This window comes from Schistocerca nitens, chromosome 3, assembly GCF_023898315.1.
Source record: "Schistocerca nitens isolate TAMUIC-IGC-003100 chromosome 3, iqSchNite1.1, whole genome shotgun sequence".
In the NCBI taxonomy this organism is placed as follows: Eukaryota; Metazoa; Arthropoda; class Insecta; order Orthoptera; family Acrididae; genus Schistocerca; species Schistocerca nitens.
The window spans coordinates 534355174-534427262 of NC_064616.1; positions in this window are offsets into that span (position 1 = coordinate 534355174).

Genomic DNA, 72089 nt, shown 5'->3' on the forward strand with positions numbered 1-72089 from the left:
ATGTCGTCGCCACCATCCAGCAGGCCTTTTGATGGCCTAAGCAGTGGGTCCAGGGAGTAGACCATCATCAGTCATCACAGGAGCTTGCAGCTGCCACTGCCCGTCTTCTGTTCCTGTGAACAGACTTTTATACTGCCGGCAGTTCTTATGTCAGCTGAGAGCAGTGTGAGTCCACATGACCACACACACTTCATTCAGATCTACTGGTGCCTCTGCTGCATGGCGTCTACGGTACAATCAGGTGTGTCCTGGTCATCCAGTTTCTGGAGTTGGTAGCAGTGATATCTGGAGAGAGCGACGTCGCGTGCACAGTGTGGCCACTGGCCTCCTGACTTCACTGAGCATTGATGCCGCAGTTCTGCCACTGGTGTGAGACGAGACTGCATACCTCGAGCTAGAGTTGGTGCGTTCTTGGCGCATGTTACCCCTCCCCCTCTGCTGCAGGCAGCCTGAGAAACAAGCCAACTTTATATCTTTCAGCAATAAATGTTTACTGTGTTAATTATCGTTCACTGAAGCCTCTAGGCATCTGACAGACCATCACAAATCGAGTAACTACAGACCTGTGTCCAGGGTTGGCGAAACAGCTAGATCCTCACCTCAACAACCTATTGTCACCATCTGTCATAGCGTCAGGCTTCTCCGATGTCAGAAGTCATCTGGCGCCAACAGTTGTTCAGTGCCAGGTGTTCGGCATGGTCCAGTAGCACAACTTCAGTAACAGCTTGCAACTCAGCAGTGCCAGGTGGTAAGTAGTTCTTTTTTGTTTTGGTCTTTCCTGTTTCCTACGTTTACAGCCATTTTAGAGCGTCGTGAGTGTGATCGAAACCTCAAAGTATCATCTGCTAAGCCAGAGGAGCCTGCAGATCTTTAGCAGTTTGGAAATAATTGTAGAAATGTTTACTTGTGACCAGTGAGGTGCGTATATAGTAACTTGGCTGGACTCAAATTGCCATGTACGCAGCCATGTGTATAGCAGAATTCTCAACTGGGCTACAGAAGGCACAGAGGAAATTCACTGTGGAATTACAACACATCGTGGTATTGATGGAGAAGAGTCTGTCACTATTTTACCATAAGTCATCAGTTGACATCAGTTCGGAACTTTTACTGATTTCAGAACGACTGTGTCAGACGGAGAGAGCATGTCTGAAGTGGTTTAGAGTGGCGAACGGGCATGCGAGGTAAAACTGGAACTTAAGCGGTTGGAATCAGATGGAAGTGCTGTAACTGCACTCCTGTTTTCATAGTGTGGGCATGCACTTTGTTTAATTGGTTTTTGCTCTGGAACTGATAATAGTAATCTGTTATGAGTATTGACAGCCAAAGGGTATGACAATGATGCAGTTGCGGGATAGTGAGATACCATTTAATAATAAAACGTGTGACATGGTGGCACAACATACTGTCCCCTGGCTACTCTTACTGGTACAACTATCACTAAATTGACACAGCTGATGTTTTATGGATTAGAGAAGCCATTGGACTTGTTGCTCACCTGAATGGTACCTTGAATCAATTGGCAGTGTCACGAAACCGACGCATCTCCTTAGAGCAATTGCATGTACAACAGTATCACGACAAGTTAGTCACAAAATTATGACTATACGTGTCGCAGCTTCAAATGGTGTAATGGTTCTTAAAGTGATTTGCATCTATATTAGACGAGAATAAGTACAACATTAATTATCAGAACATTAGATAACCATTAAATAATTACTAATACTGAATAAGGAGTAATGCGGATTATATCAGCATCTACTAGACATGATGCCATCACTGTCCAGATGGTAAAACTTATCATTGATCAACTACTGCCCTCTATAACAGACATTTTCAAACATTCATTAATCACAAGTGTTTTCCCTGAGGCCTGGAAACTGGGACAAATTAAGCCACTGCCTGAAAAGGACATCGCCACAGCACCCTCTGACTACCGCCCCATCTGCCTTCTTCCTGCACTATCAAAGGCCTTAGAATATATAGTCCATGACCAGCTTACCAACTACCTAACTACTGTCAACCTACTAAACGAATACCAATCAGGTTTCAGTAAACATCGAAGCTCAACATCCACACTGATAATGATGACAGATGACCTGAAACTTGCCATGGATAGACAAGAAGCGACTATCATTTGCTTCTTAGATTTCAGAAAAGCATTTGATACTTTCGACTTCGACATCTTACTAGCCAAACTTAGCTGTCTCAATTTCTCACCAAGTGCAGTGCAATGGTCTCCCTCACACATGACGTCTCGTTAGCAACGCGTCCTGTCCGGGAATATAAAATCACAATGGCAGCAGGTAGTGTCAGGCGTTCCTCAAGGCTCAGTATTAGGTCCTATACTCTTCTCTCTGTATGTCAAGGGCGTGTCATCAGTTCTGACCTATTGCAAATATCATATGTATAATGAAGACCTTCAGTTGTATCTAAGATCGAAACCAATTGAAAATTTCAATACTGACCTCGATGCACTATCAAAATGGGCACCGGACATAGGACTAAAACTAAACCCATCTAAAACTCAAGCGGTACTCGTTGGTCACTCTAAGCTCATTAGCCCAAAACATCGGGAATCCATACCATCTCTACACTGAACAGAGCACGTAACTGCAGTGTGCAAAAAAGCATCAGCATCCCCTCATGTACTACAAAAATATAAAAAACTCTTCCCTTTCGATCTGAAAAAGAAATTAGTACAAACGCTTATACTCCCAATCATTGACTACAGCGATATTATCCTACAAGGCCTCTCTCAGGAAAATTCACGACGTCTGGAACTGGTCATGAATGCCTGCATCCGATATATCTGTGACGTTCGACTTGTTGATCACATTTCACCAGCATATGCAAAATTGTCCTGGCTGCGTGCAGACAAACACAGAGATTTCCATACACTCTGTCTCATCTACTGCCTTATAAATGTACACTGTCCCTCATATCTCTCCTCGTCCTTAACGCTTATGTCGGAACAACATGACAGAAACACACGTTCTCATCATAATAAAATCTTCTCTGCTCCACTGCATCGCTCAGTCACCTTCTCCAAGTCCTTTACAGTAGCGGGAACCCGACTCTGGAATAACCTCCCTCGTTATGTTAGAGAACTTAGAAACATGACCGGCTTCAAGAAACCGTTAATGACGTATCTACTTGAGCAACAATAATGCTTTCCTCTGTACTTGAATGCACTTCACCTCATTACTTCCCTCTTTCCCTCTCCTTAAATCTCCCTTCCCCAAAACTCGCTATACTAGTAAACATCTACTTTACACACCAAGATGTTAATGTACATCTGCACAATTCTTCATTACTATTGCCAATTTTTCTCATGTTTATCATTATGATTTGATTTGTTTTTTTACTGTTATTATTATTGCTTTTATCATAATTTGTATGTATAGCACCTGTTGTAAAAATACTGCCAGCATTTTCTTTATTTGGTCTTAGTCATTACTCTTTATTCATATTGTCATTAGAGTAATCTAATTTTCTTATTTAAACTATTGTCATGATGTAACTCTGGTGCTTGAAATGCTGCATGTGTGGAACACTGGTCCGATGTAAGAGAGGGCCTGATGGCCCTAATCTGATCAGGTTAAATAAATAAAAAAATAAGTGAGAGTGGCAGAAATTGACTAATAAATGAGGAGAGATTGCAATTGTAAACTAGAGAGCGTGTGGGCTGTGTTATAAGTAAAAGCACTCCGCCTTCAGGCCACAAGTGGCCCATCGGGACTATCCGACCGCCGTGTCATCCTCAGTTGAGGATGCGGTGAGGAGGGGCATGTGGTTAGCACACTGCTCTCCTGGCCGTTATGACGGTTGTCTTTGACCGGAGCCGCTACTATTCGGTCGAGTAGCTTCTCATTTGGCATTACGAGGCTGAGGGCACCCCGAAAAATGGCAACAGCGCATGACGGCTGGATGGTCGCCCATGCAAGTGCCGGCCACGCCCGACAGCGCTTAACTTCGGTGATCTCACGGGAACCGGTGTATCCACTGCGGCAAGGCCGTTGCAATGTTATAAGTAAAGGATTGTGATAATTTATATGTAACAACTTAGAAGAAACATGTACTTACGGGATATATTGCTGAGTGATCTATACCCTGTGGGACGATATGAAATAGAGACTGAGTCAAGGATTCGTGAGGTTTGAGATCAAAAAGGAAACCGCAGTGTACGATGTTAACTTTTGATTTGTAAATGTCTGTCAAGTTTTTTTCCAGGGATATCCTGAGTGAAATCTAAGGACTATTCGTTAAAGGGAACATCAGTGAAATACCATGGAATAATAACCTTGCCATAGTTGAGTAAAAGTTTATAGTCGTCCCCTAGTACAGTGAGTGGCAACCACAGGAGATGAGTATTCAACAATTAAGCAGAATGTCAATAAGGCTGTGTCTACAAGACAGAGTTAATTGCTAAATACCGTAAGCACTGGGTGCTCAAGGTGGAACTGCAGCAGAATGACTCACAGGGACAGAGGGATGCCATTATTGCGAAGACTATGCAGAGTGGAGTAAGAAGATGTATATTGGACACAAGAATAAATATTCAGTACACTGACTGCAGGAAATACATCCACCACTGTTCCTGAAAGATGAAGCTGAGATACATTACAGCTGAAAAACTGACTGGATAAGAAACGCAGGCCAAGTGCTGTATTTGCACCTCACAGTAGCAAAGCAAAGGGGTCACACGTATATTAATACTACCAGTACTGTGGTGGGCGATCTACACAGGCTTTATGCCTGGAGATCACACCTACGAATGTCTGTCTCCAGCTTGTCTAGCTTCTACAATCTCTGATGGAGCGACGACTACCACCTCGGGGACATAGCTCCCATGAGCCTGCCATCCGAGTCAAAACTGATGGGGAGCTGTCAGTACTATAATCCAGTGGGCTTCTTGGTGGCCTAACCAGTGGGTCCATAGAGTAGACCATCATCTTTCACGATGCCGGTGTGCACTACCACTGTCCATTTCCATTCCTGTTAGCAGACTTCAATGAAGTCAGGCATTCTCGTGTTGGCTGGGTGTAGCGTGACACCACACGACTGCATACGCACTTTGCAGAGCTGGTGGTGCCTCTCATTACAACTGTCTACACTACAATCAGGTGTGCTCTGGTCATCCAGTTTCTAGAGCTGCTAACAGCCGTGGCTGTAGCGAGTGACTCCACCCACAAAGTGTGACCACTGGCCCCGTGACATCTTTGGGTACAGACGTCGCAGTTCCTCCAATTCTGTGAGTCAAGATTGCGTGCCGCGAGCTGCTTTTGGCGCATTCCTTGTTCCGTGCATGCCATTGCTGCCCCACAACTGAAAGTGGTCTGAGACTGAAGACAACTGTTTATCTTTCTGAGCAGCTTGTGGTCTTGTTGTTAGCCTTGCAGAGTCTCAAGCACAAAGCCCCAGGATCCATTCCTGGCCTATTCGGTTATTGTGTTGTGTGTGTTATTGTCTTCATGATTTTATCATCATCAATATGCAAGGTGTCGAAGTCACGCCAAGAAAAACGATTAGTATCAGGCTGTCGAACTCTCTGGAAGGGCTCCCAGCCAAAAATGCCATACAGCCAAATATTCCGTACGCACATTTCAGTTCTTTGTGTATCTTTGGTCAGCAAACCTGACCTCAACAATGTAGCATCATCTCCTAAAATAGCGTTTCCTTAAAACTAAATTTAATCTAAAGGTGTTGTTATGTACTGAACTGCTAAATTAAGATATACCAAGCTACAAAAACAATGGGCAGATGAAGGTGTTAGGGACATGAGAAATATAATGAAAAGTGTGTATTGGAACATCAAGTAACACAGTCATTCATTCTGACATTCGATTCACCAACTGACCCCAGTCGCAGTGACGCTGGTGTCTTACACTTAAAAGTCGGTCTGCGTGTGCCAAATCTGTTACGATGCCTCAAATTCCAAACATCTGGCCACACTACAGTGGCATGTATTGGTCGTGTCGCTTCACCAAGGAGATCTTAAGTCAGAAGCAGAATTACATCGCTACCAGTGCTCGTTAACGGCTCCAATAAACATTCAGTTTGGAGCATTGTGCATCCAGTCTAGACAGAAGAAAAAAAAATACAAGAAAGTAAGGTAACACAACGTGTGCCGTACAAATAAGCATAGATATTACTTAAGGGCGCATATCCTCTGTCATATGTAAGATCATTCGTATCAGTAGTAAAACGGCCCTCAGCTTAAGATAGTGCGTCAAAGATACAAGCAGTATATGCGACTGCCAACACTTGCTCGTTTTGCTGCACGTGCAAAGCAGCACAGTCCACGTAGCCTACACTGTCCAAAGAAACAGTTAGGAAAACGTCAAAGGCTGACAATGCGACGGCAGTGCCCCCAAGACGTAGATTTCAACTGTAACGGTTAGTTAGTTTTATCTTGACCCATTCCTCATTTCTTCTCAACGAGGAAAGATTGTAGCAAAGGAGAAATCAAAGGGCAATAAATCAAATATTAAAGTGCCAGAGGTGAAATCTGCAGTCACCTTTGATGCTGGTTATTTGGAAATAGAAGTGGCAACATTGGAAGGGTTACGACGTTTTTATAAGTCGCCTTGCATTCCATACCAAGGGGCAGTGAGAGAGAGAAAGAAAACATCACAAAAACAAAAGTCATGATACAGTGGACCTAAGTGGCTTAAGAAATTACGTAGAAGAACTTAAGTTTCTAGAACAGACTAGACCTGCGCTCCTATTGTACTTCAACAAGAGACAGATTTCAAGTTCTTATAGTCCTATCACCTATACTGAAAGGATGACTGATGGGGCGAAGAGGTCAAGAGCGGAGCCACGCATTACTCTTTACCTGGCACAGCTAGCAGTTGCTGTCACAGTACACGTTGAGTAATCCCAAATAAATTATGTTCCATTTACGTCCCACCACAGGAACTACTAGATAGTGATGAGCTCCTAGAGCTAATCAAACATCTATCATACACCGTCCTTTTACTGGGAAACTTCAGTTCACATAGTGCCTTATGAGACTGTAATTTCACCTGTTCCGGTGGTATAGAGGTTAAAGGCCCTAAGGGTCGGGAACATACCCCTTCTAACTGCAGGGAAAATACTGCCTGTTAACAAAGCAATAGGATCATTTTCCACCAATGATCTCACAGTTTCTTCTCCTGCTTTCTACCTTCTGCTCAGTGGGAAGCGGTAGACTGTCTCCAGTTCAACGAATACATTGTAGTTTCTGTCCTACTTACAAAGAGCAGAGCCTGAAAGAAAACTACACAAATGGATGCTCAGGGAGACAAACTGGACCACTATATCAGTCGTACTTGAACACCCAAGATAGCGTCTGGGTTGGGTTGATCATACAACAAGTGTGATTCCATAAACCACTGATGGATCCATATCAATATTTTGAGGACGCTATAAAAGGTAGCCAGACTCTAGGTAGAACGACCAGTGATTTTGCAATAAAGAACAGCTCAGCGGCTCTGCGAAGATTCAAGCGCAGCCTATCTGCAGATAAACTTCATCCTTCCGCCCACGAGGGCAACAAACTGACCGACAATTAAGGGAGCCAAAAGGTATCACGTCGCGAGTATTATGGTAACCTGTATGGAAGATCACTGGAATCGCGATGTCATGTCCAGTACTTGGCATATGAGACGCCAGTAGTTATATTCCTAACTAGGGCGTGATACTTTCAGGAATTAAGACTTTCCAGGAATCAGGTTACATGTTTCCAGAAAAATAGGGAAGCTAATGAGAGGGGAGTAGTTAATTTAAGGTTCACCTATGAGGAGACCTATAATCTATCATTTTCAATACAGTAACTCGACACAGTTCATCATATTGCTCCGGGTTCCCGGGTTCGATTCCCGGCGGGGTCAGGGATATTCTCTGCCTCGTGATGACTGGGTGTTGTGTGACGTCCTTAGGTTAGTTAGGTTTAAGTAGTTCTAAGCTCTAGGGGACTGATGACCATAGATGTTATGTCCCATAGTGCTCAGAGCCATTTGAACCATCATATTGCTCCTGAGCGAGACTTAATAAATATGACTTGCTGTGATACCTTTAAGGGTAACGAGGATTAAAAATGGTTCAAATGGCTCTAAGCACTATGGGACTTAACATCTGAGGTCATAAGTCCCCTAGAACTTAGAGCTACTTAGACCCAACTAACCTAAGGACATCACACACATCCATGCCCAAGGCAGGATTCGAACCTGCGACCGTAGCGGTCGTGCGATTGCAGACTGAAGCGCCTAGACCCGCTCGGCCACACCAGCCGGCAGAGGATTAAAGGTTAACTTCCTGTCTCCAGCGATGTCATTAGAGACGGAGCAGAAGCTCGTATTGGGGAAGGAAATCTGCCAGGCCATTTCGAAGGAACTATATAAGGATGGCCGGACGTGGATTTGAGGCGCCATCCTTCCGAATGAGAGTCCAGTACGCTAACCTCTGCGCCATTTCCCTCGGTGCAATGCTTTTGACAATAAACCAAAAAAGAACCTTATTGAATTTTTTATTAAAACCTGAAGACCAATATCCAGACCCTTGGCGCTAATCTGTAGGGATTCCACTTCTTAAACTAGGCCCGAGCACTCCGGAGCAGCTACGGTAGACGCCAGAGCGATTGATCAGCTCCAGTCTCATGACCCTAGATCCTGTAAACCTGGTAAGTCACTTCCAGTGTGCAGTCGTAAGACATCACTCTAGTCTTAATAATCTAACCCCACTAGAGGCGTCCGTACAGGAAGAACCTCTACGTAAGCAGAATTTAATAACAATATTTTTCGATAGTGAAAATTCATGCGACATTACGTGGCTCTACAACATTTAAGTTATTGTCTCTTAAGTGAATGAATACTCCATAGTCGGCTCGCCATTTTAGTGCATTCCTTCCTTGCCACACTATCATCCTAGATATAGAGTTAGATATACTATCTTCAGTAAATTTCTTGACCTTGGCAGTATCGTGCAGTGGAGGTTTTTTTAGCGTGATTTGATTTGCAGTTGCCATAAATAGTACATAGATCGAAGTGAGGAATCCAGACAACTGCTCCTTACTTGCGAATGACTTCTCCCTTTCCTGCTTAACATCTTGTCCCACATATTTCTTTATTCAGCTGCAGCTGACGTCTAAGGTACTAGAAGAATAGTTTACAATAACATATATTTATTTTCCCTCTGTGAAAACTGTGTTGACTTTAATGGTGATTGTCTTTTTAATTCACTTGAGCGAAGACCCAGGTATACTGCTCTAAAGATAAGAGCCGCTAAAGTGCTGATATCACGAAGAGTCTGAATTAATAGAGCTAAGTGGCAGACAGAGTCTGTTGGCTGCTATTTTATAAAAGTGCAGTGTATTCTCGTTAGATTATGGCTGCACGATCTATGGAACAGCGCGATCAACATACTTAAAGATGCTGGACTAAGTACACTGCGAGGGAGTCGAATTGGCCACAGCAGCTTCCATGACAAGCACTATGTCAAGCTTATGAGCATAGGTAGAAGAGCCACAATTATATGTTCGATGAAGGCTCCTTGTGCTAAAACAAACATCCAAGCTTCAGTCGGTTGCGACATCATTGTGCTTTCCAGCAAGAATTAACACCTACGAAACGTTGGAATGACTTCGTAGATATCGCCAGAGAGGAAACAAATGGTACAGTGTACGAGAAAAGCTTCTTTGAACGGGTCTTTGTGTGTCCCATATTAACGTACAGGGGCAGAATGTGTATTCATGTGAACTTTTCTTCCAAGATTATGTTGATATGAACATTTTTAACAGTTTAATTGAGCACGATGATTTTTACGTATACTACTGGCTGGATGCTATTAGGCGCTCCATCGCTTCTTTCCGACAATGTACGGAGAATCTGTCTCCAAAGCAATTTTAGTGTGTTTCATACCGAAGTCTATGTGATTCGGATACCAGTGAATCGGATGAGATGTGATCAGGGGTCGAAATTTCACATTTCCTCTGATTCACTTTGTGCTCTGCAGACAATCGAGCATCTGTACTCAGTAAATAAAGTGGTTCGTAATATCCAGGATTCCCTTATTCAGTTGCAAAGTCATTCTGCAGAGTATCTTGCCCAAAAGGCATACACATTACACAATGTGATCCAATGTACTACCCCTCGATGCGCTGCCATGCCATTGCTCAGACGGTCCGTAACCCATCTGTGGGAGAAAGAGTGATAGGAGGTGATAGATTAAAATAATAATCGCTTGTCGCTGACCGGGTTGGCGCAAGTTGTTTAACTGGACCTCACTTTGGTATCCGAACCAACTATCGTTAAGATGGTTTTTCACATCATTGAGAGTGGAAGGCAAGGACAAATGTAGACCCAAATACTGTATGATCCGACAAGGACTGGATGTCGCAATCTTTCGCTTTCCAAGCGCACGCTTTACCACTAGAGCAACAGTTCCTAAATGCCAAGTGAACAAGAATGTCATACCGAAGTAAGAAACTATCTCTTACACAGAATATCCTATTACCATTCAGGTAGGAAGACGTGGATAGAGATTGATTGTAACTAGATAATTTTTGATTCTGAGGGAATTTTTGTTCTACCGTTACACCTACAAAAATGCGTAATTTTTTTCACCAAACGCATTTCGCTTTATTGAGATAAAGCATCATCAGTGGTCTGTAATTAAGTTATTTACATTTTGATTTGCTTTTAGATCGAAGAACAGTTCCTTAAGAATAGGTTGATTTGTACTTACGGTGATTTTCCGGGTGATTTTTCACTTAGATCAGGAAATGTCGTCTGGTAGCACGTCGTTGTTTTTCTGTTAGACACTGATAATTTTAGTCTAATTTTTAGGTGTTCTGCAGCACTATGCATTTCTTACGTTTTTCACAGCACACTTTTATGCACACCACTCTATTCCGTTTGTTTTTGTACTTCATGTATGTGTTGTTGTTTGTGTTTTGTAGAGTTGCCGACATAACCTTTCCACTACTTGGTCTTTGACCTACAACATTCCTTTTTTTTAAGTTATATTACTGCGTGTGTGTAATTCTATTTAATTATGTTTCTGTGTGTTTATGTACCATGTAAGAGTAGGGAAGTAACAGCGATGGAGCGATTATTATTTTTTTTAGGGGAGGGGGAATGATGATGACTAGACGTATGTGTATAGCAGTGTGATGGAGTGTGAGTTACGAGGAGAAGGTGAGGAGCGAGAAGTGAAATGAAACTATGAGTGGGGGCGGGGGGAGGGGGGGGGTTTGAGGGAGTGGGAGAAGGTGAAGAAATGGAAAAGGCTCATTTCTTTTTCATGTAATTTCTTCAATTATTCTATATAGAGTCTCGTTTCAGATATTTATCTGCTCATTGAGCAACTGTTTATTTTCAGTTAATGTTTTTGTATGTGAAAATTTTCTTAGAAAGGGAGTTACATATCTTTACTGATTTTTATGATATTCATATCGTTTTCAATATTGCTTGGTCTATGGTGTACATCTTTTAGATGATTCGCCAATACTGAATGGTTTGTACCGAATTAAATGTTCTGATGTATTTCTATATCTCGTGTCGAATGTCCTGCCAGTCATTTCAATGTATATCTTCCTGCAAACTCTGCAGCCTAGTTGATAGATACCACATTGTTGGTATCTGTCTGGTTTTGGTTTTAGTTTTGGGATGTGCTGTTGTTTGGAATTGTTTGTTTTGTGAGCGATGTTTATGCCTCGTTTTTTGAATATGTTACCTATTTTATGAGTGAATTTGCTGTGAAAGGTCAGTGTAAGGCACTTTTTTTGTTGCAGTGCAAGTTGTAGGATTAAGTTTGGTTTGGTTTCGTTTTAATAATTTGCCCTTTTATTTTTCGTTTAGTTTGTCTACCATTGTTTCCTTGTGTCAATTTTTAATGCTATTTGTTTTATAATGGCTAACTCTTTCTGGTAATTAGAAGTGTCCACGGGGATCCTGTTCAGTCTGTTTAACGTGTATCTGACTGCTGCTTGTTTGTGGTTCTGTGGATGGTTTGAAGTTCCATTTAAGATAATGTCACTTGTTGTGGGCTTTCTGTATATGTCAGATGTGTCTTTATTATTGTATTTTCTTGTGATTATGTGAAAAAAGTTGAATGTGTTTTCTTGTTCCTCTTCTATTGTGAACTTTATGTTTTTGTGTAAGTATTTATGTCTTTGTGTAGTTGCTGTATCCTGTTTTTGGGTTCATTACAATGCATATTAGGTCATCCATGTATCTATACCAGCACATCACTTTGTAGCTTTTCTTTGTTAATATGTCTTCAAATATTAATGTTTCTATGTGATTCATGAAAATGTCGCATTTTCTTTATAGCTCTGCATGTGCAGCCTTCGACTTTTTCGACAATGGAAGCAAAAAAAGCCGGATTATTTTATTTTTGTGTTGGCCGAAGGCGAATTTCGGATAATTCTTCGTTTAATGTCTGTTTTTTGTGTATACTGATTTAATTTCATGTTTCAGCCACGCATTTTTAGTGGCCTGTCTGGCAAGTTTTGCTGCTTTCGAAATTTTGGATTGTGTAGTCTCTAACGCCTCTTCTGACTCGCTTATTAGATTTATTTCCAGTCATCGAAATACATATCGTGATCGACATGGGTTGTCTAGATACCTCCATGCATAAATCAGATCTTTTTATAGGTAACTCTGATAGTATTTCCCGTGTCCCATAAGTGCATTAAATACCTCTACGATAAACTATGCCATTACTGATCCAATAACATAAACAAGCTGAAAATGACTGCTAAAACCTGTGGCAATGGATTGCGAAAACTCCTCTCATTAGACAAGAGTAGTTGCAATACCAGGGAGAGAATACAAGTTACGCCATACTTTCTGAGGTCACATGTCACAGGTAAGGGGTCAACCCATGAAGTCATAGCCCAACATGGCTGCAGCCACCTCCTCTCTCTTCCCATTACTTGTCATGTAACAAGCCACACTTGACACGTCATGCTCCTCCTTACCTAGAGTCATTTACATTCCAAGAAGTCACACTTCACCTCTTAGAATGGTAACAGTCATTAAAACGAAACAGTCAATCACATCCTCATACTTTACAGGGTGTTCAAATGAAACAACCAGTTATAATGCAGCCTCAGAACATGCATCTTGGTCGTACTCAAAAGTATCCAAACGATGTAAATTAGATGCACTGTGTTTAAAAATATTTATCTAAGAAATTACATGAAGTGTGTGACTTGTCGTGTACGCAAAATTCGTAAGAAATACACATATGCACAATGTTACACCACACACTTACACATTAAGCTGCAGTACTGAATGTTCAAACTTCGATCACTGTACGATTGCTGTAATGCGTAACAGAATCTCAACTTAATTCTTTTCCACATCTAAACTGTTCTATGATCCTGGCGAAGTGTCAGAGTGTTCTTACCATATCTAATTGTGTACAAAAATATGTCCGAAACATATAACATGACATTTTTATGTCAAGTATCACAATCCAGAGTGAAGTTTGGAAGGTAGTAGACGAGGTACTGGTGGAAGTAAAGCTGTGAGGACGGGTTTTGACCTGTTCCCGGAGATCTCAGTTGCTAGAGCACTTGCCCACGAAGAGTGAAGGTCCCTCGTTCGAGTCTCGGCCTGGTACACAGTTTTAATCTGCCAGGAAAACTCAAGTATCGCCATATTATTTTTCACACACATGTACATATCCATCAAAATGATACCGAAAATATGATCTACGTACCCATCCAGTTGTAAGTAATATCGTAAACAGACTGTGGTCTACTCAAGTTAAGGTGAAAACAGTGATGTAGTAAAACTAACTTGACCACTCTTATAACTGCTATAATCCATGTTAGTGAAATACTGTGCTGAGCAGTAAAACACACAAAAAATTTGGCGGTCTGAACATCTTATAATTACTGGCAGAATTTAATATATTCCATATTGGTGGCCTAATTCCACATCTGAATTTATCTATGATCATTGTCAAGGTTCCAATGGCATGTCCACATCTAAAATACATAAAGGGTGACGTCATTTCAATCGGAGGAGATGTCATTGGTGGTTTGTGGAACAGGTTGTTGTCATCTGCTGTTTTACAAATATTTTGGTAATTTTTCATCTTAGCAAGCATCAGTATGGAAGCAGGAAAACATAATCTATTATGTTATACACTAGAAAAAAATTGGTGATACAGATTGGCAAGCACTGCATTTTCTTACGAATTGTTGGGTCTAGTCAAGGTTATATACAATAACAACATTCAAATAAGGTTACAAGATTTGAAAACTGGAACTATGGCGCCAGAGCTTTCTGAAAAATTCACAGAACGTATATCATTTGATCAACTGATGATGATTATCCGCCCTGTAAACTGATAATCATTCTGCACTCTGTAAATTGACCATCATTCTCTACGTTGTATACTGCCCATCATTGTGCCACCCAGCAATATGCAGGATAATGGTCAGACATTTCCATATCTGCTTCGTCTATTATACTGACTTACCATTACATTTCGCCTAGTAAATGTGCACACAACATTGAAAATGAAATACAGTGTTTCCAAACTGCCTTATCATCATCATCAAAATCAGTAAATTTCAATTCTCTGTTTTATACACCACAACAAATATCCTCTGACTCTGTAGTGCTTATTTTATGGCTGCAACAACATTCTAATGTATATCAGAGGGAGTAAAAAGAATGCAGTTTTCCCCAGTAGCTGACATCATCACTCTGATTTTTACACCACAGTAAATTTCCATTCCACAACATCATAATAAATTACAGAGGTAATGAAAGAATTACAGTACACCCCACTTCGAGTTTCCATAGCAGAAGATAACGTTTCGAACTACAAGATGACGTTAATTCCCATCTATGTTGGTGCACTAAAGTTTGATTTACTTTAATATCAGACGAGTTTTTGACAAAGGAATAACATTGTTTATCCTGCTAATTCTAATTGACAGGTCCACTTAAGCTTGTACGTTGCATCAGCAGTAATGCACATGTCTGTTTTGCGTCATTATACTACCATTAGTATGTATTTTGATGAATTTAGTGCGAAGCACTACAATGAGACCAGGTTCGTCTATTATCCTATAACTGATTTCAGTAAATCTACATCTACATCTACATCCATACTCCGCAAGCCACCTGACGGTGTGTGGCGGAGGGTACCCTGAGTACCTCTATCGGTTCTCTCTTCTATTCCAGTCTCGTATTGTTCGTGGAAAGAAGGATTGTCGGTATGCTTCTGTGTGGGCTCTAATCTCTCTGATTTTATCCTCATGGTCTCTTCGCGAGATATACGTAGGAGGGAGCAATATACTGCTTGACTCTTCGGTGAAGGTATGTTCTCGAAACTTTAACAAAAGCCCGTACCGAGCTACTGAGCGTCTCTCCTGCAGAGTCTTCCACTGGAGTTTATCTATAATCTCCGTAACGCTTTCGCGATTACTAAATGATCCTATAACGAAACGCGCTGCTCTCCGTTGGATCTTCTCTATCTCTTCTATCAACCCTATCTGGTATGGATCCCATACTGCTGAGCAGTATTCAAGCAGTGGGCGAACAAGCTTACTGTAACCTACTTCCTTTGTTTTCGGATTGCATTTCCTTAGGATTCTTCCAATGAATTTCAGTCTGGCATCTGCTTTACCTACGATCAACTTTATATGATCATTCCCTTTTAAATCACTCCTATTGCGCACTCCCAGATAATTTATGGAATTAACTGCTTCCAGTTGCAGACCTGCTATTTTGTAGCTAAATGATAAGGGATGTATCTTTCTATGTATTCGCAGCACATTACACTTGTCTACATTGAGATTCAATTGCCATTCCCTGCACCATGCGTCAATTCGCTGCAGATCCTCCTGCATTTCACTACAATTTTCCATTGTTACAACCTCTCGATACAACACAGCATCATCTGCAAAAAGCCTCAGTGAACTTCCGATGTCATCCACCAGGTCATTTATGTATATTGTGAATAGCAACGGTCCTATGACACTCCCCTGCAGCACACCTGAAATCACTCTTACTTCGGAAGACTCCTCTCCATTGAGAATGACATGCTGCGTTCTGTTATCTAGGAACTCCTCAATCCAATCACACAATTGGTCTGATAGTCCATATGCTCTTACTTTGTTCATTAAACGACTGTGGGTAAGCCAAGAAACACGGCATATACCTGTGAACCCGTGTCTATGGCCCTCTGAGTCTCGTGGACGAATAGCGCGAGCTGGGTTTCACACGACCGTCTTTTTCGAAACCCATGCTGATTCCTACAGAGTAGATTCCTAGTCTCCAGAAAAGTCATTATACTCGAACATAATACGTGTTCCAAAATTCTACAACTGATCGATGTTAGAGATATAGGTCTATTGTTCTGGACATCTGTTCGACGTCCCTTCTTGAAAACGGAGATGACCTGTGCCCTTTTCCAATCCTTTGGAACGCTACGCTCTTTTAGAGACCTACGGTACACCGCTGCAAGCAGTAGTAGGAATAGGTAAGCTGTGTATATTTTAATATGTTGTACAAATTATTTACATGTGTAAATCAATAATTTGGAGGTGTATAGTGCTTTCAAAGTAAGTTAAATCAATCAAACTTTGGTATTTAACAAGAGCTACTTAACATAAAAATTTTAAAAGTAATGCCAATATGCAAGTTATATGTATTAAAAAAATCCCGTACAATAATTAAATTTCGACAGCAGCGCGACATATGTTTTACGCCCAAAGTGTTCCATATTTTGAGAAGTAATGCAATTTTATGTTTCTACAAAGTTTGAATTTTTGTTTGTAATCAGTAATCTGTATTAATACTTGTGCACTTGTGTGTTATGACAAGCAACCTGCAAGTTTTTTGTACCCAATAACTGACAAAGAATTTTATTTTGACGGCAAATATTTTATTTTCGAGCTATTGACGGTCTATCTCTGTCCTGTTGCATCATCATCTGTGGCAATGTTTCATCTCTGTCTTCGTCAAGAAACATCTTTTGTCATGTTTTGATGTATGTAAATGTAGCAGACGTTATTCTAACATTCTGCGTGGTGCCTGTTTCCTCTAAGTCGTGTCTCCCTACCACTTTCGGGCAGCGACGCTCTGAGTGTGTTTTTTAGGGAATTGACTAGTTTGAATCTGGGACCTGTTGCTGGTAAGGAGACGCCAGACCGCACATGACACGTAGAGTTCAGAAGAGATCAGTGAGACTAGCGATGATATAATCAAATACTTAATGATTTTAGCATCAGCTCCACTGCATTCCCTGTAAAAGAATCTTAACACTAACTGAATTTAGTGGGAGGGGTTCAAGGCTTTCCTATTTTTAGTTAGCTGGTAAAATAATGTCGAATAAGCAGTTAAGTTTACCATTGGAATTTTTATTCTACTCACAAAATATTGTATATAAATTGCACTATTGATAAAAGGAAATATTTTAATACAGGATGATAAAAACCAACTGCGTTCAACAAAAATGTGAACGAATATTCGCTGAATGGGTTTTCAGTTTTATTATGGATCGATGGCTGACCTATGCTATATCACATCTATAATCTAGGTTTAAATTAAGTTTCACAAAAGAGAAAACTATCAAAAAGGCTCTACAGTGACCCTCAATTATCTGTAATTACTCATTTAACTTGTCGTAAGTTACAGTGGCTGATGTAGCTTCTCAATAATTAAATAACAGAAAAATCATCGCGTTTCAGATTTTAACTTCAAGTAGCAAATGTGAATACCACAAAGTTTAATTGACGATCGACACCAGTATTACGTAAAAATGGGATGTAACAGGTGAGACTTCTGCAGTTCTGAGTGAAGCCTTATGCCCTCTTATGCGGCATCACGTGCATTCATTACCTTGTCGGTGGTTAGGCAGCGTCAGGGGCTGTGGGCGGTGCAGCTCCACACACCTCGCCGTCTCGGTAGCAACTCTCTCGAACCTCTCCTTACTACTGTTTACCGAAGTTGGTTTAAGAAAAAGGTATCTGGCTTGTTTTTTCAACTGACCAATCAGCGTCTCAATGTTAACCTTAAGCTCCACCTACAAAAATTCTGTCTATCCAATGAGAAACGTTATACTTTCCGTGGTGGGGCAATGTTTTTAATGTTTGCTACCTAACAGAGACGTGTATAGGCTCACGCTAAAACTTGCAGCTGGTGTGGCCTTTTTAGTGTTATCGTAAGATCTATACTGTTCTTCTGGAGGGCTCTATCTCTTAACATGGGCTGGGGGATAGACCTCCCGGCGGTCGGCCGCCGATGTGGGTGTCCCTTATCGTCGGGCCTTGTAGCCTACACGGCTCAGCTCTCGGCTTCTGTACTCGTTTCTTCCCTCGGAACTGCGTCTGTTTCATGGTGGGAAGGTATGACATGCATTTAGGCATTCTTGTGTTAGTCTGTGGTATTCCACTTGCTCACTCGTTGATCATATTACTTTAGTTAATTTAATGTCAGGATTTATTCAGAGCCATGTGACATATTGCCGAATTTGCTATCACGTCAGGGTTTTCATTGAAGGTGTTGGACTTGCCTGACACCTTACATATCACTACCCTTCGAACATAATTTTTGAACTGAAATTAGGCAATGATTCAATCGTTGTCTAAGTCAGTCAAAAATTATTCCTTTATTTCAATTTTGTTGCCTACTGTTCAGCCACATTATTCTAGTTCTTTTCTAGTTTGTATTACTAATTTATATGTATATATTCTTCCAAATTATTCTTAAAAATATATTTATATTGACAAGAGAAGAATATTTTTATGCTATTATTATTATTGATTTTCAATTATTTTCTTTCTTTATTGAAGTGTGAATTTTTTTACTGCAGAAGTTTGTTATCGAAAGTGAGGAGTCTTTCACATCGATTTTCTTATAAATATTTTTTTAAATGTAGTAATTAAGTAAAACCAACCTATTCCTAACACATTTTCTAAATATCATGTATAAGTAAATACTGGGAATATAGTTGGTCGTTATTAAAAAAATGTTTTTGTTTCTAGACATTCATTTCAATATTGTTACACTAACAAATAAGAATTATTTCCAAGAATTGCTTTGACAAAGAAATATACATACGTAAGTATTGAGATATTATCCTAACAAATGGTACAAATGTAAAAAAAGGGAAAACATCGAACAAGATAATTTTTTATTCTTTGTTTTTATAAGGAGAAAATAAGTAAAATATACCCATTCTTTTACTTTTATGAGAAGAATTTAAGTAGCATATAGTTTTAGTGCTTATTATACCTTACTTTTGTTCTTTATACACTGTCCATTTCAGAAGTAATAACTTATTTTTATCGATAGTCTATTTTTACTTAAGTCCATAGTCAGTGACTGTCATTTTGTAGTTTATTAGCTATCTGGTGTGCTCTACGTATTTAGTTTTCACACGTTGTAACCTCCCCCTCACTTATCGACCTTAATGACAGTGAAAAATTAAACCACGTGTACCTAATGGAAATTTGGGAAAAGCAATCGTCACTGAAGTTAATCTGTCAGTAAAGAGGGAGGAAAGGGTTACATCAAAATGAAAGGAAAAATGCAAATGAAATTGGTGGAAATTAATTTTGTAGAGGGTTAAAGTTAATAAAGAATGTAAATGTGAGGTCGTTACGTTAACAATTAATTGGCGTTAATTAGACATTTGAGATTTGGGGAAAACTATAGTCGCCAGTCCCATGGACAACTACCATAATAACTGAAAATGAAAGATTAATGCACATATATTTAGCACTAAAAGCATGGCAAGTGAAGGTTGACACATGTTGTGTGAAAACTGAATGTTTGTCAGAAGTAATAAATTTCGCTATACTCTGACTTAATTTAGCAAAAAGAATTAATAAAACCGAAAATTGAAAGTTAATTTAGTGACTAAAATTAATAGTGAACTTTGTTTCTGAAGCACTACGAAATTCAACAAAATAAGGTTCGTCTTGGGCCACCTCAACAACCATTTCGAAAGCTGCTTGAATCTATGAAATTTAGAAATAAGAGATTTAACTTTGAACTTGAATTAAATGATTTTGAACAATTAACAATAGTAAAATTTAGTACGTACCAAGCTGAGCTGCAGTCACAGGTAAGCTAAAATATGGTAACAAAACTCGCACTCTTCATTTGTGCTTGTGTAATCTAAATATTGTAGCCAGCTATGAATACTTTAACTGAACTTTGAAATTTAAGCAGTGAAATGGAATGATATTACTTTAATGCTGGCGATTGAATTTCAATGACACTCAGGTTCATGCCGGAAAAGGAAGGGACCCTGCTTGGTAGTGCAATTGGGACAATGAGCAACAAAGGTTCATGCTACGTTGCTGTAATTTAAAGAGGCAAATGGAACAATTTTAAAAGCTGAGGTCTGCCATACAGTTCTAAAACTTTACGTGCTTCCAGTCTTCCTTGCTGGTTGATTGAAGATTTGAAGTCGTCGACCGAGGAGTTGGCGACAGTCACTCATTGTCGTCCGTCGCTGTTGCAGAAGCTGGATGTTGGCGCACCTTCTTCTCGACACTGTCACCAAGCTAAACGGGCTCTTGATGTGCGTCAGCTAATGCTTCCCGTCCGCGAAACCGTGTCAGAAACTATCAGAGCAAGTCGAGCGCAATTACATGATGCCAAACCCTGAAAGCACGGCAACTCGCGGGAGCGTCACCCAACACACCTCTCCACCACCCTACTCCAGCCAGACTCTCTCTGCTCCGCCCGCACTCCATGCGGCATAGTTAACACTACCAGAGACCCTAAACACTTTGGTTCTCCACACGACCTATCGATGTATTCGTTCGATAACATAGTTTTCCCTAGGCAAGACCCAGCGTAAAAATACAAATAGTATTTACAAAACCAATTATACATCAACATATATATATATATATATATATATATATATATATATATATATATATATATATAGTAAAACAATTACAATAGATAAATACACAGAAATGTCGTATCTTCAGGTAAGAAAATAAGGAAAAATCTATAGTACAATAGATGGAAATAGAAGGATATGCATTTCCGGCGTTACAACGTGTCTTTTGCACAATTCCTACTTCACATGAGTTCACACATTTTCATGATCTCATAAATGTTTATGCATGAGGCTGACGAATGTTTTTGCACATAGTTGATGGATTTGAGTGAAACGGATGTGGGCAAGTATTTGATGTACAGCTTCGTTCGCCATTCCTTGTAGGTTTTGCAACTGTGTATTACTGTTGTGGAGGTCCCATAATGGAATGGAGCTGTGAGTGCAGAATCTCATGGTTTACTGGCTTTCTATGCGTGAAAGTCATCGTTATATTTCGCTGCAAGTGGTTGTTTTTCGTTGTAATACTTCGCAGACGACTAGTTTACAATACAATAGGGATTTGGGAAGGTATTTCGTCTATTCTTCACCCATCTTCTTTCTTGGTCTCATTCTTGCGTATCTTTAACTTCTGTTCTTCCTGATTTTTCTCTGCTTCTTACTTGATTCTTGGTACTTCTCTGGGCAGTATATGGGAATATTTATTGATAACTAGTCGCTTTGAAGTTCTCCTCTTAGTAACAGATTGATAAATTGTTTGGACGTGTCATTTCTACTTTGTGGAATTTTTCTTCAATTTCGTGCTTCAGCGTTGCTGTTTAATAGCAGTAGTGTGACTTTTACACGAATTTTTTGCCAGTGGTAGCTTGCCCAAGCAGTCTTCTCATCAAGCTGTTGTTTGATCGCTCTGCTGTGTTGGACTGGCTCTGCATCCCGGGACCTTCCTGGCCTTCCGTTTACTGTCCCTGCAGGGATCCCCTTAGAAGTAGATTTACTACTGACTTTGAATACAAGTGCCCTTTGTTGGTCTCGCTGTCCTTTCCCTTCTCTCGATGCTTGTGCCTTGTAGGAATTGTGTCTTGCTAATTACGTCCTTTTCTTTCTTCATACTTCTCTCGTTGCAACTTGTGGGTCGTTGCATCTGGTTCTTGCTGAAGTTTTTTAAAATGGTTCTTACAAAAAGTTTTCCTTATAGTCATCTAACATATGTCTAGTACCAGCATTGATTTATGTCTTTTTAAAAAGCTTTACAAATTTCGGCCCCTTTTCCATGTTACAATTCTAAGATATAGTGAGTCTTAACGCTTCTACAAGAATCCTCAAGTTGGTTTTTTTTTTTATTTTTGTGTAGTGTTGTGGTGTATAGCATTTTAGTATTTCATGCTGTTAGACTATTTATGCTTTATCCCTTCACCTTAATCCATGCTACTATTGGTGTTATTATTTTTTTAATCTACTTTTTCTTACCACCTTCCTCTCTTTTCATTCCTCTTTCTCCTGACGATCTTATCTTCAACATAATCTTGATATATTGTGCTAATTATTTACCAGTAATAAAATTAATCTTCGAACTTTTTGATATGGCTCACATGGTGAAGTCCTAAGGTTTTGCCTGTCTTTGGGTTCATTAGTTATACAGCATTATCATGAGAAATTCGGCTAATTATGACAGGTCCTTTGTATGCAGCGTAAAACTTGTGTTATTTGTGTTTCTGTTTGCTGGAGAGATGGTGTGTTTTTACAAATGCTTACTGGCCTACTGAGAGTGTTCTTTTAATTTTTGTTCTATCTCTTCTTTCTTTTCTTTTAATGGTTGTCTCTCTTATGTTGGAGAGTGCTGTTGCTATGACTTGTTTGTGCTGTCTACGTTGTACAATTTATCTCGTAAAATACACTCTAACTCTCTTTTACTGTGTTCTGAAATACCTCGAACTTCTTGCAATTTTTCGTCGATTTCTTTATGGACTTCTAACATGAGGTGAGGCGATTCCCCCTTTTGTGCATACCATTCTAGTTCTTCATCCTCTTTATATCGCATCATTCTTAATTGTTTGTTTATAACTGGTATTTCTCCTAATTTTAGCTTTTGCTGAAAGAGAAGTGTGACATTCCTGAATGTTACGCTACCTTTCCCTATATCTATTATCGCTCGTCTCTCATTTCAAAGATATGCACCTATAATCAAATCTAAAGTTAGTTTAGGTATAATCACGAAGTTGGCTTCGATCTTTTGACCATGGCACGAAAGAGTCAACCTTGTTTGTCGCGTAACTTCCACAGCATTGTTTCTAATAGGACCTCTTACTTTAATCTTACGTGTTTTCAGAACTGGCAATTCCTCATAGGCATTACACTGCATGAATAACTTTTCTGAGATCACGGTCAGTTCACTTCCGCTATCAATTACAATACTGACTGGGATCTGTTTTACCATGGTCTTCACAATTGGTTGAATTTGAAAGGGTTGGTTCTGTTCTTCTTCTTCTTCTTGCATCAACGAATCCTCCACTGAATCATACATGAGTCTTTTCAGGACTTTCCCTTGTGAATTCGAACTTTCTGTAGGATAAGCTTCGACTGCAACTTCTCTCTCTTTTATTTCCTCTTCTCTATTTCTTCCTTCATTTACGCTTTCTTCAACATCCTCACTTTTTCCTCATCTTCGTCTATCTTCTCCTTCTTAGTCACTATTTCCACATAATCGCATCTAAATGGTCTAATTATCGCTTCATAACTTCCTTCATTATACACGTTGGGTTGTGTGCCCACTAGTAACTTATTTTCAACTTCTGTCGGCTGCCCATTATCCTCATTGAATTCGCTTTCCCTGGTTTCCATCACAAATAGCTCTGCAATACTCATTACTTCATCCTCTCCTCATACATTCGTTGTGCATGCCTCTGGCAATTCAGCTTCCTTGTCAGTATTCTTCCAATTAATTTCGTCCCAACAGGATATTGTTATTTTCCTGTCTTCGTTTTCGTCTGGTCCCTGCGGTTTTGTTTCTTCCTTCTTCTCTTCTCGTGATAAGGTATTTACTTCTCTGTGCAAGGTCCTGCAATTACCCTGGATCGGTGCGTCATTCTCTTTGGCTTGGGCGCTTAGCTATCAATTCGAACGTTTTTCGTGGTTTGGTGGTCGTATCTCCGCCTCTTCTATATGTATTCTCTTTTCTTGTTCAACTTGTTGATATTGGTTTCTTTGTTGATAATTTGTCGGTCTATTGCGGTGTTCGGATGAGGGCTGAGTTGGCATCCCTTCGCTCACAGCTGCAAGCGGCGCTGACTTCGGTCGCACAGCTTGAGGCTGTTGCCAATGGACAACACAGTGGGGAGCCGGACTTGGGTATCACGGGTATATCAACCTCGTCCCGTCTGTCCCCAGATCGGTCTGCCGCTGTGGTTGCCCCGGTTGCTGCCCGCAGTGGGGCTGAGCCCTGGCCTGTGGTTGAGTGGGAGGTCGTTCCAAGGCGTGGCAGGCAGCGAAAGACGTCCCCAGAGGCTGATCCGAAAGCCTCCCCGGTGCATCTGACAAACACGTTTCAGGCACTGGCTGAGCCAGATGCAGCTGCCTGCCCTGTTTCCGAGAATGATTCTCAGTCCTCAAGGTCCGGGCAATCACAGAGGCTTATTGGTAGTTGGGAGCTCCAATGTTAGGCGCGTAATGGGGCCCCTTAGGGATGTGGCGGCTAAGGAGGGGAAGAAATCCAGTGTGCACTCCGTGTGCATTCCGGGTGGAGTCATTCCTGATGTGTAAAGGGTCCTTCCGGATGCCATGAAGAGCACAGGGTGCAGCCAGCTGCAGGTGGTGGCACATGTCGGCACTAATGACGTGTGTCGCTTTGGATCTGAGGAAATTCTCTCAGTATTCCAGCGGCTATCTGATTTGGTGAAGGCTGCCGGTCTTGCTTACGAGATGAAGGCAGAGCTCACCATCTGCAGCATCGTTGACAGAACCGACTGCGGACCTTTGGTGCAGAGAAGGGTGAAGGGTCTGAATCAGAGGCTCAGACGGTTTTGCGACCGTGTTGGCTGCAGATTCCTTGACTTGCGCCATAGGGTGGTGGGGTTTCGGGTTCCGCTGAATAGGTCAGGAGTTCACTACACTCAGCTGGCGGCTACATGGGTAGCGGAGGCTGTGTGGCGTGGACTGGGCGGTTTTTTAGGTTAGATGGCCTCAGGAAAGTACGGGGTGGGCTGCTATCTCAAAGGGTGCATGGCAAATACAGGACGTGCTTGGATCAAGGAACAGTCGGAATTGTAGTTGTAAATTGTTGTAGTTGTGCTGGGAAAGTCCCTGAGCTTCAAGCGCTAATAGAAAGCACAGGAGCCGAAATCATTATAGGTACAGAAAGCTGGCTAAAGCCTGAAATAAGTTTTGCAGAAATTTTTACGAGGTCTCAGACGGTGTTCAGGAAAGATAGATTAGACAGAATTGGTGGTGGAGTGTTTGTGTCTGTCAGTAGTGGTTTATCTTGTAGTGAAGTCGAAGTAGATACTCCGTGCGAATTGGTATGGGTGGAGGTTATACTTAACAGCCGAACTAAGTTAATAATTGGCTCCTTCTACCGACCCCCAGACTCCGATGATATAGTTGCGGAACAGTTGAGAGAAAATTTGAGTCTCGTAACAAATAAATACCCCACTCATACGGTTATAGTTGGTGGGGACTTCAACCTTCCCTCGATATGTTGGCAAAAATACTTGTTCAAAACCGGTGGTAGGCAGAAAACATCTTCCAAGATTGTCCTAAATGCTTTCTCCGAAAATTATTTCGAGCAGTTAGTCCACGAATCCACGCGAATTGTAAATGGTTGCGAAAACACACTTGACCTCTTAGCCACAAACAATCCAGAGCTGATAGAGAGCATCATGACTGATACAGGGATTTGTGATCACTAGGTCGTTGTAGCTAGGCTCAATAACGTTTCTTCCAAATCCACCAGAAACAAACGCAAAATAATTTTATTTAAAAAAGCGGATAAAGTGTCACTAGAAGCCTTCCTAAGAGACAATCTCCATTCCTTCCGAACTGACTATGCAAATGTAGACGAGATGTGGCTCAAATTGAAAGATATAGTAGCAACAGCAATTGAGAGATTCATACCTCATAAATTGTTAATAGATGGAACTGATCCCCCGTGGTACACAAAACAGGTCCGAACTCTGTTGCAGAGGCAACGGAAAAAGCATGCGAAGTTCGGAAGAACGCGAAATCCCGAAGATTGGCTAAAATTTACAGACGCGCGAAATTTGGCACGGACTTCAATGCGAGATGCCTTTAATAGGTTCCACAACGAAACATTGTCTCGAAATTTGGTAGAAAATCCGAAGAAATTCTGGTCGTATGTAAAGTACACATGCGGCAAGACGCAGTCAATACCTTCGCTGCGCAGTGCCAATGGTACTGTTACCGACGACTGTGCCGCTAAAGCGGAGTTATTGAACGCAGTTTTCCGAAATTCCTTCACCAGGGAAGATGAATGGAATATTCCAGAATTTGAAACACGAACAGCTGCTAGCATGAGTTTCTTAGAAGTAGATACCTTAGGGGTTGCGAAGCAACTCAAATCGCTTGATACGGGCAAGTCTTCAGGTGGTGGTGGTGGTTAGTGGTTAACGTCCCGTCGACAACGAGGTCATTAGAGACGGAGCGCAAGCTCGGGTTAGGGAAGGATTGGGAAGGAAATCGGCCGTGCCGTTTCAAAGGAACCATCCCGGCGTTTGCCTGAAACGATTTAGGGAAATCACGGAAAACCTAAATCAGGATGGCCGGAGACGGGATTGAACCAAGTCTTCAGGTCCAGATTGTATACCGATTAGGTTCCCTTCAGATTACGCTGATACAATAATTCCCTACTTAGCACTCATATACAACCGCTCGTTCACCGATAGATCTGTATCTACAGATTGGAAAATCGCACAGGTCGCACCAGTGTTTAAGAAGGGTAGTAGGAGTAATCCATCTAACTACAGACCTATATCATTGATGTCGGTTTGCAGTAGGGTTTTGGGGCATATACTGTGTTCAAACATTATGAATCACCTCGAAGGGAACGATCTATTGATACGTAATCAGCATGGTTTCAGAAAACATCGTTCTTGTGCAACGCAGCTAGCTCTTTATTCGCACGAAGTAATGGCCGCTATCGACAGGGGATCTCAAGTTGATTCCGTATTTCTAGATTTCCGGAAAGCTTTTGTCACCGTTCCTCACAAGCGACTTCTAATCAAGCTGCGTGCCTATGGGGTATCGTCTCAGTTGTGAAACTGGATTCATGATTTCCTGTCAGGAAGGTCGCAGTTCGTAGTAATAGACGGCAAATCACCGAGTAAAACTGGAGTGATATCGGGTGTTCCCCAGGGAAGCGTCCTGGCACCTCTGCTGTTCCTGATCTATATAAATGACCTGGGTGCCAATCTGAGCAGTTCTCTTAGGTTGTTCGCAGATGATGCTGTAATTTACCGTCTAGTAAGGTCATTCGAAGACCAGTATCAGTTGCAAAGCGATTTAGAAAAGATTGCTGTATGGTGTGGCAGGTGACAGTTGACGCTAAATAACGAAAAGTGTGAGATGATCCACATGAGTTCCAAAAGAAATCCGTTGGAATTCGATTACTCGATGAATAGTACAATTCTGAAGGCTGTCAATTCAACTAATTACCTGGGTGTTAAAATTACGAACAACTTCAGTTGGAAAGACCACATAGATAATATTGTGGGGAATGCGAGCCAAAGGTTGCGTTTCATTGGCAGGACACTTAGAAGATGCAACAAGTCCACTAAAGAGACAGCTTACACTACACACGTTCGTCCTCTGTTAGAATATTGCTGCGCGGTGTGGGATCCTTACCAGGTGGGATTGACGGAGGACATCGAAAGGGTGCGAAAAAGGGCAGCTCGTTTTCTATTATCACGTAGTAGGGGAGAGAGTGTGGAAGATATGATACGCGAATTGGGATGGAAGTCATTACAGCAAAGACGTTTTTCGTCGCGGCGAGATCTATTTACGAAATTTCAGTCACCAACCTTCTCTTCCGAATGCGAAAATATTTTGTTGAGCCCAACCTACATAGGTAGGAATGATCATCAAAACAAAGTAAGAGAAATCGGAGCTCGAACAGAAAGGTTTAGGTGTTCGTTTTTCCCGCGCGCTGTTCGAGAGTGGAATGGTAGAGAGATAGTATGATTGTGGTTCGACGAACCCTCTGCCAAGCACTTAAATGTGAATTTTAGAGTAGTCATGTAGATGTAGATGTAGATGTAGATGTATTGGTTCTTCAATACCCGTTCCGGTTGTCATTATTCCCTCTGTAATAGTTGTTGCCTTTCCTGGGTAAATTATAGTTATTGCCATATTCTCTTCTAAATCCATAACCGTTACTTTGTTGAAACTGTTTTCATTTCTTGGTGCGAAGTTACCACGTTTTCTTCGTACTGTGTCTTGTGGATTCCACTGCTTTTTGCTTTCGTTTTCATGTGCGCTTCGTCTTTTTTTTTTGCGTCATCTTCCGCAAATATAAACTCTAGTTCCCTTAGAATTCCTTTAAAGGCTTTGACGTCATTGCCTCCGTCACCTACGAATGACTGCTGGTATTTCAATGGTAACTTCATCGCACATAATTTAATCAACTCTCCGACACCGTATGGTACATCCAAGCATTGATTTTTCTTTGCCATTAATTCGAAAATTTTGACGGGACTCTTCTGTCCTGAATTTTCAAAATATGGGTTCTGTAATAATTCGTACTTCACTCTGTTCTGTGCTTCGCTGGACCAGTATCGCGAGAGAAACTTCTCTCTGAAATCTTCGTACGATCGGCATGTCGCTGCAACATTCTGCATGGTTTCTGCGACTGTTCCTGACATGTGTGCACATATGAAGTATAATTTGTGTGCTAGCGTCCAGTGTTCTGGTAATCCTACTCGGAATTGATCAATAAAAGTTCGTGGATGTAATGAGTTTCCTTCTCGAAAGTGTTGAAATTTTCTGGCTGTCAGGAAATGGTCGTTGTCGTATTTCAACATGATTCCATATGAAATTCGCGATTCTTCGCCACTTTTGTTTCTGATCATTTCTCTCGTCGTTCTTTCCGGTTGTGGTAGATCCATTGGATATTGTCCACTGTAACTTTCGCCTACCCTTGCGTGATATCGTTGAAGTGGTACGCAATAATTTTCCTCCATCGGTTGTGAACGTGTATCTGAATGCATTGCACTGTACTTTTCGCGACCTGCCTTTCCATTGTCACGTATGGGTTCGGTATCTTGTCTGGCTAACTTTGCCGCTTCATTGCAAGGTCCAAACTGTCTTGAAACACACATTTGTGGTTCCGCATGTGTTTGTGGTGCCGTTTGTTCATCAACAGTTTCGAAACGTGTTTGTTGCGGGTTAGGCTGTCGATTTCACATATGTTACTTTCCGCCTGTGATTAGAATCGCAAATGCATGATATCTTCGTTAATTGCTTGTTGTTCCGGTGCTGTTACAGATACGGATGTGGTTACAGACTCAGTGCTTGTTCGATCCTGTTCACTACGCTCTTCAGTGGTTTGCAACAACTCTGTTCGCAATTTCTGAAATTGTTGCTTCGTTTGCGCTTGTATTTTGACTATGTGATTCTCATATCTTTTCAGCGCTGCTTTTGTGATACGTTTGTGTAACACACTGTTTTCAACAATTTCTCGCGCTGTACCTGCTGCTTGTCTAGTAATTACGTTTATCTGTTTCTCTAGTTTCTTGACTTCTCCCTGGGTGTTGTCACGTAAAGCTTTGATCCCGTCCTGAATGTCATTACGCAATGTTTGTACGTCCACTTGTACATTGTCAATGTCTGTTCTCAATTGATTGTGACCTGCTATTAAGTTTCCTATCACTTCTCGAGATTCTTTTGCCTCGTCTTCAATATGACTTAGGTGTAACTGCATTTTTTTGTTTTGTTCTTTAATCTCACGAATTTGTTCCGTGGTTTCTGTAATTTGTTCCCGCATTTGTTTCGTCGTTTCTGCACTCTGAAGTTTTATTTGGTTCGCAATTTCTTTATCTTGCCTTGTCATGGTTTCCGTCATTTGTTGTAATAATTCTGCCAGATTGGTGGGTCCTAATGTGTTTTCTTCCGACGTCCTACGCTCTGTATTTCCTCCCAAGTGTTGGTTTGCAACCGATTGCATTGAACTGTGCGGTGACACGTTTCTGCTCGAATTCCTTGTACTCTGTCGTGAGGGAGCTCTGATTAATTGTACTGTGGGTTCTACGTATTCAAGACGCAAGTTAGAATCCTCATCGACTGTCTCTCTACTTTCCTGCTCCTCTGTCGTATGCTGACCTACGTTTTCTGTGCCTTGGGGTACATTATCCTCGTTATGGTGCGTTTCTGTCCTATTTCTCGCGATACTGCATCGTTTGTTGAACTGTCCTCTATTCTCTGTCTATCTTCATGCTGGGTCTCTACCTCAATTCGGTCGAGGTATCGATCTGCCATTGCTAATCTTTCCGATTCCCTTAATTTCTGTTTTAAAGGCAATTCACGCGCCCTACTTCGCGTTAACATGCGCTCATACGATCTCACGCGTTTCATAAACATTTTGCTCACACGACTTGACACTTTTTATACACAAGTTTGACTATCCATTCACTTACTTGTTGGGTCAGAACCAACTTGTCAACGATGTATCCGCCACCTGTGCTCTTGCGTTGGCGAGAATACTTAATTCCATTTATATTAAAATTCATAACTTAATTATGCTATTGTCACTGCTAGAATGTCTCACTTTCTATTGAATACTTTCTTACAATCTATCGCTACAACTACTGTTTTCGAATATTTAATCCTTTCAGAAAAATTATTCGTTACGAAAATTTTTCAACAGGATATTTTTCTGAACTAGTTAGGCATGTGGTCGATCTTCAGTCATGGTATTTTACCATCCTGGCAGGGTCGCCATTCTCTAACATTCTGCATGGTGTCTGCTTGTTCTATGTCGTGTCTCCCTACCACTTTCGGGCAACGACGCTCTGAGTGTGTTTTTTAGGGAATTGACTAGTTCGAATATGGGACCTGTTGCTGGTAAGGAGACGCCAGACCACACATGACACGTAGAGTTGAGAAGAGTTCAGTGAGACTAGCGATGATATAATCAAATATCAAATACTTAATGATTTCAGCATCAGCTCCACTGCACTCCCTGTAAAAGAATCTTAATATTAACTAAATGTAGTGGAAGGGGTTCAAGGCTTTCCTATTTTTAGTTAGCTGGAATAATAATTTCGAAAAAGCAGTTAAGTTTACCATTGGAATTTTTATTCTACTCACAAAACATTGTATATGAATTGCACTATTGATAAAAGGAAGTATTTTGATACAGGATGATAAAAGCCAACTGCGTTCATCAAAAATATGAACGAATATTCGCTGAATGGGTTTCCAAGTTCTATTATGGATCGAAGAATCACCTATGCCATATCAAATCTATAATCTAGGTTTAAATTAAGTTTCACAAAAGAGAAAACTATCAAAAATGCTCTACAGTGACCCTCAATTATCTGTAATTACTCATTTAACTTGTCATAAATTACAGTGGCTGATGTGGCTTCTCAGTAATTATATAACAAAAAAATCATCGCGTTTCAGATTTTAACTTCAAGTAGCAAATGTGAATAAAATGGCTCTGAGCACTATGGGACTTAACATCCATGGTCATCAGTCCCCTAGAACTTAGAACTACTTAAACCTAACTAACCTACGGACATCACACACATCCATGCCCGAGGCACGATTCGAACCTGCGACCGTAGCAGTCGCGCGGTTCCGGACTGCGCGCCTAGAACCGCTAGACCACCGCGGCCGGCAAATGTGAATACCACAAAGTTTAATTGACGATCGACACTAGTATTGCGTAAAAAGGGGATGTAACAGATGAGACTTCTGCAGTTCTGAGTGAAGCCTTATGCGCTCTTATGCGGCATCACGTGCATTCATTATCTTGTCGGTGGTTAGGCAGCGTCAGGGGCTGTGGGCGGTGCAGCCCCACACACCTCGCCGTCTCGGTACCAACTCTCTCGAACCTCTCCTTACTACTGTTTACCAAAGTTGATTTAAGAAAAAGGTATCTGGCTGTGTTTTCAACTGACCAATCAGCGTCTCAATGTTAACCTTAAGCTCCACCTACAAAAATTCTGTCTATCCAATGAGAAACGTTATACTTTCCGTGGTGGGACAATGTTTTTAATGTTTGCTACCTAACAGAGACGCGTATAGGCTCACGCTAAAACTTGCAGCTGGTGTGGTCTTTTTAGTGTTATCGTAAGATCTATACTGTTCTTCTGGAGGGCTCTATCTTTTAACATGGGCTGGGGGATAGACCTCGTTGCGGTCGGCCGCCGATGTGGGTGTCCCTTATCGTTGGGCCTTCTAGCCTACACGGCTCTGCTCTCGGCTTCTGTTCTCGTTTCTTCCCTCGGAACTGCTTTTGTTTCACGGTGGGAAGGTATGACATACATTTAGGCGTTCTTGTGTTAGTCTGTGGTATTCCATTTGTTCTCTCGTTGATCATATTACTTTGGTTAATTTAATGTCAGGATTTATTCAGAGCTATGTGACATATTGCCGAAGTTGCTATCATGTCAGGGTTTTCATTGAAGGTGTTGGATTTGCCTGACACCTTACATTATCTCTGTGTATTACGAAAATATGAAGTTTAAGTGATATGTTGCAATAGAATTGCATCCAAACACCTTCTTCGTAATATTGTGCTTTGACAATTAGTATGGCTTTCGCAGTGTTACATGTGTATGTGTGTGTGTGTGTTGTGTTTTATTTAAATCACATAGATAGTGGTGTTGTTTAGTAGTTCATTATAGGAATAGACTACGTAAATGTTTTAGATGGCTTTGGCACCATAGTTCTGATTGGTGAATATCGCAGGCTTAACACTGACTAGTCCCAATAATTTGTAATAGAAAGCAATACTTGCCAATCAGTATCAGCGATTACTCTTCTCTAGTGCAGAACATAATACGTTATCTTTTTTTCCCCCGGAATTGTTGCTTGGTGAGGTGAAACATTACCAAAACCTCTTAAAACAGTAGGTGATGACAGTCTGCTCCACAAACCACCAATGACATCTCTTCCAGTTGAAATTACATCGTCCTTTATGTGTTTTAGACTTGGAGATACTTTTGTAACCCTTGACAAGGACCATAAAAGTATTTTGACGTGAAATTATTTAATTTGAGGCTGCATTATGTCTTACAGCAATAGTAGGTGTAAACTATGGAATTAATTACATTACGCCAGTATCTGCCAGTCAATCAGACTGCCAATTTGTTTTTGAGTTTATCTGCTTAGTACAGCATTTTAGCGAACATGTATTTTGCACTAACGAGGGTGGTGAGGTTAGTATTACTACAGCACTCTTTTAATTACGTAACATAAGCGAACTTTGGTTTTTCACTATTGATGAAAAATGTGTTTTATACTCATTCTCTTATTCCACAATGAATGTTATATAGTTTACAATGAAGCTTGCAGATGTAAGATGGAAATTTACTGACAAGACAGTGCAGTATTTGACATAAACATTCCTTTTATAGTGAAGAATGAAAGTACAGTTGATAACTGTTTTGCAAGTACATACTTTTTTAAGTTTGTGTGTGTGTTTTTCTGACGTATTATGGACAGTGATATATTAAAAGTTACGCCATTTACTGAATTTATCGGATAAACGCATTTGGACACAGTGCTAACATAACTCAGATAGTTCAGATACTTTCATGCATAGGCAAAACGCTTTCTCTCGGGCAACATTGCAATTTCGTATTTTATTTCAGCACCCACTATAGGCTATGCATAGCACAATACTAACACCTCTTCCTCTTTCTGAGCTCAACATCTCACGCATTATGGAGGGATGCTGACTCAGCTTGTCAGGATAGCAAATGGGAAGTTCCGGTACAGAAAATGGCCGAGAGATCACCAGCGTGTCTGTGTGTGTGTGTGTGTGTGTGTGTGTGTGTGTGTGTGTGTGTGTAGTGAGTGAAGTATTATGAAACAGTGTGTGTATAGTGTGTGTGCAGTGACTGATTGTGAGATATGAGTGAACAATGTGGCATTACATTATTTTATAAGTTATTTGTAAAAATAAGTATTGTATACCAGGAGTAAATCTAAAGATTGTCTGTAACTAGAAGTCTGTAAATATATGTGTATACGAATTAACTTGTTATAAATTGATCTAAATTAGTAAATACTTTGACATGTCCTGTATCCTTATAAAAAGAGATCTAAATATGAATAAAGCTACTGCTACTACTACTACTACTACTACTACTACTATGCTTTGAATGACAGTTTCATTTTAATACTGCACTCTCATTTGTTGGAGAGGAGGAGTGGGAGGGGAAAATGGGGAGCAGTATCAGGTAAAAAGATCAAAATTGAGAGTTCTGCCATCCTGAAGATTTTAATGTCTTTTCTTTTAAATCTTTATTTTCCCACCACATTGTATTTTTTAATTTCCTGCAATTACTGTTTTGATAACATAATTTTAACTTGTGTTTTTCAAGGTTATTCAAGTGCAAAATGAGAGAGTCCTCATAGGTATACTAATAGTATTTTTAGTTATGTCACAAAAACGGCTCAAAATGTCGAACACAGTTTAATTTTGAGAGCTCTTTTCATCAGTATTAATTTTTTCCCATGCTACAATTTGAAACTGAGTTGAAATGGTGGTTCTTCATTTCTAGCATCTTGCAGGCAATGTAAATTTCAGCTTTCTATTTGCCTTCATCTTCATACCCTATCTCTGTTGTTGATTAGTACCACCATGCTCTAAATACTCTGTGATTAAGCCATAATGAAGTAATTGAACTCACCTGCAAATGCAACTGAAGTCGACGTTCTTTATCTTTTAGCGAATCAAGCCTTCTAAAAACGATTGAAGTGTAGGACTGTTAACACCAATAACCATGTCATTATATTAATTTGGCAACCATGTCAATTCAGAAGTGCTTAATGACCGAGACGCGCCCTGGCAGACATCACATATCGGGCATGATATGGGTAACAGTGCAGAATGTCCTGTGGAATCCTATGTATAAAAGATGTGGCACAAGACGAAACAAGAGAAGAATACTAAAGAAAATCGGCTGTGTCCTCTTCAAAGATAACTGATTCGCTTTTCTGAAAAAGATTTTCCGATTGTATTATTCTTGCTTTTAAATGAATTTCATCAGTTTCCTAACTTAAATTATAACACCATTTAGTCGTTGTCGTGAATTAAAATTCTTGCGTTAGAGCGTCCCTTTGTCTTGTAACCAATGCAGCGTATTCTACGAGATAGATCATCCCATTTCCTGATTAAGTTTAGTTAAACATGTTGTTGGTACTAGCTTCTATGCCTACTAGCTCCGCAGATAATGAAGAAATTGAGAGATTGTAGAATGAAATAAAATAAATATTTTTTTCATTAATGGAGACGAAAATTTAAATGTAATTGGGGCCTGGAGTTCAATAGTTTCAGAGAAATATCAGCATACGCGTGCAATACTGGCCCTGCGACTTATTCTAGAATGAGATTTAAAGAAAGTGTTTTAACATTGTTCACTGAAGCACATTCACTCATATCCAAAGGTAGTGAGGATAAAAAAGAAGTCGGCAGTTATACGAGTTGAAGAACATGAAACGGAAGCAGTAGTTGAGAAGGGAATGACATAAGGTTTTATTCTATCCTCCGTGTTATTCACTTCATTCAATAAGCACGTAGTGACGGAAACCGAGGAAAAAGTCAGAATGAAATTAAATTTCACGGAGAAGGAACGAAAAATTTTAGTAGCTTCTCAGCGTTGGCGTTCACAGTCATGCAGATCATTCAAAACCTTTGACGTTTACCAATGATACTCTCATTCTGACAGAGGCGGAAAAGGACCAGGAAGTTCAGCTGAATGGAATGGACAGTGTCTTTGAAAGATGTTGTAGGATAAATATCAACAAAAGTAAAACAAGGGTTACGGAATGTAGTCGAATCAAACGAGATGATGCTGGGAAAATTAAATAAGCATCCTATGTCCCTGCTTAGATTTTCGTTTTTATTTTCAAGTAAAGTTGGTATTCAGTGGTTTGACCAGGCGAAAATGACTGGACATAGTATATAGTGAAATCAAAAAACTTTACCACAGCATAAATGGGTGCAGGAAAGGCTGAAAGAGGCAAGGGAGATGGAGAACCGGAAGGAAGCTGAAACTACCATCGCTGCTTTTGTGGAATCGTTCGCAGGAGATGAAGAAATAGTAAGGTTATCTGAAATTAGTATTTTTGTCGTGGAAAGAGAGACCGAATGCCCCGAAAAAGAGGAATGGTTATTGGAGGCGAGTGTTTGAGCGACCTGTGTGTAAAAAGATGCAACTGATCACAGAAATTAAAGTGTGAAAAGGAACCCTCTATTGGAATTACGCTCTAATTTATCGGCAATTTCAGAACCATTTCTACAGAGAGTTAAAATGACTATCTTTTAATTCCCACTTGCAACGTGCATGTCAAATCAACTACAGGGTAAAGCTACAAACCTGTAGGGAAAGATTTAGCGCAAAATTAATGAGTTTCAGGTTAACTGTTTTGTACTTACAGATTTAATTATGGATAGAATGTTAGGTACTGAATGTTTGGAGAAATATAGGCATAACATTATTCTTGCGATAGGTGATTTGAACACAGTCGTCTGGATACACTATGTGATAAAAAGTATGCACGCACATTGTTAGTGAATGTGTCGACCCTTCGCCTTTATGTCAACTTGAACTTTGCTGGAGACACTTTCAGTTACGTGTCTTAATCTCTGCAGAGGAATGATAGCTCATTGTTACCAAGGAGCCGAAACCAGAAGTGATAATGATTTTGACGTTGGTGTGTGGAGCGAAGGCGTCATTCTAACTCATATCAAAGGAGTTCTACTGGGTTCAGGTATGGATTCTGAGGAAGCCAGTTTCTATCAGAAATGTTATTGCCTCATAGATGGTGCTGTATGACAAGGTGCGTTACAGTTCTGATAATTTTAACGTCTCCAAACTGATCGTCTGTTGTACACATCATGTAAACCATGTTAAATGTGTTTATACATTTCAGGGTTTAGCTTTACTTTTGATCAGTTGGAGTATCTGGAGCCGTATCAAATTCAAATGCATAAACTCGGGAATCGATTGCATTGCGTAATCAATGAAGTTCTGTATGTTACAGCGCGATGTCTGCAAGGAAGATAAGATAGACGAGAAGGACGAAGTCACAGAACATCATGGAAATGGAGAGTGTGAAGAAATGCGTTGTGATATAGGTCCAGAAAAATGTTTGTCCCATACTGAACAAAAATAATGGAAATGGCATGTAAGTGTATATTCAAGTACTTGGTTACGAACTGCATGTTTTGGATAGATAATATGATGTCTATTATTTTTGCAGCAATAGCTGGCTGGATGTTCTGCATGTCTGATAAGTAATGGATTCTGTGGAATTTGTGATGAATGAATGGATTAGCTGAATCCCATGTCCATGTGCACAAAACATTAAAAAAAATGTGTATTCTACGTTTGTCCAAATGTTTTATCAGAGTATCGTGTAAACATGTGAAGTAAATCGGCGAAGAACATGTAGAGATTTTTGGTAACAGCTTTGACATCGACCTGTCTTTGTATAATAGTATAGATTTTGAATATATATTTATGTGCAATACACAAGGGGGTACCCAATTCACATTTTAAGCACAAACATTCAATATCCTTCAAAGTGCTCTTCACTTACAGTAATATACTTGTCTAACATGTTATCCTATTTTTCTAAACTTTGTTGAAATTAATCTTTTGTGACGTCTGACATCTTCTCCTTTGTTTTTTTCTTCTCCTCGACAACAACAGCAAAATACTATCCTTTCATATCTGTTTTCACTTTAGAAAACAAAAAAAAAAGTCGCACAGCGCAAGGTCGGGTGAGTATGTTAAGCAGGGAACATGGGGCATACACTTTTGGTCAAGAATTCTCATACAGGCCGGTTTTTGTGAGCAGGGGCATTCTAACGACTGAATAAACAATCACCGGACTGCTGAAAATCAGGCCGCTTCCATCACATACTGTTTAGCGATCTGTTCAAAGCTTCTGAGGAGAAAGCCTGGAAATAACATATCAGCATTGTCTTAATGTTTCATTTCACATGATGAGTGTTCTTAGGGCGAGGTGAGCTTGAAATCTTCCACTGACTTGATTGTTGCTTTGGTTCAATATTGCAAGCATAGCACCAAGATTCGTCATCTGTGAAAATTTTTTAAAAAAAATTGGATTATTTCGGGATTCTTCTTTCAAAGCACACCACGCTTCCACGCGACTGTTTTTGTTCCATAGTCAGCAGTCGTGACACGAATTTGGCAGCCACCCTTTTCATTTCCAAATCTTCTGTCAAAATTCGCTGCAGTGAACACCAAGTCACTCCTCACAGCTCCACAACTTTTTTAACAGTCCGCAGTCGATCTTCGTTGCTGACTGCACGAACGTTTTGAACGTTTTCATGTGTTCGACCCGCGGAAGGACGACTAGAACGAGAGTCTTATCAACTGACATTTCACCATTATTGAAACTTGAGTTTCCCCCATAGCATCGTCCTTCTACACAGTTTTTAACATTTCAAAGGTTTCTGTTCCACAAATGAACCGCTGCATGCTGCCATTGCACAAACGACAATCACACTAAACATTTGTCATTATAAGCTCTGTCGAAACGGATCTTTTTCGGTGACGGCATTCGATTTAATGAGTCCGTAATGTTCCTTCTATGCGCTCTTAGCGACTAAATGTGGTACTACAAAAGGTCTGGCCACAAATAAATTAGTTCTATTTGTTATGGGTACACCTTCATATATTAAACAAATATGTTGCCTATTTCCGTCAGTAGGTTTAATAGAATATCGTGTAAAAATCGGAAGTAAATCGGTCAAGACGTTTGAGAGATTTTTACCAACAACCTCTCCCTACGTCCACCTACGCCTGTCCCAATGGTTATTATAGTATCATGTAAAAATCTGTAGCAAACAGTTCTAGTACATTCTGAGACTTTCTGTAAAATCGTTAAACAATTACTTGTATAGATCAGAAATTGATTTACGAATTTGGTTTGCAGGTAACAAAAATGCTTCAGCAGGAAAAAGGCGAATGCAGCGCAACAGTTCGAAAACTAATTATGCTTTCGAAGAGGACCTCACGTAGAACATTGCTGATTACAGTATGCATGTGGAGCAATAAGATAAGTGTTCAGTTAGTAATGGTGAACTTAATATGATTCTTTCGTCTATGCAGATACAATGGCTGTGAAGGCTTAGGGCCACTTCGTCTGCGCTTGAACCCAGGTGACATAATGTACCTTGAATGCATGGCGTTTACATCTACATCTGAAGTAAGTGAAGTAAATGAGAGTTCGACACGAAAAGTAGTCTACTTTTCTTATTTTCATTCGCTTATGACGCATCGAATTATATTTTGGGGTTATTGTATCAATTCTCAAAGGGTCTTTTTCGCTCAGAAACGGGCGGTTGTGGCAACCGCGACTGCTGTTCATTACGTTGGGTTGGCTTCTCAATATACAGGTTGTTTCACTAAATGTGTTTGGCTCTGTAAGTTACGAAGTAATAAACGACGGAAATACTTATTGCGGTAGGTCACCATAAGAAACTTTACACTGTCTGCGGAGCTGTGAACATTGTTTATTGTCCCCAGAATGAGATTTTCAATCTGCAGCGGAGTGTGCGCTGATATGAAACTTCCTGGCAGATTAAAACTGTGTGCCCGACCGAGTTCGAGTCTCGGTCGGGCACACAGTTTTAATCTGCCAGGAAGTTTCATTGTTTATTGTGTTGTTATCCAAAGAGTTACAGCAAAAAGATACAATTTTTTGAATGGAAGAATAGTTGTTTCTATCATGCACAGGAATCACTAACACAAGCTGTGTATACATCAGTTTAAATTACATTCCTATCACCTTTAGTTTTGGGCTACAACCCTTCAAAATTTCAGGGACAAATACCACATGTTGTACGTAATATATAGCTGTGTGGTGGGTGATGGATGTTCTGGCAGTGGGAAGTTGTTTTAAATTAGATGTTCAAATGTGTGTCCATGTTCCTGAATGCACAGTGCAATGCGCATTCTAAAGGATCTGCGGACGAGATGTAACATCGCCGGTGTCACGGAGCAACATGCGTCCTCGATGCGCCATTTTCGATCATCTGGAGATGTGGGCTCAGTGACTTAACCACGATCCTTTAGATATCCCCACGAAAAGAAATCTACTCATGTTAAATCGGGCGACGGTGCGGGCCATGAATGAGGACCATGGCGCTCCAACCTCCTTTCTGCAAACCTGTTGTTTAGTTCTTCCACAAAAGCACGCGCAGAATGGGTTTGGGTGACCATGATGCTGCATCCACAAACAGACACTCGTGTGTAGGCACACATGTTCAAGGAGATCACCAGAACTGTCGACTATAAACGCGCGATATAACTCACCTATCAGTGTACCTGCGAAGTAGTGTGGACCGATGACTTCATCCCCAAGGATTCCACACCATACATATATAGATCACCTACGTTGACGGTTGACAGGTAGTACCCAACGAGGATTGTCTGCGGCCCAGTAGTGCACCATAATTTGTGAACGAGGACACATCAGAGATCATAACTCCTTCTAACGACTTCAACGTGAAATTACGCATGGCCCATTCACAGAATGTAACTCTCGCACGGAAATCGTTCCCATACAGCTCCTGGGTCAGTGACAGGCGATACCGGTGAAACCTGTGTCCGTGTACTACACGCCACACAGATGTGAGACTGACACCAGCAACTGCAGCAACGGCTCATAAGCTGACATGAGGATCGTGGTGTACTGCAGGTGAAGCAAACACCTATGTCTCTTCACTTCTTGCAGTTCTTCGTCTGTTACTGCGGCGCATTACCAAGCTGCCTGTTTCCTGAAGTCGTTGTTCGGCACGTAAGAACGTAATTCCAGACGGAGCTCTTTGCCTAGGATATATCGCGGCGTACGCCATGGCTGCTTGAGTGGCATCGTGTCAACACTAGCCGAGAATCAACAACTTGTCAACGTACCCGTTGTTCGTGTATGCCATCTTCATCCGATGTCAGTTGTTGTTGTTGTTGTTGTGGCCTTCAGTCCAGAGACTGGTTTGATGCAACTCTCCATGCTACTCTATCCTGCACAAGCTTCTTCATCTCCCAGTACCTACTGCAACCTACATCCTTCTGAATCTGCTTAGTGTATTCATCTCTTGGTCTCCCTCTACGATTTTTACCCTCCACGCTGCCCTCCAATGCTAAATTGGTGATCCCTCGAAGCCTCAAAACATGTGCTACAAACCGATCCCTTCTTCGAGTCAAGGTGTGCCACAAATTTCTCTTCTCACTAATTCTATTCAATACCTCCTCATTAGTTATGTGATCTACCCATCTAATCTTCAGCATTCGTCTGTAGCACCACATTTCTAAAGCTTCTATTCTCTTCTTGTCCAAACTATCTATCGTCCACGTTTCACATTCATACATGGCCACACTCCATACAAATACTTTTAGAAACGACTTCTTGACACTTAAATCTATACTCGATGTTAACAAATTTCCCTTCTTCAGAAACGCTTCCCTAGCCAGTCTACATTTTATATCCTCTCTACTTCGACCATCATCAGTTATTTTGTTCCCCAAATAGCAAAACTCATTTACTACTTTAAGCGTCGCATTTCCTAATCTAATACCCTCAGCATCACCCGATTTAACTCGACTACATTCCATTATCCTCGTTTTGCTTTTGTTGATGTTCATCTTATATCCTCTTTTCAAGACACTGTCCATTCCGTTCAGCTGCTCTTCCAGGTCCTTTGCTGTCTCTGACAGAATTACAATGTCATCGGCAAACCTCAAAGTTTTTATTTCTTCTCCATGGATTTTAATTCCTACTCCGAATTTTTCTTTTGTTTCCTTTACTGCTTGCTCAATATACAGATTGAATAACATCAGGGATAGGCTACAACCCTGTCTCACTCCCTTCCCAACCACGGCTTCCCTTTCATGCCCCTGGGCTCTTATAACTGCCATCTGGTTTCTGTACAAATTGTAAATAGCCTTTTGCTCCCTGTATTTTAGTATGTCAGTAACTGTGGTATATTGTGCCCCATTTGTTTGTTAGGATCGAACTGTCGGGTATACGGCCGTGTGCGGCGACAGTCGGCAGTCTAACAGCGCATTGAGGAAGCTTCTCGCTCCGTGACACCGGCGACGTTGCAACTCGGCCACACCACATTTAGAAGGTGCATTGCGTTATACGCAGCGTGTGCGGTCTGCCCTGAAACTTTGAAAAGTTGTAGCTCCCAAACAAAAGGTGATAGGAACGTCATTTAAATTGATATATACACAGCTAGTGTTACTGATTCCAGTGCATGATACAAATAACTATTGTTCCATTTAATAAATTGTATCTTTTTGCTGTAACTCTTTGGATAATACAATAAACTATGTTCATAGCTCCACAGACAATGTAACGCTTCTTGTGGTGACCTACCGCAATAAATATTTCAGTCTCCTATTACTTTGTAACTTACAGAGGCTAACACTTCTAGTGAAACACCCTGTATATGTTCTTTAATTTCGTTTTTTGTTAACAATATCAGCTTTTTCCCACGAAATAGCACCTTTCAAGCACCTCCTTTACTCTTATGAAGGAAGGCGGCAGTATTTTAATAAATATATATTCAGTGATCTACCACAAGAATTGAAGATTCTTAGCATTGTCCACTCTCTTTCAAATATAAATTCTCATGGGTCACATCTTCTATTTTGTCGATGAACATCTTGAAAATTTTTCTCATCCCTGCCTTACACTGTTGATTGCGTTTATATGAACTTGACAGCTTGTCGTCTTTTTAGGATCATAAACATTTTACTTTACCTGTTATTGCTTTTCTGTTGCAATTTCATCTACAGACATGTCCCATGACTATGGAGATTTGCTCCTCAAGTTGGTCGCATGGCACTAGACGTGTAATATAAAAAAATAATACATCTGCATCTACATACATACTGTGCAGGCCATCGTATGGTGCGTGGCGGAGTGTACCCTGTGTCATTACTGTTTTTTCCTACTTATTTGCAATTTCTTACATTTTTCTACAGTTATAGCTAGCAGCCATTCATCACGCCAACTAGAAATTTTACCTAAATCATCTTTTATGCACCCATAGTCACTCAACGATGACACCTTCCCATACAACACGGCATCGTCAGCAAACGGCCATAGACTGCTGCTTACCTGGTGCGCCAGATCCTTTATGTATATAGAAAATAACGGCGGTCCCGTCACACTTCACATTCGACTTCGCAAGCCACGCCCTCTTATCGATGACATCATCATCACTAGCCATCCACCTAGCTATGACATCATAATAATGATGTCAGAAACTCAGCTTCTTTGCATGAAATCATGTTGGCACGAAATTCAAAAATACCGAAGAAACAGACAATCAGTACGTAGCTGACATGTTCAAAAGTATCCAAACGATCTGAATTTCAATTTTGTATGATGTACAAAAGAATCCGAATGACTTGTGTTCTTCATGAAAGTAGGTAAGCTTCACCTAAATTGCTTCAATTTGCATCATGTTCAGAGACGTATTCGAAACTTTTGAATTCTGTTTCCTGACGTATTAAGAAGTATATGAACAACCTGCAATATGCATGCACACATACACACACACACACACTCACACACACACACACACACACACACACACACACAAGCTCCATTTTAGGTGTGGGAGAAAATAGTGCATCACGTTCTACATTACAGAAATATAATTGGTATTAAGGCCTGACTAAGGTAACTTTTTTTTATTCTATCTGCAGTTATGTTCCACAGACGCTTTGTACAACGTCGCATATTTTCGCTCTTTAACTCCACAAAACTTGCTAAAAATAATAAATTTCGACAAAATGTTTAATGCATAGTATAACTACATAATTTCATAATACGTAATGAGAGCTATGTAATACAGGAAGTAGAGATATAAACATAATACAACATGGCCAAAAACAAGGATGCAAGTAGCCTCCATACACAGAAACCAAAGTTTAAACCACCCAAATAATTCACTATATTAAAAAAAGAACATATTTATCACATTACGTAAAGCTTCCGTGTACAAAACACACGAAGCACTACTGTTGTAACCCATTCCTTTATGACAGCAGAAAAAGGAAACTAAATTACAGGCTAAGTAGAACTTACCAATGAGCTTTGTTCGCCATTAGCACCACATATAAAATAATCAAAATGGTCTGTATTATTCATCAAAATAGATGATTGTTTTCTACACCATCTACTGATCTAATTTACAGCCTAAAGTTCATTTTTCAAAGAGAATTTGTTGATATTTGTACCATATAAAGCGTCAGTGTCATTTGTTAAAAACTCGTCTTAGTTCAGCTAAAGCCGATATCAAATTCAGACAAGTATTATAGAGACCCTCATGCTAAGATAAAAACTATATCTTGCTGTATAAACGTTGGTCGTCTTCAGTGATAATGCTGAACTATGCTGTTCCACAGTGAAGTCTAGATGCTATTTTGGTCAACAGATTACAGGCTACAGAAAAATTGTTGCAAATTGCCCCGTGCACCACAATGTTATAGCAAATTTGTAACGGGATCCACCACATAAGATGATTGTTACAAGAAATTGTAGCAAACTGCACCACATATCTTCATGTTACATCGAAAGACGCAACAACATCCCCTTAGATCGTTATGTGATAGAAATGTAGCAAACTGTCCCCTAAATCGCTATATTACAGCAAAACTATACCAAATTACCTCATATGTCACAAGAAATGCAGTATTTTACTCGTCATTTAATCGAAACAATCAATTTGTATGTATCCGCCATCTTAGGTTATGACTACATGAGATGAAAGTCAGTGACCAGAGTGAGATGACAGTATACTAAAGTGCGATGTCGACTGTGTCATCATTGATACAGTGCTGACCTGTGCACACGAAGCTGACCTGTGGACACGAAGTATTTTGCTTTTTGAAACAAGTCTTGATGCGCAGCTGTTGACAAGACTCAATTATCCGATTAATCGCTTTTGCTTGTTGGATCAAGACAAAGTTTACTAGGACAGGTCTGAATTTGATTAATTGGCGACATATGGGGCAAATTGTTCAATTTTTTTCTAAGAATGATAATGAATGGGTAAATTTCTAATTATGATGTTTGATGAGGCTGTATGTTATAGTTTTGTTTAATACTTGACAACTTGACATGCTATTTGAGATACTACAGCTGAAACCCACTTGCAGTGAAAGGGACAATTTGAAACGATTTTTCTGTAACAAGTCGATGTATGGGGCAATTTGTTACAATTTTGCTATAATAGGGGCAATTTGCTGGTGTTTTGCTGCAACATAGAAGTGAATGGGGTAATTTGTTAGAATTTTTGCTATAATATAGTACTTCACAAAGCAAATTTTTTATATTTTACTGCAACATGACGATGTATGAGACAATTTGTTACAGTTTCCATTGGAATTTGTCTGCAACTAAATATAAAATGAGGGAGATACAGTAGCTTATACACAATGCCAAGTTATGGTGCATATGTGCACTGTCAGCTTCTGGAGTTACAATTGTATTTGAGATCCAGACGCTGATACCTTCTTCCAGGTTATGGCACACGCACTGTCAGCTTCCAGGTTATGTCACGCATACTGTCAACATGAATTTGGGTTAATGGTAGCCACCATGTTTAGAGTAACGGCAGTCACAAAGTCAAATGACCATCAATGCCCCCAGTGGCATCCAGTGTAATGGTAGTTGCCATGATTCGGATAATAGCAGTCACCATATCAATTGACAATTGTCGCCCCACTCAGTAGTATCTTTGGTGATAGTAGTCACCTTGTCAACTGATCATTACTCCCCCATATGTTGAAGTGCTGTGACAGTCGGTAGAAGTGAGAAGTAATAGTAGTCACCATGTCAGGTGGCCATCACTGCCTTACCCAACAACAACCAGGTAACGGCAGTAACCATATAAACAGAACATCATTGCCACACAACACTACCGATGGTAATGATAGTCACCCAGGTAAATGGACAGGTTTGCCCAATAGTATCTGGGATAATGACAGTCACCATACATGAATTCTCCATTCTTGGTCTGTAACAGTATCCACCATGTGTTCATGATGTATGGGGAAATTCGTTACAATTTTGTATTACTATTGTGATGTATGTAGTAATTTGGCACAACTTTGCATTGGCATGTCGATGTATAAGGCAATTTGTTACAGTTGCATTACAGTTAGTTCTGTGTCCCTACTAGGGAGGCTAACTCTCATCTTTACATATGTTATACCCTGATCGCTCTGAAATGAGCACTTTTCGGGGTGCACCGAAGTGCTACAGCCAGCACTGTACAGTTTACAAGTTTTCAGTACTGGAAGAGATGCTCCCATTACTATATACAATGAACCCTTACTGTCGAATTCTGAAGGTGTTGTTCTGATTGTTTGGAAGTGGAACAGGGAGAGAAGATGCTAGTTGTGGTACGAGGTACCCTCCGCCAAGCACCATATGGTGGATTGCGGAGTATGTATGTAGATTTAGATGTAGATGTAGAACTATGAAGGCTTTTCACAAATAATCTGACGGTGATTGCCAAAATTGGTGACAATGTCATGCAATAATGATAGTATATTGGGTGTTTTGTTACAATTTTGATATAACTTGTGAGTGCAATTGCTATTTGTTACGATATTGCTGAGTTATGGTCATGTACCAAGCAATCTGTTACAGTTTTGCTACAGTATGGCAACATATGGGGCAATTTGTTACAATTTTGCTAGAATATGTCAATGTATGGGCGACTTTGCTACAATTTTGCTATAGTACAGTACTGTATGGGGTAAACTGCTACAATGCTACAGTAAAATTGCAATGTATGGGTTGAAGACTGATGTAGTATAAGCTGTGTGATAGCATTAAGTTAGCATTATCAGCAGAAGATGAGAGGAGTTTTGTACTGCAAGATAAAGATAGTAACCAACGATGAAATTGCTATAATGTTTCAGTGACTCTGAGAAGTACTTGAAAGATGATAGCTGAAAGCATAGCAACCACAATATCCTTCTTATATTAATGTGCATTACTACTATTCTGTGTAATATTTCATCAAAGTATTGTGTGACAATAATTTAGAATTATCAGCAGAAGATAACAAACGTTTTGCAGTGCAAAAGAAAAGTTTTTACCGTAGCAGAGTCTCATTGACTTTGATATCAGTTGTAACTGAAGTGACACGACATCTTGACAAATAATTTGGGCAATTTACACATGGGAATAACATTGTTTACTTTTATACAAACATGTAACAATTCTCGTCGGAAAATATACTTTACGCTGTAAGGTATATCAGGAGTTCTACCAGCTATGTTTTGTACTGTTGTAGAATAAATTTTTATGTAATTTGATAAATAATACAGACAATGTAGTACAATGGCCAAATTAAACTTGTTGCCAAGTGCTGCTTAACCTGTTAGTTATATTAGTAGTTCCAATTAAGTAAGCCATGATTCTTTTAAAGTTGTAAAAAATTAGGTTATGACAATAGCAACTTGTGTGTTTTTTTTGTTCGAAACCTGCATATTTTAATTAACAGTGTTGTCTTGGTGCAAAGTTCAAATTTGCTTTCACAGTCATAGGTTTGTAATTATACTTGCATATAAAGATAAGCAATCTCTGTGTGAATTGTACTCGAAATCCTTACATTTTTTTGATAAAAAGTTTTAGTTTGGTGCAAAGATCGTATTTTTTAAATACTGAGCTTTCCTTTCTGTGTGTGTAAGCTTCTTCCATCAATGTGTTTACTCATGTTGAATTGAGCTGACCACTGTATGTCTTGCATTACGTAGTTCTCCTTTCGTCTTACGAAAATACATAGTGTAAATAATACAACATATTAACTAAGTCGTCCAATACGTCATTTTTCGTGAGGTTTGTTGTGACGATGTTTCGAAAATTGTGGCATCAGTGTATAAAACACCAGTGAAATATAACTGCAGGTATGTTCCGGATTTAAAAGCTAAAATGCTCGAGCGATAATGCCAATTACATATACGAAGACAGTAACTTGTTCTCGAAAGAACAGTTACTGTTAATGACCGTGCAGCTTTTCCCTGGAATAAATGATGACTAACTGAAAACCTCAGCTGCCGACAGGTGTTGTTGATATACCTCGATGTGGACAGCTGAAAATGTGTGCCCCGACACCTGTCGGCAGCTGAGGTTTTCAGTTAGTCATCATTTAATGCCAATTGCATTTTTATAGCGCAGAACATGATATATCATCATCTTCTCCACCTAAAATGGTGCTTAGTGAGGTGAAGTGTTACTGAAAAACTTCTAAAAATGGCAGGCAATGAAAATTTAATCAATATACTACAAGTAACATAGCTTCTAGTAAGCCTAAGGTCAAAATGCCAACACCCTTTATATATTCTGAGAGGTACGAGTATTTTGGACATGAAAGTAATATTTTGATACTTGACATATACATTTTTTTCTGTTGTATCTTCTTTTTCCCTAAACTAGTGCTTGCCGACGTTTGTTTTGAGCATACTCTCATTTAGGCCTAAGATGAAATGTCAGCTACCTATGTAGCATGTTATTTTAGGTGATTCATGAATCACTGTAAGTTACACTCTTTATGTATTTTACATGTGGAAATAATGTTGTGATACATGACATAAAATATTGTATGTGTGTATGTCACTGACATATTTTCCTCACATACGTTATAGACTCACAAAGACATTTTAACACTTGGCCTAACCAGTGTGTGAGCGTGCTGTGTGTTTGTGTGTGTGTGTGTGTGTGTGTGTGTGTGTGTGAATGTGGGTGGTGCGTGAGCTTATGAATGTTTGATAAATAATACAAATCATTTGGGTGCTTTTAAACATGCCAGATACATAATGAATGATAGTTTGATTGGCATTTTTTATTTCCCTGCCACCATGGTGTCTTATAAAGGGGACATGGCTTGTGTCTTCATGGTTATTAAGGCTTAGATAATGTGCATCTCTTGTGACGTTATGATACTGACGTGATAGATAAGGTGCAGTGGCTTGTTATGTAACATGTCATGTCATGTGCTGAAAATAAGTGACCGCATGTAACATCGCCAGGGTTCAAGGAAAGTCAAAGTGGTCCAAAGTTGCCAAAGCCATTCTGATTATATATGAATTACTGGGAAGTATAGTTATCCATTCCAGTTAATGGTGCTAAGTATTTTTTCAAAGTGCTTTCTCACCTACTCAAAACTAAGTGGGATTGTCCATCGTTACACTTAACTGGCAGTGCTAAAATCACCATGAGAACTTGATCAGGTAATGAACTGCAAGTTGGCATGAATGAGTTCCATCCAGAATAGCACAATTGCCACTAATCTGGGAATATACTTTCTTGAGTAGTAGAGAGCGACTGGTAAGACATTAGGAAGTCCCAGAGGAGGTCGATAACTTGGCCCACTTCCATAGCAAATGAGATTGACAGAGTTATAAAATTACTTATATATACACAATATATATAGAGCCTACAAAGAAAGTTCACACCAGTTTCACCTTATCACTGTGATGAATGCAGCGAGATTAAGATGAGAACTATACTCCAAAAACTCTACACATCACCAGCAATTTAAAAGAATTATATATTAATTTTAATATATACTATCCAATGAAATATGATCTGCACGAACGGTAAGTCAGATGATAACTAAGGACGCTATCCACTACATGTACACAACACAACCTTGTACAATCAGTATCATTGTTGCAGCACCACTATTAACTGAAGAGAGATGTGTGAATCTGTCATAGTAAGGTAAGTATGAGTGAAAGCATGCTCCAACAACCACGCCTGAGGTGTCTTTGGACAGCAGTTGTGACCAAACACTGTACACTATTAAGGAGTAGAGCAGCAATGCAACATTAGGATGAGTAGATATTGCTGAAATGAGTGGAAACTATGTTCAGTAATAATTAGCATTAGTGCCAGTTCCATAATTAAATTCAACTGTAATGCCAATGTAGTGAAACCCGTTACAAATAGTGACCTTGCTACATCAAGTAGAATTCTTATTACGACGTTGGATGAGTAGATATAATTGTAATTTATGTTTAAGTATCGTGATTTAGATTTTAAGGTAACTGACAATCATTAAGATTAACTTCTATTTACATTTTATGTACTCCCCACACTAAAAGTAAGTAGTGGAAGCACCAAAACGATCAGTGTAATGAGAAGCCTACCTTAGATATTAGGCTGGCCACACAACATATTGTAATCAGTGTACACTTATAAGTATGTAGTTTTTTGCAATTGTAGCACGACAAGCCACTGGAACACATAATCAGCACCTATATATAAGAGAGCAAAGCTCTGGAAATTGAACTGTAACATAATTTCCTGTTCCCTAACCCACAAACTTCAACATTATACCTTGTAATACTTCAATACTGTATATTTTAACCATGCATTATGTTCAATATTGCCCATTGCGTAAAAATGTTATTTACAATGTAAAACATGTATGTTGCTCAATGTAAGTTGCTAGTGCTCAGTTATGGCACCATAACCTCATATATTGTAGCAATGCAAGATTATGTATTCTAATTATTGTGTGTAATACTGGCCACTGTCTAGAGTTTAGCTTACATTGTAAACCAAGAGAAAAAGTCTTTGTTGCACAACATAAATGAAACGTACTCATTTTAACAACTCTCAGGAAAAATCCATTTAACCTGTAATATTGTGTAGTTTAATTATTTATTGTGTTTAACATTAACCATTGCGTAATGTGTAACTTCAACGTTAAGAAAAAAGTTTGATGCACAACACCATATACAAGTGATTGTATATTCGCCTATAATGTTTGGTTACATAAGAACATGTGTCTCCTGCAGAAGATAGTTACTTATTTCCTTAAGATAGTCTAATTAGCAGAAAAGTAGTTCGAAATAAACAAAAATCATTAGAAGGAAAGCACTGTGCTTATTATTAAACCTTATAAACTCCGGGAATTTTGTAGCGAGCACTTTTCCGCGGTAAATCTGGTGGTCGACAGTGAATATTGGGGTTCAAACATGCAGTGGTGGTCTCTTACCACCAGCGAGTTTGAAAGTGTTATTTGGGGGTGAGAGACCTTGTTCAGGGGCTGTCGCACTCGGAATTTTTCACAGGTCTATGATTCACGATTGGTAGAAATCAATCAGGGTACTGCATTCAGTGAGCTTTGCCACTGGATTTGCAGTGCTGCTGTAACTGTATATGTTTCACATAAGAATAAACGCATGCTTAAGCTTTAATATTCCACGTCATAGATGGTTTTCTTAAAGCAAACACATATAGACTAGTTTCCAGTGGAGCATCCGGACACAACAGCACACCACGGCATTGTAATGTAACACATGTGACTCAAATATTGAAGTCTCTTTACTCATCGTCATGAGACACAACTATTAATGTATTACACAATATACATCCTATAACAGATACTTTATTGTGCCATGGGTGGACAGTCTCCCCGTAGATCACGAGGAAAAGCTAAAGAACGAGGTAATACTGTACGTTTTAGGAATATACTTGGTGTAAGCAGTAATATAAGGTATAACATATCGCTGAGCTGTATTAGAGGCAAGAAGGCCAGAACCATCATACATCGAACCATACACAGAGCTCAGAAAGCTCATTAAATTTCGTTTCGAAGAAGAAATGAAATGGGAAACGAAAATATAAACAGATCTATTTTAATTTTGTGCGCACCATTATTTCAGAAACTAGAGTCTTACGTAGATATTTGGGAAGTGTAGTAGAATAACTATAAATGTGATATGGTTCTAGAATTAGCAAACTCTGTGTGTTGTACTTGCAAATAATTCTGCATTTTAATGACACTGCAGCGCTTGGAAGTTTTCACCATCTTATACGAAAAGAGATACAACAGAATTCAGAAATTTTTCCCAATTAAATGATATTACCCCCAAGAATGTAATAGTACTAAACTAAACTAAACTTCTTCCGAACAGACCTGGGAAAACCCAACGGTACCGACAGGTCGCCGTATCATCCTCGCCCACAGGCGTCACAGGATGCTGATATGGAGGGGCACACCGCTCTCCGGGCCGTATGTCACTTTACGAAACCAGAGTCGCTACTTCTCAATCAAATAACTCCTCAGTTTGCCTCACAGGGGCTAAGTGCACCCTGCTTGCCAACAGCGCTAGACAGACCGGATGGTCGCCCATCCAAGTGCTAGCGCAGCCCGACAGCGCTTAACTTCGGTGATCAGACGGAAACCAGTGTTACCACTGCGCAAAGGTCGTTGACATTTGACAGTACTGAAATTTACAGTGTATCTAAATAACATATTTCCTCCTTTTCAGCGGAGTTGTCCTATAGAACTGTAAAGATACTAAACCCTGGCACCTTCGTTCTTGCAACATTACGAGGTAACTGGAGAGACAATTCGAATTATTTTGAGAAAAACTGTCACTGGGGAACAGTATTTGTACTTTAATTCTGCCACAGATTGAATCTCTTAAAGATATTTCTTCCGTTTTGCAGAGATTTTATTCGGCTGTTTGCTACTGCGACCATAAATGCCACTTCCTTATTTTTCAACAGTCAGCAACTTCATTTTCTTTATACAGGTTTTTTATGTCAACCACGGCAGACTGATAAATGTTAGCGTTTTGCCGTAACTACTAATGACTTCTTGGTAAGTATGAATGATTGCACGAGAAGGGAGCTTCAAAAGTTTTGAATGCCAGCTGTTTCTGGGAATAGTTTGTCGCTTTATATATATATATAACATGCTGCATGAAGGAATTATCCGAACGGACGGAAGTCGGTGGGTATGATGTGCATTTACAGGCAAACGATTCATTACAGTATCAGACAAAGAAAGAGTTTCATAATTTGAGCAAGTCAAAAACGCGTTGGTCCATCTCTGGCTTTTATACCTTTCTTTGGCTTGGCATTGACTGACAAGAGTTGTTGGCTGCTCCCCTGCGGGATATCATGCCAAATTCTGTGAAACTGACACGTTAGATCGTCAAAATCCTGACCTGGTTGGAGGGCCCTGTCCTTAGTGCTCCAAACGTTCCAAATTGGGGAGATATGCGGCCAAGATAGGGTTCGGCAAGCACGAATACAAGCATTAGAAACTCTCGCTGTGTGTGGTTGAGCATTATCTTGGTGAAATGTAAGCCTAGGATGGCTTTCCCTGAAGGGTGATGAAGCGGGGTGTATCGTTGACACACTGCTGTACTGTAAGAGTCCTAATATGAAATGAGATGGTACCTCAGACTAGCACTTCTGGCAGTCGAGCCACATGACGTGCTACAGTCATTTTGGTATCCATTTCCCCCCCCCCCCCCCCGCAAGTCCCCCATCCCTTCCCCCCCCCCCCCCATTGTCCTCAGGAATCCTGCTGAGCTGGTCATCGCGGCTCATTTCGAAGCGGGACCCATCACTGAAGACAATCCTACTCAAGTCAGTGAGCAAATGTACCCGACACCACTATAATCGGTGTTATTGGTGTTCAGAGGTCAATGGCAGTTGGAGCAAGGGGCCCTATGAGGTCAGCCCCCTTTCTGCGAGCGACCTATTAACGGTCTATAGCGGTCACTGAAGCACCAGTTGCTTGTCGGATCGATGAGAATGACGAGTTCAGGCCTCTGAGTGCCTCTCCGATGTTTGCCCGGTCCTCACGTTCTGTCTTCTCATCGATCGCTTCCTTCTTGACGCTGTGTTCTGCCATGGTTCATCCATTCCTGCCAAAATCGTCGAACAGTGGCGTAGCTCCAATTCCAGTGTCGAGAGATTCGCCAGTCACTCCTCTCGGCTTCTTTGAGCTCAACTACACGTCCTTTTCTCAAATGCTGGCATCTGTGTATATTGTTCATGTGCCTGTCTGCGAGGCATAGTTACTCTTCAACTGAGTACACGGAATGAAATTTGCGAAGACTGTGCCCTGGTATCGACATATCCTCCGTTTACTCTGCTTGACAGCTGCGAGGCGAAACTGCGCTGTAGCATCACAGATTCATCCACTGGCCGCCAAAGTGTACAGTTTTGAATTTACCGTCTATACCTGCATGAATATAAGTTTGTGGCCAGTTTGCATAACTCCTTCGCTGTGTGCTATTTTTTTCTTAGGGTGTATTTACGGAGTTCCAAAATAGCTGGAACTCCCTATACTGATTATATAACTGAGTTCACTGTGGTTACTTTGTGTCTTGTATTGCCATTCTCTCTTACCAGCGCTTCCAACATACTGAACAGTGTGATGCCAAATACAGTTACAATCGTAATATCTTTTCTTCGCCAGTTTTTTGTGTTTCTTATAACATGATAGAAACACAGTTGCTTCACTAGCGTACAAATTCCAGCCTTCATCACCGATAAACAGCAATCAGCATGGGTGCATGAACCAGGCGCTTGCTGCAGGGGCCCATACGCAGAAGCGTCCTCTGTAAGGTTTTCGAGGAGACACTATTGGTAACCCCTCGGTTCACTTGGATGGTCAGTTACTCAACAGCTGCACGTCTGTTTTCCCTTACACATCTCTGCAGCCGTTATTCACCCCTGCCAAGTGGTGCACCGCAGTTGCCTCAGCGTTGATTTTCGATAGTGCCATTATACCATACACAGTATACACTGACCACGACGGCATGCAAACATTTTACAAGCGTAACCGTTTCTGAAATGTTTTCACCACTCACCCCTTTGGAAGTCAGGTAAATCACTCCATAACATTACGATAATGACCGCACAGTTTAGCACGTCTTCCGATACACTTTGTGCCAACGCTGCCACGTGCGGTCTGTGAACGAGTACTTCACGCTGACGTCTAACATACACCGTGGTCACATCAATGTGACTAGACCGCGTATAACTCAGTTCCTCCCACAATATTCTAATAATAAAGAAGAGGTTACAACATGTGAACACTTTTGTACCACACCGTTAATTTATTTCACTTTCATTTCAAATATCACGTCCCTGCTTGTTCTGATCGCACTCACTACAAGTACAGTCACTCACTGATCACAAGCTTATATCAATTTACCATTGCGAATTCCTTGCAGTATGGTTGCCTTTTAATTATATACCAGATCCTCTTATACGAAATTAATCCTGTGCTTCGTACTTATTATCTTAACCACGATCGCTTTTGTCTTATATATACGGGTCCTACTCGTGTGATGGCTCTGGCGCGACTGACCCACTCCTTCAGACCAAGCTATCTCCAGGCGCCAACCTGTTCCTTCTACAACTATGGGGCAGCCATCGGGCTGCGCTGTAACAAAGAAGCGTAAGGGTACATTTCGTCTGTCATGTACGGAACTGATAATTGTACTCTTATGTTCTTCAACTAATTCCTTTCAAAACCCTTGTGAAATAACTATTTTTCAAAATAAGAGAATACCCCTCAATTACTGAAAATGAAAATTGCCCACCAAGTGAAAAATAATCAGAAATTGCCATGGTTTCCTCATAGCTTGGAAACATAGGACTTTCTTTTTCAAAATTTGTACTTCACATATATCACATTCAGCCATCACTATTCTTTTTTACATTTACAAAGATATGTTCAATTTCAGATTCTATAGAAGTATTCAGACACGACAAGATCAATTTGAAAGTTACAACGACGTTTCGTTTCAGTCCATTTCAAAATTTATAAAAGGGCACGCTCAAAGCAAAATCTATAGCGACACATTTCTCAGAATTCTTCCCCCCACATTTCGTTATTCACTTTAACCAAATAGCACATTCAAGTAATTCTTATAGTAAAACAAAGTGTGTGTATTACAACAAATCTGGAAATCAATAAAATTTACCATATCATTCAAGTACGGTATACCATAAATACGTACCTTTTTTTCACAGCCTCGCTTCATTTGCTCTAAAGTTAGCACTGCTTATCTTAATGCTTTTGAAATCTCGTAAACATGAATGACATTTAGTAAGACATAAATAGAAAATTTCAGTTTGCTAAAAAATTACCACAAATAAGAAAAAAATAGCTTCGTGTATGCATGAATATATCTTTACACTACGCAGAGAAACACACAGAGACACACTACTGAGGTATCAAACAGGACGTGCACACACGCACATACTAAATCACTGTGATGGACCGCAAATTCACTCTCCTCTCACGCCGATCTGGTTTAGAGCTGCGCCACATACACAACAGCTATAATCCGTTGATCATAAGAATAAACGTGATGTAAGCAAACACAAACGCGATGATTGGTCAGAAGCCTTAGTACAAGTACACTGGTGTTGTTACGTTCTTGGAAGTAGGTCCTACTTATGTATTAGATAGCTTATTACGAAGCTACGTTAAACGAAACTTTAAGATATTCAAATGTATTAACAGCCATCTACGTTTTTCTTAATCACGCTTTAGCCATGTAGTTTTTATTTCAAAAATCGTGTACAGTCACAACCTTTGCAGCGTTGGGCTCTGATTATCGCGTTGTTAATGGGCAGTATGAAAATGGCTGAGGCTCTTTCTGTTCCGTAGTGAAACACGCGCGTGGAACACAGTTAAAAAGTGCCGAGAAATAGGCTGTTCTTAATGTTTTTTTCATAAATTTACGGAGATAGTCGGCTTTGAAGTTTTTCCAGCGATCTATATAATGCAGTTGAAAAACCAACAACCACTGAACGTGTAGTGCAGTCGGTAGCGTGCCGGCACGGTAGCTCAGCATGTCCGGTCAGAGTGTTGGTTGGCATCTAATAAAACAACTGAATGGAAAAAAAGAGCCGGCACAGTAGCTCAGCGTGTTCGGCCAGAGAGCTGGTTGGTCTCTGTAATAAAAGAAACTGAGTGGAAGGATCAACAAAACGAACTTGAACGGATGTCATGTGAAGTCGGCTACGACCAAACACCACGATCATAAAAAAGAAATATCCCTAGCATTATTTTTTTCCTCATTCAATGTGGAATACCTACATCTCGAAAGTATAAAACTCATCATCATTTTTTATGAATAATGCACGTCTTCTTGTTTCAAATTACATATTGGGCGCGAAATTCCTGTTTCCATTTCAAATACAAATTCTTAATTATCGATGTTTTATGAAGGACTGTTCATAAAAGTTGTTTAAATTAAGAGAACATAACAATTTAATTTTTAAGGCAAAAATGAAAGACCAAATCCTTTTTACTTGGACTATGTGCATCGTTTTATACCACAGAGGTATATAAGCATCGTAGAAACATGAAAAGCAATCATTTTCACAGCATCGAGCACATCATACAAATGCTCCATTTTTACATTTGCTACTGTACCATTACAACATGAGCCCAACGGAACTGATCTGGAGGCAAGCTGTGGGATTTGACCCTAGAAGTAACAAGACTGTTAAGCCGCCAGACGCACGCAGCTTCTTCACACGTGACTGCTGAACGCTGGAGGGATGTAGAACGGCTCGTCATAAAAGAAAAAGAGAAAATGCTGCCCCTGATTGGTTTCGTGGATTCTGTTGTTGACAGACTCGTTATCAACGTAGCAAGTGACAGTTGAAGAACTGAAATGTATTTCTCGGATTCGGATAAGGAAGGAGCCAAGAGATCTTCAGTGGCTTCAATATTCAATTATACTTTGAAATCCGTCAATACTCTCTTACGTTACACACAGCTTATGCAGAAAAATTACCCTGTCGTTAAGTCAGGAATTTTTATCATTCTTGTTTTTAATTACAATAGTACGTTAGCTAAAAACGATATCGTGTTGCGGTTTTCGTCTAGTAGCCTAAGGAGCGTATTGTGGGAGATTTGCAATGTATTATTTCATTCTGCTTAAACATTAAATGACATTCGAAGCTGTATTGCTCCTCTGCTCGTCTGGTTTTACGTGTGAACTGCAGCTGGCCGGCCAGTGCCGTCCAAGTTAAATGCGCCGGCAAAGGTGTTGGCGCATATTACCGCCCATCCGATGCGCGCATAACGCACAGCACAAAACGTACCTTATTATCGTACTTGACAGTACTCGACACAGCTTGGATGCAGTCCCACGTGAAGCGGAAAGTCAATGACGTTCCAGCAAACGCGGAAGAATACATAGTGTGTTGTTTACATCAGATTTATTCTTATGGTGAACGGATTAGAGTCAATAGCTGGCCAGTACGTGTCAGTTAATGTGGGTGATGTTCGTGTTCGCTGAATTCTCCCCCTCCTATCCTTTGCTTTAGTCACTGCTCGAAGTCTCGCCCAACGGCCAGCCGGCCTCGGTGGCCGAGCGGTTCTAGGCGCTTCAGTCCGGAACCGTGCAGCTGCTACGGTCGCAGGTTCGAATCCTGCCTCTGACATGAATGTGTGTGATGTCCTTAGGTTAGTTGGGTTTAAGTAGTTCTAAGTCAAGAGGACTGATGACCTCAGATGTTAAGTCCCATAGTGCCCAGAGCCATCTGAACCATTTGAACCCAACGGCCAAGTTCCTCTAAGCAGCCCCATTCTGCAGTCAAATGCCGCGACTCCTTCGGATGGCTCTCGACGTGTAACAACACATCACGCTATTTGAGCCATAGCTTCTTTTAGTAATTTCTCTGCAGCTACTCGCATCCGTCACAGCCACTAGCAAGTGTCGCATGTGCCGGGACCACTCTTTCTATCTTTTAAATCGCTGCGCTTTAACGGAACAGTTTAAGTAAGTGGCTGCGTAGCTGAATACGCTCAAAGCAACCTATTTTAGAATAGGTCACTAAACAACACACAGACCTAATTTCTGGATATTGTCCATCACACGAGTCGCAATAAACACTCATAAACTTAAGTAGAAGGAAACTTAGTCGAATATATCGACAAATTATTGACATTGTTGCTGACTGTTACATAATATCACGCTAAATTATTGGTTCAACATGACTATTTTCCTCTTCTTCCTCTTATGGGGCTGACAGATCTCTGGCAAAATATTTCTTTACATTCTCAATATGTTCATTGCCATGGTGCTTAGCATTTCTATACTCTTTAAGTTCCATTGCGTTGGGGCAGTTCAGTAATATAACTTTATATGGTCCCTTAAGTAAATGATGGAACTTTATTTATGTCATGATCACCCTTCTTTGACCGAACATGTGTACATATTAACACCACATCCCCAACCTCGTAAATAATAAGTTGCACGAATTTATCATACTGACTCTTTCTTGCTTCAAATCTTCTAATAAGCGTTTGTTCAGTCCTCTCGATCCTTTCCTTCCATTTAACGTCTTTATTTGGGGTTTGTTAAGATATCAGTAATTATACTGTCCCAAACTTGGTTACATAGTACTTCCACTGGAGTCATGTCAAATCATGAGGGACATTGCTGAGAACCTCTTCAAATGTGCTAAACCATTGCGCCCATTTACTATGTCTATTGTGACAATATTCTGTGGATAATCTCTTAATTTCCTTCATCAATAGTGCAGAGTGGTTCAACACTACCCTATATCTTCATACATATATTGGATCCACATTATACTGACTCAATGCATCCTTCCCTGCCTTACTAATAAATTGTCTTACACTGTCAGTGATTATACACTTGGGCAAGCATACCTTATTAAAGTGGTCTTTGGCCATCGTCTCTGCCTTCTTGCCACCAGTGGCTTTCTTAATGCGTGTAGTTGCACGTAACGCGAGAATCACTCAATTGCCACCACTATGTAAGTTACTCCCACGCTAGAAGGGGCTTAGAAGGACCAGTGTGGCTGCTTCTTCTGGTTCTTTTTAGAGTACAGGATGTGTAAATCTTTTATGTTATACCATAGAAGTTAATCTTTATTGACATATCTCACAATTCTTTAATTATTTTCTTATTCGCCTCACCATATTAAGAAACCGACAATCTCCTCGAAGATTTTCCATACATTTCTTAGACCAAAATTCCAACAGTTAAGGTCTACCATACGAGATTTCTATAACTCTTCGTTTCCGTTGTTTCTGTGCTACATTATGCCATCACACACAAAATAATACATTTTGATTCTAACTTCACCGGCAATAGTATATATTTTCTCGTGATTAACAATAGATTTTCATTTTAGTTTTGCTCTCTACTGATGTACTTTATTATTTGTCGTAATACTTCTTCATTCGTAACCCTTTTATAAGACAAACACTATTTTCCCTCGGCTGAAGCGGTGTTGGGTCTCTCTAGGCCTAAGGGCAAACGTAATAGTGCATCCGGTACTATTTATTACGTACCTGGCATGTTATGAATATCAAAATCAAATTCTTGCAGAGCAAGCATGCACACAATCAGTCTGCTGTGACGAAGTCGACATGATAACATAAATGAGAGGGGCTTCTGATCTGTTACAACAATTCCTTGTCGCCCAACCAGGTACTACCTAAACTTTGTGAAAACGAACATTACTGCCAATGTTCCCTTCTCAGTTGTGGAGCACTTTTGATCGTGGTCACTTAATACCCGATTTGCTCATCACTTAATTTTTCTGCTTGTAGTGCGTAAATGTTTCTTTCTTCTTCTCTAGCTGTTTGAGGCCGCTCCATATACGTTTGATGTCGGGCCAATCCTGAAACCACTATATGTTCCTATCACTCTCGGCCGGTTCCGTATCACTTCTCAGCCTCCATTTCTCATCTCTATCTTCACGTTAGCTCCACGGTTCTTCCCTTAATCCATCGGTCCCTCCTTACGTGATATCTCAAAACATAACAGCCGCGTCCTATACCTCATCTGTTTCTCCGTTCATTTCTCCATTCTTGTTCAAAAATGGTTCAAATGGCTCTGAGCACTATGGGACTTAACGTCTGAGGTCATTAGTCCCCTAGAACTTAGAACAACTTAAACCTAACTAACCTAAGGACATCACACACATCCATGTCCGAGGCAGGATTCGAACCTGCGACTGTAGCGATCGCGCCTAGAACCGCTCGTCCACTCTGGCCGGCTCCATTCTTGTTCAATGCGCATCCCGCGATGCGGTGTTACCTCTCTTTGCACTTCTGGCTGCCTAATAGCGCAAATATGACCTAAGCCTGCTGCACTAACGATCCTATTAAATGGCTACGTACTACACATTGGGATCTTCCTGCTATCCATCGCACCATATTTCGCTAATCGTATTGTGTTTCAAGATGTCTGTTTCTCTTCAATTCCTTTACAAGAACTTATCTTAAGTTCCATCCATTCTCCAGTTATATAGGCGATTACACATAGAAATTAGAATATCGTCATGTTTACTCTTGAACCAATATTAGTTTAGCAACTTTTTTTAAAAAAATTCTGCGTACTTGAAGAGTTTCTTTTCTAGCCACGTATCCCAGTTATTTGCTTCGTCTTCCATTTAATTTTGATGTTTGCAACTTTTGTTTTATTACTCTATATTCCAGGCAGTAAACAGTGGAAATTTCTTATGAATAAAGAGGGATGTTACTTCCGCTTAGTATGTAGTTTACTGAATTTAAAACTATGTATAAATTTCACGTGGGGCATCTTGGCCACTATTGCAGTTCGGCCACTTGCTGAGTTTGCCTCACTGCGTAGTTTTCTATTGACTGCCTGTTTAACCTGCTATTCAGTAGCTTCTTGTACTTTGTGTACTTCTCCTACCACTTAGTTCGTGACTTGTACATTCTGCTCCATCTGCTTTACACTTTTACTAGTTTCCTCTTGCCTTTGCACAGTCATATTTACCAGAACAGCTACCGCAATTACTTTCTATCGTTACATTCTCATACTGCTGTCTTTGATGTTGCTTTATTTTCTTAACTGCTGTTTCCGCTTTCGCTAGTTGTGATTTTCCGTCTTAGTTTATTTCATTTTTTCTTCCCTTGTTTCTTTATTTTTTCATCCACCCTTCCCTACCACGTTTCAAATATTTCCTTGATATTCTCCTCTTGTTTCTTCAATTTTTATTAACTGCCATTGATGACTCGATTACTTCGTTTAACGCTTTAATTTCTTTAATATCTTCCTTCTGTTCCTTTCGAATTTTCGTCAGTGCTTCTATTAATTTTTCTACATCTATACCAGTTCTTACCCTTGTTTTTGGCGTTTCTGCAGACACGTCATGCCCAAACTCTTTGCTCGCTACTTTTCTTTCGCAGCTTTCTGTTCTGGGTGCATTCCTGTTTCCCACGTTTATTGTTTGGGGTGTGGCTAAGTTTCCGGCGCTTTCCTGTACTGTACTGTTCTGAAAGGAGAATTCAGTCCGGCTACTGCTCATACATTCCTCTCCATTATATTTCCTCCCGTTTAATTTCAATTTCTGGTAACAGTTATTTTTCTTCCTCTAAATTCGATTCATAATCGTCCTTGTCTGATACACGCTCCTTTTTTACCTCATCTGTGCGCAATTTTGGCTCCATTTTTTCAGCTTCAAGTTTATTGTAATGTTCCTGGAATATTACAAAATTTCTATAAATGTATAAAGTTCTGAAATACCATTTCTCGTCACACGCAGTTTGAATCACTTTCTAGCCTGTGCTGCTCTGTTAAAGTATTTCTACAGTGATAATTTTGAGTAATGGTCGACAGTAACTTTCCACACTTATATTCTACATTTTCTACTGTTGCTGGCTGCTGTACTTCTGGCTGCTGATGTGATGAGGCATCTGCTTGATCCTTTGTCTCGTTCTGTGATGTGGCTCCTTCTTCTTTCTTGTAGCAATTGTACCGTCGTATCCAAATGTTTGAAAACTGCTCTTGCACTCGTTCCACTTTTCCTACGATCCCCTCTGAAGATCTGAGCAGTTCGTGTTGTTATGTCGTCACGCGTCAAAAGTAATTTTGGATCTTATTTTTCTCTCCATGCCTGCATCCGAAGACTTAAAAAGTTCGGTGTTGTCACGCGACCCCTAATGTAATGTGTAACCCGTATTATTTGTTGATTTATACTTAATTGATACTTGATATCATTTGGCTGATTGGAAAACTGGACGTCGGACGTTCATAAGTAGCTAGTTTTTGAGGATGATCTTTATCCCAAGGTACAGTAGGTCACACAATTCGCGAGATCCAAGCCTTATCGTTATGCTCAACTGCAAAGCTTTGTTGTCTGGTACAGAGCGTAACAGACTGGGAGAGACAATGCTACCAACATAGTAACATGAGTAACTAGTACATCCTACACGAAATGAAAGCTGAAAGGAAAGCAGTTGTGCACGACGATCACAGCTAGGAAAACAACTCACGCATTTTTTTCTGCAGTGGACATCTCAAACTGATTTCCAATCTGCTTTGCACGTTTCACCAGGGAATTATACACTAAGATACTCACGAATAACACGTTCTTCTGTACATCCCTTTTGTCGTAGTTTCAGTGAAAGGAGACCTTAATAAACGTTAAGATGTTAAATTCGTCCGAGAAACATTATTCTGACATTCTTAACACATTATAATGGAAAACCTACTTACAGGACACGCAATTTCGTGAATAAGATGACTGAAAGGAATTATGGATGACTTAAAGTAGTCATGATTACAACAGATTAAGTCGACAGACTTTTAGTGACAGCTACTGGAGCCACGCTAACGACACATATTCGTTGACGAAACAGACAAAAGAGATCTTTTTCCACACACTTCGTTAAGAATCGCTAAGAGCACACTGCACCATAACGTTCGGACAGGCCTTGCGACGGCTTCCGCCCACCAGCTTTGTCAGTCGATAGAACGGTGACAAGTGTTAGGAGTGGCGGATCGCTGGTCATTTTCTCGAGAGTGAAAATTTCATTCTAATGGTCTCGTCCACTGGTTTCAACATATACTATTGATGTTGCAACTAAAATATTAGTGTAAATCTGACAAATATAACCAAACGACAGTTTCCTCTAAACATACGTAATTAATACAAGAAGCCACCGGGCGTCATGGATCGATCTCGAGATAAGCGTTCTAACGGTACCCAAAGATAAATATACCATCGACTTGCGGGGTGAGTGGTTATTACTTTTATTAAAATCATGTCTTAAGTGCACATATTACAGAAAATTACTCGAAATACAGTGTCAAATGTAAGCCCACTCATTGTTTATAATTCGTATATAAAACTACAAATGTCTGCAATCTATTGTGTACCTTTACAGCTGCAGCTAATTTATCCATAGTCGGTGTCTTATAAAAATAATAAAAGATCATCTATTGGAGCTTAAAGCTAGACCACACGATTGTTTCAAACGAAAACTCCGAGCACGGAGTTTGGCTAAAAGATAAGGTTATTTATTGTCAGATCAGCTGACGTACCACTGGACAGCAAATGATGGCTCGAGTACCCTCCTTATCAGATTTTTCTGGCATTTCTACATACATCGCATTGCCTTTTTTTCATCAGAAGAAACAAACTTATGTAAAACTGTAATAATAATGAGTATCACAGACATTATGACGAAATTAGAGTTGTCCTTTACAGTCACGGTCCATAAATTTCATAATTCTGACTAGCAAGAACAGAAACCTGTGCAACAGCGAGCAGAACTGCAAGTAACGAATTTCTCGAAGCCATCGTATCCAAACAAATAATGATGTTTTTGTTTATAGTTTTTTGATAATAACACATAAACTGCATTTTGTGTGTAAGCAACATCAAGAAATTTAAATGACTCCACCATTTGCCCCTGTCATCATCAATCCAACAAGCAGTGGGTCTGACATAAGGGTAGCCGATTTCCAGACCGCTGGTGCGTTTTCGTTTCGTGGTCCTTGCCCTATTTTTCTCGACATTTTTTCCGCTGTATCTGATAATATTCTGATAATCGGAGTATGTTTCTTTGCCTTTTATTGAAGAACACCACCTGGTGGTGTGATTAATAATTAACATAAGTAAATTATTGCGTAATCCCAGCTAATCGTCTATTTGTGAGCGTTTTCGCGAAGAGAGGTAAAACATAAATAGTTCTCACACCATACGGAACACACGAACGAAATCTCGTTATATTGCTCGTGGAAAACATACCTCATTCAGGTTGGTAAATGAGCCGCTCGATGCAGAGAGGCAAAGAAAGATCTACATCTACATGGATACTCTGCAAATCACATTTCAGTGCCTGGCAGAGGGTTCATCGAACCACCTTCTCAATTCTCTATTGTTCAAATCTCGTACAGCGTGTGGAAAGAATGAACACGTATATCTTTCCGTACGAGCTCTGGTTTCCATTATTTTATTATGCTGATCGTTTCTCTCTATGTAAGTCGGTGTGACAAAATATTTTCACATTCGGAGGAGAAAGTTGGTAACTGGAATTTCGTGAGATGATTCCTCCGTAACGAAAAGCCCCTTTGTTTTAATGATGTCCACCCCAAATCATGTAGCATTGCAGTGTCTCTCTCTCCCCTATTTCGCGAAAATACTATACGTGCTGCCCTTCCCTGAACTTTTTCGATGCACTCCGTCAGTCCTATCCGGTAATGATCGCACATCGCGCAGCAGTATCTTAAAAGAGGACGGACAAGGGTAGTGTAGGCAGTCTCCTTATTAGATCTGTTACATTTTCTAAGTGTTCTGCCTATAAAATGTGTGCGGTTTTTTGTTTGCCTTCCCCACAACATTTTCTATGTGTTCCTTCAAATTTAAGTTGTTAGTAATCCTGATTCCTCGGTGTTTAGTTGAATTTACGGCCTTTAGATTTGACTGATTTATCCTGTAACCGAAGTTCAACGGATTCCTTTTCGCACTCATGTAGATGACCTCACACTTTCCGATATTTAGGGTCAATTGCCAATTTTGGCACCATACAGATATATTTTCTAAATTTTTTTGAAATTTGTTTCGACCTTCTGATGACTTTATTAGTCGATAAACGACAGCGTCATCGGCAAACAACCTAAGACGGCTGCTCACACTGTCTCCCAAATCGTTCACAGCCCAGTGACTATAACGCTACCTTGGGGAACGCCAGATGTCACCTCTGTTTTACTCGATGACTTTCTGTCAGTTACTACGAACTGTGATCTCTCTGACAGGAAATCACGAATCCAGTCACATAACTGACACGATATTCCATAAGCACGCAATTTCACTACAAGCCGCTTGTGTGGTACAGTGTCAAAAGCCTTCCGTAAGTGCACAAATACGGAATCAATTTGAAATCCCATGTCAATAGCACTCAACAATTCATGCGAGTAAAGAGCTAGTTGTGTTTCACAAGAGCAATGTTTTCTAAATCTGTGTTGACTGTGCGTCAATAGATCGTTTACTTCGAGACAATTCATAGTGTTCGAACACAATATATGTTCCAAATTCTGTTACATTTCTACGTTGATGATATGGGCCTGTAATTTAGTGGATTACTCCTACTACCTTTGTTGAATATTGGTGTGACCTGTGGAACTTCCCAGTCTTTGGGTACGGATTTTTCGTAGAGCGAACGGTTGTATATGACTGGTAAGTATGGAGCTATTGAATCAGCATACGCTGAAAGGAACCTAATTGGTATACAGTCTGGACGAGAAGACTTGCTTTTATTAAGTGATTTAAGTTGCTTCACTACCCTGAGGATATTTACTTCTACATTACTCATGTTGTCAGCTGTTCTTGATTCGAATTCTGGAATATTTTCTTCGTCTTCTTTTGTGAAGGCATTTCGGAAGGCTGTGTTTAGTAACTCTGCTTTATCAGCACTGTATTCGATAGTATCTCCAATACTATCGTGCAGAGAAGGCATTGATTGGGTCTTGCCGCTAGCATACTTTACATACGACCAGAGTCTCTTCGGATTTTCTGCCAGGTTTCGAGACAAAGTTTCATTGTGGAAACTATAATAAGCATCTCTTCTTTAAAAGCTCGCCAATCTTGGGGATTTTGAGTCTGTTGAAATTTGGCATATTTGTTTAGTTGTTTCTGCAACAGCGTTCTGACCCGTTTTGTGTACCAAGGAGGATCAACACCGTCGTTTGTTAATTTATTTGTTATAAATCTGTCAATTGCTGCCGATACTATTTATTTGAATTCAAGCCACATCTGGTCTACACTTATACTATAGTTTGGAAGGAGTGGAGATTGTCTCTCAGGAAGGTGTCAAGCGAACTTTTATCTGCATTTTTGAATAGGTACATGTATATTTTTCGTTTATTATTTGGGGATTTAGGGGTTACAATATTCAGTCCCCAAACGACAACCCTGTGTTGAATAATCCCTGCATACGTTCAGATGCTGGTTATTAACTCAGTTTTATTTGTTGCTAAGATGTCTAGTGTGTTTTCAAAAAATGGTTCAAATGGCTCTGAGCACTATGGGACTCAACTGCTGAGGTCATTAGTCCCCTAGAACTTAGAACTAGTTAAACCTAACTAACCTAAGGACATCACAAACATCCATGCCCGAGGCAGGATTCGAACCTGCGACCGTAGCGGTCTTGCGGTTCCAGACTGCAGCGCCTTTAACCGCACGGCCACTTCGGCCGGCTAGTGTGTTTTCACAACCGCTTACTGTTCACGTGGGCTCATGAACCAACTGCTCGAAATAATGCGTTTAGCACAATTTCGGATGATGGTTTATATGCGTACCTCCGGAATGAAACATGTCTTTTCGCCAACATATCGATAGTAAATTAAAGTCACCACCAACTATAATCGTATGAGTCGGGTACGTGTTTGAGATCAAACTCAAGTTTTCTTTGAACGTTTCAGCAATTGTATCATATGAATTGGGAGGTCGGTAAAAGGATCCAGTTATTATTTTATTCCAGTAGGCTACAATGACCTCTGCCCCTACTAACTCACAGGAACTATCTACTTCAATTTCGCGACAAGATGAACTACTTCTAACAGCAACAAGCACGACACCGCCAACAGTGTTTAACCTATGCTTTCAGAACACCGTTAGGTTCTTCGCAAAAATTTCGGCTGAGCTTATCTCCGGCTTTAGGAAACTTTCAGTGCTTATAACTATTTGAGCATCAGTGTTTTCTATTGGAGCTCTGGTACTTTCCCAACACAGCTACGACAATTTACAACTGTAATACCGATGGTCCTGTATCTACGTTCTTCCTGTGTTCGGCCTGCACCCTTTGTGACTGAAGCCCTTTTTGTGTTTCCAGTGACCTTCTAACCTAAAAAAAAAACGCCCAGTCCACGCCACACAGCCCTGCTACCCGTGTAGCCGCCTTGTGTGTATAGTGGACTCCTGACCTATTAAGCAGAACCCGAGACCTAACCACCCTTTGGCGTAAGTCAAGGAATCTGCAGCCTACAAGGTCGCACAACCGTCTGACCCTCCAATCGGCTCCGTACCACAGGTCCGCAATCAGTCCTGTCGACTATGCTGTCAATGGTCAGCTTTGGTTTCATCTCGCAAGCAAGACTGACAGCCTTTACCACTTCAGTTAGCCATTTGAAACCAGAGAGAACTTCTTCTGATCCAAAGTGGCACACATCATTGGTACAGACATGAGCCACCACCTGCAGTTGTCTTCACCCTGTGCTCCTCATGTCATCTGGGAGTACCCATTCCACGTCTGGAATGACTCTACCCGGAACGCACAGAGAGTGCACATTGGCTCTCTTCCCCTCCTTGGCAGCCATGTCCCTAAGGTTCCCCATAACGCACCTAAAGTTGGAGCTCCCAACTATCATAAATCCCACTCTGCCGTGATTGTCCGGATCTTGAAGGCTGAGAGGTTTTCTATAAAACAGGATAGGCGACGGCGTCTGGCTCTGCGACAGTGTCAGCCACAGACATCACTTCGAATCCGTTTGTCAGACTAATTGGAGAGGCCTTACGTGCCATCCCCTGGGAAGTCTTTCACCACCTGTTACACCCTGTGATGACCTCCATTCGACCACAGGTGAGGTGTCAACCTCAGTGCGAGCAGTAACTGTGCTGGCCATCATTGAGGATCGATCAGAGTACTCGGACGTGCTGGACGTTCGTTGAATCCCCACGGCTGGCCCACACCAGTGGTGCCCATCCACTACAGCCTCAAGCTGTGCAACTGAAGCGATCACAGCCTGGAGCTGAAAGCTCGCATCCGCACACAACAATCTCAGCACCTATCCATACTAAAGACCGTCGAAAACTAAACTCCGCAGATAAACGGACTATTAGCACATGCTGCGGAACTCTACAGTAAACACTGGCGACAACGAAGGAACTGTGTCAATTAAATGACACTAATACGCAGAGATTCAAAAACCTAACTACTGAAGAATTCAGGTGAAACTAAATAATTCGCCCCTGATTAGGAACTTGTAACATGTCACAAAATCGATTTCCTTTCCGATGCAAAAGAAAACGTGAGAACTATGGCTACTAGATATTAAATTAGCAGATATTAAATTAACACGCAGAACCTCGAGAAACTAAACTATCAAAGAACACAGATGTATTATAAAATTCACTCCTGGTTACGAACTCGTAAATGTCACAAAATCGGTTACTATCCTGTTGCTGTGAATGTCTCGGCCGGTTGTGCTGCCTGCTTGGCTGAAGTAGGATCAGATGTACCGAAAAAAATATCGAATGAAAAAAACTACGACCAAGACTCGAACGGCGGTCTAATGGCCCGACTGCCGACCTCGCTTTGCTAGACGAGTAGGATTAGGTGTACGCAAGCTACAGCGTGAAAACACGATTTTCTTTATCAGTTTTGACCTCGATTTAAAAAAAAAATTGGGAGTGTCGAACAAAAACGCGAAGCACATGTCTCTTTATTTTCAGTATGGAACATTCTTGCAAAACTTCATCAAAATCGGTGATCCACATGTCAACCCTCCCCTTGTAAGCCGATTACGCACCTTTATCTAGACGGAGGAGCACATCACGTTTGACGAGAAATCCGAATGACGAAGGAGGTCGGCGTTCTTCACCTGGCACGGCCAGAATTGAAGGGGGTCATTCGATGTGAGTTAAAATTTTTATTGCTGGTGAGTATTGAACACAAGACCTTTAGTACACCAAACAACCCCCCCCCCCGCACACACACAGCGTGTAACTAAAGACGTAGGGTAGCTTGCGTAAGATTCGAATTTTCAACTGCTTCCTTGTAGCGGCAGTCGTACTGTGTGAAAATAAGGAGAAAATGAAAAAAGGAGGGTTATATTATTCGTATGCTTTGGCTTTAGAAATTGACTATTGTTCTGCTACGAACGTTGTTGATGTAGAAAGGCAGTACAATACTGTGGAGGATATCAGTTAGTACGTAGAACTCAAAACAACGGTTTATTGTCAGCAGTCAAAGAGAGCATGGTTTCCGGATGGCGTCTGACACTTCTGCATAAATAGTGTGTTCCTGCAAAATTACGAAATTCGGTAATGCTAATGTACACTCCTGGAAATGGAAAAAAGAACACATTGACACCGGTGTGTCAGACCCACCATACTTGCTCCGGACACTGCGAGAGGGCTGTACAAGCAATGATCACACGCACGGCACAGCGGACACACCAGGAACCGCGGTGTTGGCCGTCGAATGGCGCTAGCTGCGCAGCATTTGTGCACCGCCGCCGTCAGTGTCAGCCAGTTTGCCGTGGCATACGGAGCTCCATCGCAGTCTTTAACACTGGTAGCATGCCGCGACAGCGTGGACGTGAACCGTATGTGCAGTTGACGGACTTTGAGCGAGGGCGTATAGTGGGCATGCGGGAGGCCGGGTGGACGTACCGCCGAATTGCTCAACACGTGGGGCGGGAGGTCTCCACAGTACATCGATGTTGTCGCCAGTGGTCGGCGGAAGGTGCACGTGCCCGTCGACCTGGGACCGGACCGCATCGACGCACGGATGCACGCCAAGACCGTAGGATCCTACGCAGTGCCGTAGGGGACCGCACCGCCTCTTCCCAGCAAATTAGGGACACTGTTGCTCCTGGGGTATCGGCGAGGACCATTCGCAACCGTCTCCATGAAGCTGGGCTACGGTCCCGCACACCGTTAGGCCGTCTTCCGCTCACGCCCCAACATCGTGCAGCCCGCCTCCAGTGGTGTCGCGACAGGCGTGAATGGAGGGACGAATGGAGACGTGTCGTCTTCAGCGATGAGAGTCGCTTCTGCCTTGGTGCCAATGATGGTCGTATGCGTGTTTGGCGCCGTGCAGGTGAGCGCCACAATCAGGACTGCATACGACCGAGGCACACAGGGCCAACACCCGGCACCATGGTGTGGGGAGCGATCTCCTACACTGGCCGTACACCACTGGTGATCGTCGAGGGGACACTGAATAGTGCACGGTACATCCAAACCGTCATCGAACCCATCGTTCTACCATTCCTAGACCGGCAAGGGAACTTGCTGTTCTAACAGGACAATGCACGTCCGCATGTATCCTGTGCCACCCAACGTGCTCTAGAAGGTGTAAGTCAACTACCCTGGCCAGCAAGATCTCCGGATCTGTCCCCCATTGAGCATGTTTGGGACTGGATGAAGCGTCGTCTCACGCGGTCTGCACGTCCAGCACGAACGCTGGTCCAACTGAGGCGCCAGGTGGAAATGGCATGGCAAGCCGTTCCACAGGACTACATCCAGCATCTCTACGATCGTCTCCATGGGAGAATAGCAGCCTGCATTGCTGCGAAAGGTGGATATACACTGTACTAGTGCCGACATTGTGCATGCTCTGTTGCCTGTGTCTATGTGCCTGTGGTTCTGTCAGTGTGATCATGTGATGTATCTGACCCCAGGAATGTGTCAATAAAGTTCCCCTTCCTTGGACAATGAATTCACGGTGTTCTTATTTCAATTTCCAGGAGTGTATATATCTCTCTTCTTACTGGAAATGGGACGGAAGTTTGCTCATAGGTTCGATCCATTTTTGACACAACTCATGTTGAGTGCAATTATGGACCACTATCGAGAAAATCGAATGCAAAAATTATCCGTGCTGTCCGGATTATGTAATATGTTCAGACTATATTTGCAGATTGGTAGCGCCCTGATGCATAAAATGAGGTCCTAGGATCAATATCAAGACGCCAGGGGACACGAGTACGAACGTGGAGTCAGAGAAAACAGCCCAGTACATGTAACAAAGGATGCACGTATAATGGTACCTCAGACTACATACCAAATACCTGAGAACGTTCTACCGAGTCTCGAGCGACAATTTGAACACCAGTGGCCTGAATATAACACTGCAGCCGCTGCTGGCGGGCACAGACCTCGGAACGTAACGCTTGAGACGGCACACCACGGTAACAGAACGTCCTAGATCACAGGAGGGCTTA